General features: G+C 37.5%; 3 pseudogenes; all 3 read left to right on the forward strand.

Annotated features, from left to right (window-relative positions):
* Window positions 1-9,081: 9,081 nt before the first annotated feature.
* On the forward strand, window positions 9,082-22,933 carry LOC105747553 (olfactory receptor 5D13-like; annotated as a pseudogene).
* Window positions 22,934-42,019: 19,086 nt separating this feature from the next.
* Window positions 42,020-42,959, forward strand: LOC101445409 (olfactory receptor 5D13-like; annotated as a pseudogene).
* Window positions 42,960-46,902: 3,943 nt separating this feature from the next.
* Window positions 46,903-47,825, forward strand: LOC101445861 (olfactory receptor 5D14-like; annotated as a pseudogene).
* Window positions 47,826-72,089: the final 24,264 nt, after the last annotated feature.

Below are 72,089 nucleotides of genomic sequence, written 5' to 3' on the forward strand. Positions count from 1 at the left end.
TAGATCACCACCCAAAGACATAATACACTATGACAAGATGAGCACTCACACACTCCCTAGAAGCCTGCCCTCTGTCAGATGCCTCCCTTACGCAGCTTAAACAGGTAATCCTTTCTTATTATATTTTCTAAAGAGTTTTCTCAACATTATAGTTTTAAACACTTACCTGACAATCTCCCCTGTTCAACTACCCCCCCCCCAGCACCCCCTCCCCAATTCCTTTGGCATCTGACCCATCCTCCCAATCTTAGCCCCCTTAAGCCTTCAAAGACTCATCCAAAGGTATCCCTATGCCCCCATCTTATCCTTCCCCTATATAAACACTTACCTCCACTTTATCTTTGATTTCACCCATACAGGTGTCAGCTCACATCCTTCCTCTCCCCCACAATTTCCTGTAAGCCTATCATCCAGTCTCTATCTGTCTGAGAAAGCTTGGTTTGCTTATTTCATATCAAAGAGTTCATGTAGTATTTGTCCTTCAATGCCTGGCTTGCTTCACTCAACATAGGGTCCTCAAGATTCATCCATGTTATTCTATGTGTTTGTACTGTATTCTTTCTTATACCTGAATAGTATTCCATTGTATGTATATGCCACATTTTGTTTATGCATTTATCTGTTGATGGGCTTTTCGGTTGATTCCAACTTTTGGCAATAGTGAATAATGCTGCTGTGGACATTCGTGTATGTATATATGTTTGTGTCCTTGTTTTCAGCTCTTCTAGGTATACACCCAGCAGTGGGTTTGCTGAGTCATACGGCAAATCTACAGCTAATTATTTTAGACACTACCAAACTTTCCTCCAGAATGGGTGGATCTTTCTGCATTCCCACCAGCAATGGATGAGTGTTCCCATTCCTCCACAACCACTTGTAGTCTTCTGTTTTGTTTTGTTTTTCATAGTCACCAGTCTTATGGGAGTAAGATGGTATCTCTTTTTTTTTTTTAAAGATTTATTTTTATTTATTTAATTCTCCTCCCCTCTCCTGGTTGTCTGTTTTCTGTGTCTTTTTGCTGCGTCTTGTCTCTTTGTCCGCTTCTATTGTTGTCAGCGGCACGGGAAGTGTGGGCGGCACCATTCCTGGGCAGGCTGCACTTTCCTTCACACTGGGTGGCTATCCTTACGGGTGCACTCCTTGCGCATGGGGCTCCCCTACGTGGGGGACACCCGTGTGGCAGGGCACTCCTTGCGCGCATCAGCACTGTGCATGGGCCAGCTCCTCACGGGTCAAGGAGGCCCGGGGTTTGAACCGCGGACCTCCCATGTGGTAGACGGACGCCCTAACCACTGGGCCAAAGTCCGTTTCCCAATGGTATCTCATTATAGTTTTGATTTTCATGTCCCCAATAGCTAGTTATTTTGAGCATCTTTTCATGTTCTTTTTTCGCCATTTGCATTTCTTCTTTGGAGAAGAATCTGTTCAAATCTCTTGCTCATTTTTAAAATGGATTTTTGTCTTTTTATTTTCAAGATATAGAGTTCTTTATATATGCAGGATATTAGTCTCCTATCAGATATATGGTCACCAAGTATTTTCTCTCATTAAGTAGGCTATATTTTTACTTTCTTGACAAATGCCTTTTAGGTGCAAAAGGCTTGAAAATTGGGGAGGTGCCATTTATCTATTTGTTCTTTTGCTGCTTGTGCTTTGGGTGTGAAGTTCATGAAGCCATCTCTTATTACAAGGTCTTTAGATGCTTTCCTACATTGTTTTTCAAGGTGTTTATGATCTTGACTCTTATATTTCAGTCTTTGATCCATCTTAAGTTGTTTTTTGTAGAAAGTGTGAGATGGTAATCCTTTTTCATTCTTTTGCATATGGACCTCCAATTCTCCAGGCACCATTTGTTTAAGAGGCCATTCTCTCCCAGCTGAGTGCACTTGGTGGCCTTGTCAAATATCAGATGACTGTATATATGAGGATCTATATCAGAAATCTCAGTTCGGTTCCATTGGTCAGTGTGTCTCTCCTTATGCCAACACCATGCCATTTTCACTACTGTAGCTTTCTAGTATATTTTGAAGTCGGGTAGTGTGATTCCTCCAATTTCTTTTTTTTTTTTTCAATGTCTTTGCCTATTTGGGGTCTCTTTCCTTTCCAAGTAAATTTCATAGTTAGTTTTTCTAGTTCATTAAAAAATGCTGTGTTGACTTTTATTGGGATTACATTGAATCTGTATTTCAGTTTGGGTAGGATAGACATCTTAATGATATTTAATCTTCCTATTCATGAACAGGGAATATTCTTCCATTTATGTAAGTCATCTCTGATTTTCTTGGACAGTGTTGTGTAGTTTTCTGTGTATAAGTCTTTTACATCTATAGCTAAAATTTTCCTAGATATTTGATTTTTAAAAATGTGCTGTTGTAAACTGTGTTTGTTTCTTGATTTCCTCCTCAGGTTGCTCATTATTTGTGTTCAGAAATGTTTTGATTTTTGTGCTTTGTTCTTATAATCTGTGACTTCATTGAACTCATTTATAAGTTCTAGTAGCTTTGTTGTAGACTTCTCAGATCTTTATACATATAGGATCATGTCATCTGCAAAGAGTGAAATTTTTACTTCTTCCTTTCCAATTTGGATGCCTTTTATGTGTTGTTCTTGCCTTTAGTGCTCGGGCAAGTACTTCTAACACAATATCAAATAAAAGGGGAGATAGTGGGCATCCTTGTCTTGTTCCTGATCTGAGAGGGAAAGATTTCAGGTTTCACCATTGTAAATGATGTTAGCTGTGAGTTTTTCATATATACACTTTATTGTGTTCAGAAAGTTTCCTTCTATACCTATCTTTTGCAGTGTTTTTATCAAGAAAGGGTGCTGTATACTGTCAAATGCTTTTTCTGCTTCTGTAAATATGATTGTGTGATTTTTCCTTCAATCTCTTTATGTGGTGTATTACATTAATTGATTTTTTTATGTTGAACCATCCTTGTACACCAGGATTGAAACCCACTTGGTCATGGTGTATAAGTCATTTAATGTGTTGTTGAATACGATTAGTAAGTGTTTTGTTGAGGATTTTCATATCTAGGTCCATTAGATATACTGGTATGTAATTTTCCTTTCTTGTGGTGTTTTTGTTTGGCTTTGGTACTAGGGTAGTGCTGGCATCATAGAATGACTTAGGCAATGTTTCTGCTATTTCAATTTTTTGGAAGAATCTAAGCAAGATTGATGTTAGTTCTTTCCCAAATGTTTGGTAGAATTCACCTGTGAAGCTGTCTGGCCGTGGGCTCTTCTTAGGAGGTTTTTAATGACTGATTCTATCTCTTTACTTGTGATTGGTTTGTTGAGATCATCAAATTCCTTTCATCAGTGTAGACTGCTATGTGTTTCTATGAATTTGTCCATTTCCTCTAAATTGTCCTGCTTGTTGCCATAGTTTTTCAAAGTTCTTTTTTCATCCTCTCTATTTCTGTATGGTAAATGGTGATTCCCCCTTACTCATTTCTTATTTTGTGTATTTGCATCTTCTGTATTTTTTCTTTGTTATTCTAGCTAAGGGTTTGTCAATTTTATGAATCTTCTCATAGAACCAGCTATTTGTTTTGTTTATTTTTCTCTAGAACTTTCTTATTTTCTATTTCATTTAATTCTGCACTTATCTTTGTTATTTCTTTCTTTCTTCTTCCTTTGGTGTTAAGGGTTAGTTTGTTGTGGTTTTTTGTTTGTTTGTTTTTTTTTACTAATTCCTCCAAGTGTGCAGTTAGGTCTTCAATTTTAGCTCTTTCTTCTTTCTTGATTTACAAAGACATGGCTATGAATTTCCCTCTCAGTATAGCTTTTAACTGCATCCCATAAATTTGGATATGTTTTGTTTTCATTTTCATTAGTTTCAAGGTAGTTACTGATTTCTTTTGAGATTTCCTCCTTGACCCACTGTTTGTCTAATAGTGTGTTGTTTAACTTCCATATCGTGTTGCCAAATCTGGGTCTCTGGCCCTTGCAGATTTCCAGTTTCATTCCACTGTGGTCAGAGAAATGATTTTGTATGATTTCAATTTTTCTTAATTCATTGAGACTTTCTCTGTGGCCTAGCATGTGGTCTATCTTGGAGAATGATCCATGTGCATTTGAGAGGAATGTATATCCTTCTGTATTTTGAGGTAATGTTCTGTGCATGTATATATTAGGTCCAGCTATTCTAATGTATTGTTCAAAGTCTTTGTTTGTTTATTAATTTCTCTGCTGAGATGTTTTGTACAATGTTGATAGTGGTGTAATATAGTGTGTTACCCCCACTATAATTTTAAAGGCATCTATTCCTTCACTTAGTTTTTCCAGTTTTTGACTCATGTATTTGGAAGCTCCCTGGTTAGGGGCATAAATGTTTATGATTATTCTTTCATCTTTAAAGATTATCCCTTTCACTAATATGTATTGTCCATCTTTGTCTCTCACAAAAGCTTTGCATTTAAAGTCTATTTTCTCTGATATTAATATAACTGCTCCTGTCCTTTTTTGGTTATTGTTTGCCTGTTAGATTGTTTTCTATCTGCTCACTTTCAACCTCCTTGAATCCCTGTGTCTAAGATATGTTTCTTGTAGACAGTATATAGATGGGTCATGTTTCCCTATCGAGTCTTCCAATCTGTGTCTCTCAACAGGTGAGTTTAATCCATTGACATTCAACGTTAGTACTTCCAAAGAATTATTTATATTAGCCATATTCTCTTTGGATTTGTGATCATCAGATGTTTGTTTGTATTTTTCCTCTTTTTGATGTTTAGTTGTTCTTACACTCTCCTCCAACTCTGTCTCTCCTGTTTTTTTTTTTTTTCCTCCTGCAGAACTCCATTTAATATTTCTTGAAGGGCAGGTTTCTTGTTGACATACTCTGTTAGTTTATGTTTATCTGTGAATATTTTGAACTCTTCATCATTTTTGAATTCTAGCTTTGCTGAATAGAGTATTCTTGGTTGGAAATTTTTTTCTTTAATGCCTTGACTATGTCATACCACTGACTTCTAGCCTCCGTGGTTTCTGATGAGAAATCAGCACTTAATCTTATGGAGCCTCCCTTGTATAAATGTTTCTCTTTTCTCTTGCTGCTTTCAGTATTTTCTCTTTGTCTTGAGCATTGGATAATTTGACAAGTATATATCTTGGGGTAGGCTGGCTGTGATTTATGCTGTTTGGGGTGCACTGTGCTTCCTTGACATGTATGTCCATCTCCCTCAATAGGTTTTGGAAGTTTTCAGTCATTATTTCCTCCAACACCCCTTCTGTCCTCTTTCCCTTCTCTTCTCTTTGTGGGATGCCTACAATGTGTATATTTGTGCATTTTGCATCATTGTTTAGGTCCCTAAGTCCCTGCTGGATTTTTTCTATCCTTTTATAGATTAATTCTACTATCAGTTTAATTTCAGATGTACTGTCTTCCACGTCACTAATTCTTGCCTCTATCCCTTCAAATCTGCTGTTATTTGCTGTGAGTGTATTTTTGATTTCTTGGATTGTGCTGTTCATCACCCTCATATGTTATCTTTTTACATGTTTACAGTTTCTTCTGTGTGCTCTCCAAATGTTTTCATTTTTTCCTATGTTCTCTTTATTCTTAAAAAATGTTACATTCAAAAATTAAGAGGTTGCCTTATCCCACTTTCTTCCCCCTCATGCCTCTCCTCCCACACCAACAACCTCTTTCATCATTGTGGCATATTCATTGCATTTGATGAATACATTTTGGAGTACTGCTGAACCTCATGGATTATAGTTTACATTGTGGTTTACACTCTCTCCCAGTCCATTCAGTGGGTTATGGCAGGATACATAATATCCAGCATCTGTCCCTGCAGTATAATTTAGGACAACTCCGAGTCCCTGAAGTTCCCCCACATCACATCTCTTCTTCCCTCTCCCTGCCCTCAGCAACTACTGTGGCCACTTTCTCCATATCAGTGCTACAGTTTCTTCCATTACAAGTCAAAATAGTTCCATAGTAGAATATCAGTAAGCTCACTCTAATCCATATTTTATTCATCCATCTTGCAGACCCTGGCTTGGTGATGTCCACTCCACCTCTATATTGAGAGGGGGCTTAGATTCCCCATGAATGATAGATACATTTCTCCTGCCTGCAGTTGTAGACACTCTTGGTTCCCTGTTGTGGTTGTTTACCATCCTCAGCTCCCTGTTAGGTAGCCTCAATAAGTCCAATGATCCAGAGGGTAGGAGTTGCAAGTCTTCTGTCACATGGACAGCTGGGCCCTCAGGAGGCTTGAAGTCAAGTGTTTTCTTAATATCCTTAATCTCTTCCTTCACTTCATTAAATTGATCTATGATATTGTCAGAGTCACAGACCCAAAGGGTATTGGGAATGAAAGACAAAGAGAGATTCGGATCAGGGGATCTGAGAGCATTGAAGCCTCAAGCTCATCAGACAAGTTTACTAATCTCAGGGGCTTCTTTATATACCCCAAGCAATTGTGAGAACCAGAAACTATTCTAGCTAACTATTCCCATTACCTCATTCTTAATAACACAGTGGATAAGATAGTAACCAAAGCTCACAATGTTCTACTACATTATTGAAACTAATATACTCATTAATCTTGTTACCTAGGTTGTTCCATTTTATCAAGTCCTGGTTCTGCTGGAATGTTATGTCTGGTTCTACCAGAATGTTACATCTCCCAGAGAGATTAGTGACCTGCACGTATATCTCTAGGGACAGCATGACCCAGTGGTCAGGAAGTAACTTGCTATTATGGAAACAACATGCCTTTGTTTCCCACATTTCCCCCTTTTTGTTTTAGTCAGAGTGGCTGTGCCTGTCTTAGGTTGCCCTCCTCTGAGAGGCTTACCCATCATTGACTACCAGCCAAGCACACTGACCATGGGGAACTCATTGCAAGGTTCTTGCAAGTACCAAATTATTGGCTTGTCCCATAGCATTCACATGGTGCAGTCTTCGGCAAACACCTCGTCCCAGGCAGGCAACAACAATGAGCAACAAGATTAACACACAAAGTCCTATTCCTAATGCTGATAAAAAATGTTGAGACTTCCACCAATTTATTGGATTAAACTTATTGAAATGAGAAATCAAATTATTAAAGATATCCTTACCTTCGGCTACATAAATCTGATTATGAGACATTTCTAATATCTTTTTCTGTAATTCTTCTAATTCTAATGATGTATTACTTTTATGAACTATCAAATGATTTTTAATCTTTTCCCAGTCAAACATAGAATTATTATAAGCAAGTGGAGTAATACAAAAATTACTTTCATTCCAATCAAATTTCAATCCTCTAAGTAGATTTAAATTATATACTTGATCTCTAAGATGTAAAACTGCTGATTCTAAATCATTAACTCTACTGTTTAATTCTTCATCAATATGTTCTTGACTATGCCATAAGTCACTAGCATTCTTATGCCAATCATTTATGTATTGTTGAGTTTGCACAGTCTCATGCAAGGCCACAGTAGCTGTAGCAGCAGTTGCAATGACACCAGTCAGTCCTAATATGCCAGCTATTAACAGTCCCACAAATTGCTTCGAGTGCTTCAGGATTTCTTGAGCCATATGGAACAGCAGTTGACTCTCAGGTGACAATTGCCAAATTCAGTTCAGTTACACTGGGATCCACACTCCCCACCACCTTCGAGCCATTGTAATGAAATCTCCATTCTGTAAAATGTTTTCAGACAAACAGGTATGCAAGGCCCCACTTTTATAAAATAGAGCATTCTTGGTTATAGTTAATTTTCCAATCACAAACACACAAGGATCTCTTACACATGATTGAAAATGATTAATTTGATCTAAATGCAGATATTGACCATTCTTACTATTATTCCCAATCCATTCTATAGGAGGAGCTATTCCTAGAAAAACTTTCCACAAATTCTTCTGTTTATGTATAGATATAATGTTACACCATGGAGAAGGGATCCATTTCCCTTTATATTTTCAAACACTATTATTTTTAGTAAAAATTATTTTTTCATCCAATTCAAGGGGCTCATGAAAGGGATATTGCACAATACTAACTTGCTGTCCTTTACTATTTAACCCATACCAAATAAATCTGCCATTATATTTAGTGGGGCTCCCCATAGGGGCACTTTCCCACACTATTCCATAGGAATCATTAAAAATGACAGCTCCTCTTCCTATATGGCACTCTTGCCATTCTTCTGTATCCCTACTGTCTTTTTGCAGACAATCATAAGTAGGATTTTTGGTCATTATAAAATTGTAAGAGGGAAATAACATCACAATAGACTTAATATTAGTATTTTTGAAGATAATCATGGTCTGATTTTTAACATACATACAGCAAGGATTGTTACCAATGCATAAGGGTCAATAATCAAATGGTAATACAAGATTATAGATTCTTTGTCCTTCCTCATGGGGTTTAATTGGTAACCAATCATCAATTGGTCCAGGGAATATATGGGTCTTATACAGATAAATAGGAAAGAATAGATCTTTCAGGTTAACACTCTAAGTAACACGGGGCTAGGTATATAGGCCCAATAAGTGTAATTACCTGCAGCTTCCTCATTACTTATGATCACCATCATCAGAAGTTGTAGGAGACCCCATCTCTTCATTCTGAGGTTTAATCCTCTTCGCAGGTAACCAAATTTGTTCTCCATTTTCTGAAATGACAAGAGCATAGCCTCACTCCCATACTTTGATCCTGCCTTTTTCCATTCATTGCTTAAAATATCTTTCCAGAATATTGGTTGATCTTCATTTCCTGCATCCACTATAGAGGTTTGACATTTTCCAAAGTGACATTCCACAGGTGTCAATGAATTACAAAACATTAAGAAAATTTAAAGTAAATAAAGCTTTTGCCAATTGATCTTTTGGTGTTATAATACCATCATCTCCCCCTTTTTGTTTTAAAAGCATAGTTTTTAGGGTATGATGGCTGCATTCAACTATAGCTTGACCTGTAGGATTATAAGAAATACCAATAACATGCTCAATAGCATATGTAGAACAAAAAGAAGCAAAAGACTTCTGGTGTAAGAAGGACCATTATCAGTTTTAATATTCAAGGGGCATCCCATCACCACAAAAGCAGACCACAAATGGGAACGAACATGATGAAAACATTCACCACTTTGTGCAGTAGCCCACAAAAAATGAAAGTATCAATACAGACATGGACATATCGTAATTTATTAAATGATGGTATGTGAGTAACATCCATCTGCCACAGTTGATTAGGAGCCAGGCCTCTGGGATTAGTCCCAGTCTGAAAAGGCACTGTAGTTAAGGGTCCACAGGTGGGACAGGTGTGAGTAATTTCTTGAGCTTGATGTTTTGTTAATTGAGGAAATTTATGTCTAAGTTCCTTAGTATTAATATGAGTCAGTGCATGATATTTACTGGCATCTTGCAAACATCCTACTAATAAATCAGCTCTTGCATTTTGGGTAGCTAGAGGACCAGGAAGGGAAGAATGAGACTGGATATGAGTAATATATATGGGCCGGCTTCTTTGCCGAATGAGGGCTTGAAGGTCAGCAAAAAGTTGAGACAATTCATCAGTAATAAAAACATGAACTGTTTCAATATGACCTACAGTTAAACACACATATTTGGAGTCAGAGACAATATTCAAGGGCTCTTGAAACATTTGTAAAACCTTAATGATGGCTGAAAGCTCTGTGCATTGATGGTTGGGCTATGCACATAGCCCTGAAAAGCACTGCAAAAGTCCATTGTTGGGTTTTCCACAGATAGAGGAATGCAGCTGGCTTGACTTGTCTTAGCCATGGAGCTGCCCTGGATGGTGCTTCAGAGGTAATCACCGGACATTGTAAATCCTCACAGGGCCTACATGATGGAATAGAGGAGAGTATGGGCCATGATGTGAACCAATGTATATGAGGTGCAGAGGTGCCCAAAGATGTACTTACCAAATCCAATGGATGTGTCATGATGATGGGAACGAGTGTTGTTGGGGGGGGGAGAGGGGGGTGGGGGGGTGGGGTTGAATGGGACCTCACATATATATTTTTAATGTAATATTATTACAAAGTCAATAAAAAATTAAAAATTAAAAAAAAAAACAAACCAAAAAAAAAAAAAAAGAAAGTCTTAGCAAGTTTTAAAACAAAGTGATAGCAACACAGCTGGACATTAACTTCTTGCAACAAACTAGCAGTGTTTGGGATTGCTGCATACTACAGTGTTGTTATTTTAATCTATGATAAGATGTTGTTTCTATGACACATACTCTTTTATAATAATTAAAACTATAATTAACCACATTGTAATTCTCTAATATTATGCTGAAACATTGGTAACTTTATACACTCTTAAGCATTCATAGAAACCTTTTACTCATACAACTTTAATTAACAGAGAGTTAAAGAAAAAATTCTTGTTAATTTTATAACACTTAAACACCTTCCACTCAACTTAAATGAACTTATTACTTTAATTTTTCTTTCAAGGTAAAAGAACAAATCTCTTGTAATTAGTTTGGAATAAAAGTCTACTTTTCAGGATTTGATTTTGAGAAAACAGGTTTGAACATTATGTTCCTTTAAAAGAGATAAGACCTTTCCTTCTTGGAACTCCGAGGAAATGATGAGGTTAAAGCACAAGCAGCTATTTTGATAAAACAGACCTTTTTTGTTAACTGATTATTAAGGATAAAAACTTTTACTAAAGCAGACTAATGACTTGAGAGACTTTGAGAAGGAACAAAATTTTTACTTTGCATTAGTATACTACTTGATATTAAACCTTTTAAAATTTTATAGACTCATCAAATTTTATTTAACTTTAATCATAAAAATTTCTTTTCCACGAATCTTCTACACTTTCAGTATTCACCTAGGTTTTGTTCCACACTCTACTCTTTCCCAATAATTAATCATTTTATCTTAGGACAAAATCATCTCCTAATTCCTTAATAATAAAAACACATTCCATATAGCCCACATACTAAGTTATCAGGCAAACTTCTTACAACATATAATACCATCAACACTAAACAAGCTTGTTAAAATAATTAACTTTTCTTTACTTCAAATACTTAGTAGCATGCAATATCAGAAACAGTCTCCTGGAAGCAAGTTGTCAGGGGAGGCTTTCTGCTGCCAAGTTTTCCTGTTATAAAATTACCTTTTATTACTATTATTATTATTATAAATTCAGGTTTGTTTAATAATGACTTTTTGGAATTAGCCATTTAAACACTAATTTAAACAATGCTTTGTTAAATTTCTTATAATTATTTATAACCATATAGACTATAATTATATTATTTTAAGACAAATTATACTTTCACAGAACACATTTCCTTACTTAAAGTTACCACAATACTTTCTACAACTTGCTACATGCATTTCAGTTCCAAGAGCTTATGAAAATTAGCCATCTTACTTTAGGACAAAACACACTTTTTAGAAAAAACTCTATTCATTTCAATCTAGGCAAGAACAACTTTTTATAAAAAGACATAGTAATTTTGTTAATCAAGACTTACAATTTTTATCATTGTAGAGATTTTATTAATATTTAAACTTAAGTATTAATATAAGCACTTATTTAATTTTTGGTCATTTGAATAGAGCCTTTTTTAAGATTTTTATTAATTTATATTACCATCCAGAAGTATCAAAATATACACTGACATTGAATGAACAGACAGACACAAAACAATTGCAACACATTAACAGAAACATACAGTTTATAATTAACTCATAATTCTTACTTTCTTGGTATAGCTGTTTTTAAGTCCTCTGTTATATCACATCTTAGATTTCACTTTTTAAGATTTCTTCTGGAATCTGTGTTGCCTGTAACATGCAAGCTTGTACTTGGAAACATTTTTATTAGTTATCAGCAATCAGTTAAAATAACTTGAGCAACAAAAATGTAGTTAAGCTCTTATTTATAAGTTTAGACAGACCATTAACACAATTTTTGCATTATTACGCTGTAAGTCTATACTGAGACTTGAAGTTCAGGAGTAAACTATTGATTTAAAACTGAAAATTCCTTCTTAAACCTTGATAAAAATTTTGTACTAATTTTATTATCTTGATTAAATATCTTGATTAAATCAGAATTAGCATGGAAAGAAAACAGAACACCGATGTTGCCATGTTTTTTCTCTTTTTTCAGTGTCTTAGCTCTATTAAGTCCCACTAGCCCACAGCTACATTGTCATGTAGACAGCAGGGGGTTTGCAGAGTTGCTGCCAGAATAATTTCCTTATCTTAGTTAACACTTTAACAGAGAGTTTTCTTACAAGCCTGATTTCACTAACAAGGACTTTATTTAGTACTTTTACCTGTTTTAAATCTTTCAATAACTTAAAAGGTATTAGTTCAAGATGGAACTCAACATCTCCCTGAGGATTATTAGCATCTGATGGATTTGGTCATAACATAACCAGAAAAGCTGATAATAATTGCATGGCCTCTGGATCCCCTTGTTGAGATCTGTGCAATAAACAGGGCATTAAAGGTGTTTGAGAAATGGAGTTGGGAACAATTATCTTATTAATATAGGGTAAAGCATCTGATTGTAAAGGATCTAAGGTGGCAGCACTTTGCTGGCACAAAACCCACACAGACAATGATATAGTTTCATTATTTGGGGTAGAAGCTTACAGTCACAAGGCCATAAAGCTTAAGTTACTTCCCTCACCAAAGTCTGTTGCCATGTGTTGGAGCAAGATGGCTGCCAGTGTCTGCAAGTGTTCAACCTTCCTCTTCCTCTTAAGGCTCTGTGGTCCCAACTTCTCCAATCTCATCTGTATGCTAGGATAACTCTCATCTCTCTTCTGGGGCTTGTTTCTCTCTGGGCTCAGCTATAGCTTTTGGCTATCAGGTTCTCTCTCTTCCCAGAGCTTCTGCCGTGTCTATGTAGTCTTCTATATTCCTCTGTGCTCTTCTCCTGTGTATTTACTTCCAGGTTTTCTAGCATCCAAGACATTAACTCTCTCTTCTGCCTTCTCATTTCTCTGTAAGTCCCCATCTATCAAGAGGGCAGGTTCTCAACATCCTACTGATGTGGTCAAATCAAAACTCCAATCTTAATTTAATCAAGTACAAGTGAAATCTCTGAATCTAATGCAATCTAATATGCCCAGGGGAACAGAACAGTTTACAAACATAATCCCTATTTTTGGAATTCATAAATAATGCCAAAATGATACAGGTATATTCTTACAACTGAGTACATTCATATGGCAATACTATACTTAGCTTCCTGAGGAACTTTCAAATCACCTTCCAGAGTTGCTGCACAATTCTACCTTCAACTAACAGTGTAGGAGTGTTCCTATTCTTCTACATCATCTCTAGCACTTGTAGTTTTCTATTTTTTAAATAGCAGCTAGTCTAATATGTATACGAGGTTACCTCAGTGTAGTTTTGATTTGCATTTCCTTAATAACTGTAGATATTGCACCTCTTTCCATGTGCTTTTAGCTATTTTTATTTCCTCTTTGGAAAAGTTCTTTTCCATTCTCTTGCCCATTTTTAAAAATATGTTGTTTGTTATTTTATTATTGAGACTTAAGATTTCTTTACATATGCTGGATGTTAGACACTTGTCAAATAAGTGGTTCTCGCACCCTTGTTCCCATTGAGTAGACTGACTTTTTACTTTCTTGATTCCTTTGAAGCACAACAGGTTTTGTTTTTTTTTTAATTTTAAGGATATACAATTTATCTATTTTTCCTTTCATTTCTCATGCTTTGAGTGTAATGGTTATGAAACCGTTTTCTACTATAAGATCTTGTAGATGTTTCCCAACATTATCTTCTGGGAACTTTATGGTTTTGGCTCTTATATTTAGGTCTTTGAGACATGGTTAGTTAATTTTGACATAGGGCATGAGATGGTGATCCTCTCATTCTTTTAGATGTGGATAGCCAGTTCTCCCCACACCATTTGGTGAAGAGACAATTCTCCTAGTTAAGGGGGTTTTGTGACCTTGTCAAATATCAATTGACCACACATGTGAAGATATATATCTGAATTCTTAATTTGGTTTCATTGTTCAGTATGTCTATCCTTGTGCCAAAATCATGCAGTTTTGACCAATGTAGCTTTGTAGGATGCTTTAAAGACAGGCAGAGTAATTCTTCCAATTGTATTTTTCTTTCCCAAGATGTTTTGGGTTATTCAGGGCCCCTTACACTTACAAATAATTTTGATAACTTGCTTTGCTAGTTCTTATTGGATTATAGTGAATATGTAAATTGGTTTGGATAGGATAGACATCTAATTGATATTTAGGCTTCCAATCCACAACATGGAATATTCTTCCATTTATGTAGGTCTTCTTTGATTTCTTTTAGCAATGGTGTTCAGTTTTCTGTGTATAAGGCCTTTACACCCTCAGTTAAATTTATTCCTATTTTATTCTTTTAGTTGTAATTGTAAATGGACTTTTTTTCTCAATTTCCTTCTAAGATTGTTCATTATTGTTCAGAAACACTAATGATTTTTGCATATCCTGCCACTTTACTGAACTTGTTTATCAGCTCTAGAAGCTTTATTGTAAACTTTTTTTTGGAAATTTCTACATATAGGAACTTCTCTTCTGCATATAGTTAAATTTTTACTTGCTCCTTTCCAATTTGGATGCCTTCTATTTCTTTTCTGCCTAAGTGCTTAAGCAAGTATTTCTAATACAATGTTAAGTAAGAGTGGTGACAGTGGGCATCCTTGTCTTCATTCAGATCTTAGAGGGAAAGCCTTTAGCATTTCCCCATGGAGTATGATGTTAGTTGTGAGTTTTTCATACATGCCCTTTATCAAGTTGAGGAAATTTACTTTTGTTCCTATCTTTCAAAATGCTTTTTTCAAGAAAAGATACTCTATTTTGTCAAATAGCTTTTCTTCATTGATAGAGATGATCATGTGATTTTTCCCTTTGATCTGTTAATATGGTGGATTACACAGATTAATTTTCTTATGTTGAATCAACCTTGCATACCTGTGATACAACGCACTTGATCATGGTGTATAATTTGATTTATGTGTTTGATTTGATTAGCAACAATTTGGTTGCAAAGTTTTGTATTTAATTTCATTAGAGTAATTGGTCTGTAGTTTTCTTTTGGCATCTGTATTTGACTTTGATATTATTGCAATATTGGCATCACAGAATGAGTTAGATAATGCGCTCTCCTCTTCATTTTTTTGGAAGATTTTGAGTAGGATTGGTATTAGTTCCTTTTGGAATAATTGGTAGAATTCACCTGTGAAGTCATCGGTCCTGTGCTTTTCTTGGATGGGAGGTTTTTGGTGACTAAAGCAATCCCACTGTTTGTGATTTGTCTGTTGAATTCTTCAATTTCTTCTTCCATCAGTGTAGTTTGCTCTTGTGTTTCTAAGAATTTAAGTTCATCTAAATTGTCCATCTTTTTGGCATACAATTTTTCAAAGTATCCTCTTATGATAGGCTATATTTCTGTGGGATCAGAGGTGATAACACCTCTTTCATTTCTGGTTTTATTTATTTGCATCTTTTTTTCTTTTTTTCTTTGTTAGTCTTGCTAAGGGTTTTGTCAATTTTATCAATCCTCTCAAATAACCAACATTTTGTTTTGATAATTGTATTTTTTTTAAGTTCTCAATTTCATTTAATTCTGTTCTAACTTTGTTATTTTCTTCTTTCTGCTTGCTTTGGGATTAGTTCATTGTTCTTTTTCTAGTTCCTGTTGATAAGCAATTAGGTCTTTGATTTTAGCTCTTTTTTCTTTTATAATGTAGGCATTTATGGCCATAAATTTCCTTCTCAGCTCTGCTTTAGCTGCATTCCATAAATTTTGATATGTTGTGTTCTCATTTCCATTTGATTTCAGGTAGTTACTGATTTCTCTGACAATTTTCTCGTTGAACCACTGATTAAGAAGCTGTTGTTTAACTTCCATGCATTTGTGCCTATTCTCTTTATTTGTCACTTGTTAATTTCCAGAACCATTCCAATGTGATCAGAAAAATGCTTAGTATAATTCCAAACTTTCTAAATTCATTGAGACTTGTTCTATGACCTAGAATGTGATCTATCCTGGAGAATGATCAATGAGCACACAATAAGAATGTATATCCTACTGTATTTTGGTATAACGTTATGAACATATCCATTAGGTCTTGTTCCTATAATATAGTATTTGATATCTCTGTTTCTTTATTGTGCCTCTGTTGAGATGTTCTGTCTAATGTAATAATAGTGTATTAAAGTCCTCCACTATGATTATAGAGGCATCTATTTCTCCCCTTATTTTTGTCAGTATTTCCCTCATGTATTTTGGGGAACCCTGGTTAGGTGCATAAATACTTATGATTATTATTTATTCTTGGCATAGTCCCCCTTTTATTAAAATGTAGTTTCCTTCTTTGTCACTTACCACAGCTTTGCATTTAAACTCTATTTTGTGTGATATTAGTTTAGCTACTCCTGCCCTTTTCAGATTACTCTTTGTGTATAAAATCTTTTTCCAAACTTTCACTTGCAACCTATCTGTGGGTCTAAGGTGTGTTTCTCTTGGACACCATGTAGATGGATCATATTTCCTTATCCATTCTGCCAATCTGTGTCTTGACATTGGAGAATTTAATCCATTAACATTCAATGAAATTACTTTACAGGCAGAACTTATCATAGCCATTTTTTCTTTAGGCTTATAAAAGTCAAATTTTATTTTTATTTCTCTTTTTATCCTTTTAGTTATTCTTACTAACAATCTTCCTTTCTAAATTCTCCTCCAATTCTCTCTCCTATTTTGTCCTTTAACCTATGAAACGCCTTTTAGTATTTCTTGAAGGGTACCTCTCTTGCTGACAAATACCTTCAATATCTGTTTATTTGTAAATAGTTTGAACTCTACTTGATTTTGAAAGATAAATTTACTGCATACAGAATTCTTGGGTGGCATTTTTGTTTGTTTGTTTCTTTCTTTCTTTCTGCACCTTAACTATGACACATCAAGACCTTCTCACCTCCATTGTTTCAGATGGGAAGTCAACATTAATTTTATAGAGCTTTCCTTATATGTGATTGGTCTCTGTTCTCTTGCTGCTTTGGGGATTCTGTCTTTGTCTTTAGTGTTTGACAATTTGGTAACTATGTGTCTTGGAGTAATTCTGCTAGGATTTATTGTGCTTAAAGTATGCTGCTGTTTCTGGATTTGACAACCATTTCCCTCATAAGAGATGGGAAATTTTCAGCCATTATTTCTCAAACAGTCCCTCTGCCCCCTTTTCCTTCTTTTCTCCTCCTGGATGCCCATAATGTATATGTTTGTGTGTTCTATGTTGTTATTCAATTCCCTAAGTTCCTGTTGGATATCTTCCTTTTTTTGTCTATCTGTTCTATTATCTGTGTAATTTCAGATGTCTTATCTTTGACATTGCTAATTCTTTCCTCTGCCTGTTCAAATATGCTATTATGTGTTTCTAGGGTACTTCTAATTTCTTGCATTATACCTTAATCAATATAAGATCTGTCATCTTTCTATACTTGTTTCTCCAGTAGCTTCTTGATATTCTTTATCTCTTCCTTCAATTTATTTCGTTGATTAAGGATATTTGTTTGGACATCTTTGATTAGTTGTTACACATTGTGCATTTCCTCTTGCTTTTTAGTTTATTCATTAGACTGGGCCATGACTTCCTGTTTTTCAGTATGGCTTGTAATTTTTTACTGATATCTGGGCATCTTTTTATTTTGATGTTGTTTCTCTGTTGGTTTGTTTCTCTTTCTAATTTATGGTTTTGTGTTAAAGAAAGATTTTCTTAATACTTGGTTCCACTTATTCTATATCTTTTTAGTTGCATGTATTCAACTGAAAAATTATCAGATACACAAAAAAAGGAAAAAGAAAGAGTAAGAGGAAAAGAAAAAGAAGAATGGAGAAAGAACAAAAAAGAGACAGAAATATAATAATGAAAGGGGAAAGTAGTTAAAAAGAATAAAAATGGCAAAGGTAAACAAAGAAAAAGAAAAAATAAGATAAAATAGAATAAAACATCAAACAAGAAGAGAAGGAAAAATGAAGACAAAGTAAGAGAAGGCAGAAAGGAAGAAGGAAAAAAAGAAGAGGAAACGTTGGAAGAAAGAAAGCAAAGACAAGAGGAAAGAGCAAGAAAAATAAATAGATAAACATGCCTCCAGCAACAGTCTCAAGCTGCAGTGTCAGCCAGTCAGTCACCCCTATGGCCAGCCTCTACTTAGGCACCTGAAAGGAGAGAGAGGGGCAAAAACAAACAAAAATCCTCTCTATGCTACCCTTCCTAAACCTGCTTGCCCCAAGGCTCCCCTTCTCCCCAGGAGTCAGCTGGGTATGTGACAGTCCCCCTGATCTCCTCCCCCCTTCCCTCTCTCCCGGGGTGGCTGACTAGGTGCTTCTCGCCTCTCAACCAAGAGAGGCTGACTCCCTTAACTCCTCTCGCCTCAGGGACTGCCTGGGTGCCTGTCAACCCGCCTGGTCTCTTCCTCCACTCTCCTAGGAAGTGCTTAGGTGCAGGACCAAGGTTTTCCTTTTCCCTGAAGCTTGCTGGGAGCTGGTTCAACTGCCCAGTCATTTCCCCTCTGCTCCAGTTACCCACTGAGCCAACTGGGTGCCAGCCAGCACTCCCAGTTACCCATAGCTTCCCTCTCCTCGAAAGCCGACTGGCCACCGGCATGATATCCAACTGACTGGGGACTCTTCTTTTCCCCAGGCCGACTAGGAGCCTATCTGTTCACTGATTGCCCCCTCCCTGCTCCACTCTCCCCCTGAGGCGGCTGAGTCCCAGCCCTCACAACTGATTTCCCTGTAATTTTCTTTCCCTCATGAGCCTGCTGGACACCTCCTTGTCAGGGAGGGCTCTCCTCACTCTCGGAGCCAGCTAGGCACTAGTCTGCCAGGAAGATCAGCTCTCTGGCTTCCCTCTACCCTGAGCCATCTGCCCCACCCCCTCCAGCCACCCTCTCCTTTAGCCCCCATGGTCCAGGCACTTCCCTTATGCCAGGAAAGCCTGCCTACATTTCTGAAGTTTCTGGAGGAGGAGCACAGCCTGTCATTCCGTTTTACCATCATGTATCCTCTTATTGATTTTTCATGATGCTATCATTCATTTACAGGACTTGCATTTATATCTTTTCCAAATAATGAAGGGCTTTGTTCATACTGTCTTGTTTCATGAAATCAGCATCTACATATACCTATTTAAAGTCCTCATTTTAATTAATTTGCATATTTCTTTTTCTCTTTAGTTCCTCAGGTGCAATATTCTTGAATCTAATGACTGTTTCTCGTGGCTGCGTTTTCACTTATATGCCATGTGAGGTCCTACTCAGTGGGGTTTACCTTCACCGAATACATATTTATGTGATTGTTCTTAAATTGTATTTTCTCTTGCAGAAGAGAAACTCAACACCAGAAGCCTGTGATGATGGTGCAACAAATTGGAAGGAGACTCAGTCCCCATATCACTGCATGGGGAAGAGCTGTTCAGTGATCTGAAATGCCTTTTGGACATTGTACCAGTTAGGAATAAACTTGTATGTAGCCACAAGTATTTTTTACGTTAATCTGTTAAATCATGATGACTAGAGTTACCAGAATTCATAAACTTATTATATGTTCAATAAACCTTTATTTCTTTAGGACACATATAGACAATTTCTTTTTCAGATTTAATAATAAGTATACACATCTGAAAGCACAGTGCTCATATTTAGAATTTAAATGCAATTTTTTTCTGTTAAGGAAACCAAGTATATGAATGGGAAATGAAGTTTACTATATATTGTTAATTAAGAAAGATAAATATACAAAATAACTTAAATGATACCTAGAACATAGCTATACTTTTATGAGAAAAAATATAAACAATAAGGAATGATAATACTATCTCTGGTTGTTGATTTATGATTAAATTTCCCTTTCACATTTCTTTATTCAGTGTGGCTTTGTTTTTTTTTCAAAAGAGAAATGATGGTTTTTAATTTTGCGGGGCTTTAGAAAAAATAATATACAGTCAACATATTTCATGAGACATCATTTTATTTAATTGCTTAAATTGCGGCCTCAAAGGGAATATTTTGATTAATTTCTCTAGGGTATGCATGCCCAAAGCTTTAACAGTATATTTTGTAACGGTTTGGTGCCAGGATTCAACTCTGAGGTCTGCATTTCTCAGTTATTCCTAGACTTTTAAAATAAGTTGTTTAAAGAAAGTCATTTATTTGAAACAAGCAATGAAATACCCAGCACACTTCTGCTATTATATTCAGTTCTATTTATATTAATTGACTATTAAGCAGGACATTTCTGGAGTTCATTAATCTTAGTCAAGAAATCTTCAGTAAATGAGTCACTCAAGTACTTCTCTTACTAGTTGAGTTGATATATGTATCATTTTATTTTCACTTTAGAATGAAAATATTGAGTGCCAGTCGTCTTTCAAGGAAACAACTCCATGTTTTGGCCAAACTGCCAAATATCCATTTCATTTGTTGAAGATAGGAATGAAGATGTGCGGCTGGGGCGGCTTGCACCCCGATGCTGACGGGGGGGTTTGGAGGGGTCAGACTAGACCGCAGTGGCGTCTGATGCTACGGCAGACAGCATCAGAGGGGCTCTCAGGCGTGGAGGACGCACGGCGAGGGGAGGAAGAATGCCGCGGAGACCAGGTCTGTACGCAAGTCCGGTTTATTGCGGAAGGGGACACAGCTTTATAGGGTTAGGGACTGCGTGGAGGGATTTGATAGGTGCGGGCGGGTACTGCTTCCTGATAGGTGATTGTAAGCGGTTGCTAGGCAGAGGGCTGGCTGAGAGGTTTGGAATAGGGGAGGGGAAAGGGGGAGTGAGAGCTGGCTGGATGTTGGGCTAGGCGGGAGATAAAAAGGGGGAGGGCAGCGTCGGCCAGCCGTTAGCAGCAAAGGCCTAGTCAGGCATGGTCACCTTATCTAGGCCCAGTGGGCAGAGGCAGTATCACTTCTTGCCACACCGTTTGCTACTGTGGCAAGCCGGGCGCCCTTCCTCCCACATTTCCCCCTTTGTTTTTATTAAGCTCCTCCGAAAAGCTTGATTTGAGGAAGGAGGGGGACTGTGCCTGTCTTAGGTCGGGATTGCGCCCAGCCGGGCAATGCCCATGCCACACAGGTGGCCAGTCTTACCCATCATGGGGAAGCGCGGCAGCAAAAGGCCGTGTCCCTGCCTTAGGTTGACTGGCGGGCCGATCCCGTTGCCCGTCGTTGGCTAACCAGTCCAGCGCCTCGATGGAATGTTGGCGGCCTTAGATAAACAGGGCGGGGGAGGGGAAAGGGTAAGGGTAAGGGGTTAGGATGGGCGGTGAGAAGGGGTAGGGGCAGGGGAGCTGGGGCTTGGGTGCGTTGAGAGGCGGCTGGCCACTTGGGGAGGACGGCAAAGATGTTCTGTATTAATGTATTAATTCTTCCCTTTTTTCAAATGGCATCCATCCTGGTGGAATAGTACCAGTGGATGAGAAGAGGTAGAGGATGTGTCAGGAAGAGTGAGATACAGATTCATATTAAGATAATCAAATGGATGATGAAGGATATCCAAGTTTCTCTGGGCTTCAGTGAATGACTAATGTGACAGATAGAAAGAATATGATGAGATTAATTTTTGTGATCCTAAAGTTACAGGGACAAGGCTGTGAGCATAGAAAAAAGAATGTGCTTGATGGGTGACCAGGTTTAGAAATTATCTGGGGATTCCCATTTCTACTTTTTTTCTGAAATCTAGAGGGGGATCTTCTCTGAGAATTCAGGCATTCATTTGACCTCTACTCCTTGGAGCTTCCAGGATTTCCACATACTTCTGGTATGGATCAACTCCACATGTGTACAGATTTGACCCCCATTAAAGAGAAAGATTGTGGACCATATCAGATGCACACAATGGTACCATTCAACTGCACATGTTAGTGGGAACACAGTGCTCATACCTGAGGCTCTTGTCCTAGTGGCACCAGGAATGTTACGGTCCTGTTAGTGATGGATCTTTAGCCTGACAAAGCTTGGAAAAGCTTAAAACTTGATTCAGAATGGCAGAATGTATTTTTGCTGCAGCCTGAAATTTATACATCATGTCCAGTACTCCTATAGATCTTATTGTTTGTCACTTACCCATCTTAATTTGCCACTTTAGGAAAAAAGAAGAAGTTTTGCTTCAATTATGGCTTCAACTATTTTTATCACTTCCATCATAATCATATTTTGGAGTACCCCTCTTCCTGATTTTCCTGACCATCTACACAGTGTCCATTATGGGGAACCTTGGCATGATTGTTGTCATCAGGATCAACCCTAAACTCCACACCCCCATGTACTTTTTCCTCAGCCACTTTTCCTTTCTAGATTTTTATTACCCCACGGTAGTTACACCCAAGCTCTAAGAAAACTTGGGTGTGGAAGATGGAAACATCTCTTTCACAGCGTGCATCATGCAGTTCTTCTTTGCATGCCTATGTGCAGTGACGGAAACATTCATGTTGGCAGTGATGGTGTATGACTGGTTTGTGGCGGTTTATAACCCTCTGCTCTGCACGGTTGTAATGTCCCGGAAGTTATGTTGCTTGTTGGTCATGTTCTCGTATTCTTGGGGTATAATGTGTTCCCTAATACTTACCTATTTTCTTTTGGAATTATCTTTCAGAAGAAATAACATCATAAATAATGTCATCTGTGAGCATGCGGCAATTGTTGCTGTGTCCTGCTCTGACCCTTATATTAGCCAGATGATCATTTTAGTGTTAGCCATATTCAATGAAATAAGCAGCCTGATGATCATTTTTACTTCCTATGTTTTCATTTTTATCACTATCATGTAGATGACCTCATCTAAGGGACACTACAAAGCCTTTTCCACATGTGCTTCACACCTAACTGCCATTACTATCTTCCATGGAACCATCGTTTTTCTCTCCTGTGTTCCTAACTCCAAAAGCTCACAGTGATCATCCCCATGTTGAACCTCTGATCTACAGTCTCAAGAACAAAGATGCAAAGGAGACCACCCAGAAATGAATCAATAAAAATTATGCTCTCACAAAATGTAAAGTTTGTAAAATTTACTTATTCATTTTCAAGAGAAATGTGGAGAAATATCCAAGTCTTCTAGTAGTTTTAATTATTCAAATTCCAATGTTAAATAGCAAAACAATACATTTGTCTAATAAACGTCCAGTTGATTGATCTACTCAATATCTGTTTAAAGCTTTGTAAATTATCTATAAAATCATAAGCAACAATTAAGTCTCAGGGCATTTAAATTGCCTCTAGACTTAGGCTTTTGCACGAACAGATGGAAGATTTAAGTCTCTCAGACATATTTTAATGGGTATAGTGCTAATTGTAGGTTTAAAGAAAAAAGGGACAGAAGAATCATGTGTAAGGAAATTATAAAAGAGTCTGACTCTGTTACATTGGGGAGATAGGTTAAGATATATTTCTGGGTAAGGCCCATTGACAGGGACCCAATTCCTGGGAATGTGTGCCGTGCCTAGAGTGTCCAGATGTCTCTAGCACCCTCAGGAGCACCCCCTTCTTGAGGCATTTGTTTACTGTGGAAGTCAGGATGATCCTCCTGAGACATGCATAAGTGTATCCTCTGGAATGAGCTCCCGACTCACTTTGAAATCTCTTAGCCTTAAAAACTCATTTGTGTTTAATGTATCCCTCTGCTGTACAAGGCTTTCTTCTAAATGTATCACTAGTAAGCACTTGGTAATAAACCTTTTGTGTCAGAGGGGCCCAGCCCCATGCTGTGGGAAGGTAGTGAGTTTATTTGATGAGTTTGGCTTACAGAGAAGCGACATTTGAGTAAAAAGGAGGATTTCAGGAGGTAACTCTTAGGCATTGTATATTACTAGGCTAAGATTTAATTTTGCAAGAATAATCATAAGTACAAGCATTAATATCTACTATGGTCATTTGTCATTTGGATTTGTTTTTCTCTTTAAACTGCTTATTCAGTTTTTTTAACCCATTTTACTATTGAATTGTTAGTCTTTTTTAATACTGATTTGTAGGATTTCTTTATACATCCTGAATTTAAGTCCTTTGTTGAATACATGTACTATGAGTATTTCCTCCTAGATTGCAGCTTGCTGAGGTATTTATGACCTAATTTTTAATGCAGTACAATTAAGCAATTTGTTACTTTATATAGCAAGGCACTTTTAGTTTTCTCTTAAATAAATATTTCTCAGCAACATCCTGATATTCATGTATTTTACATGCTAAATTTTCTCAAATTCCATATCATATTCTGTATTTTATATAAATATTTTCTGTTTTGTTTTCTAGATCTTATATGTTTCTCAATTTTGCTTTTTAAATGGATTTTTATGGAAATTGGACCATGTGACAATGTATGAATGGATGTATAGTATCATGAATCCCATATTTACCCTAGCAATATTTATTTAAAATACAATCATTTATACTCTGCTCTACAGTGCCACATTTTTCATGAAGTAATTGCCCCTAATGGATGGGTCTATTTCTTGACCCTCTGTATGTTTCCAACATCCTTTTTGCCTATAATTAGAACCTCCCATGATTAATAAGCTTTGCTTTCTAATAGAACAATCCTACAATCTTGTTCTTTTCCTTGCAGGATTATTGAGATATTCTCGGGCCTTACCTTTCCAAACAAATTTTAAAATCATTTTTGTTTGGACTTAGGGTAGAATAACAGTAGAACTATAGAATCATTAGGGAATAAATGGCAAGTTTTCATCACCTAGGCTTCAAATTGTGTGTTTTGCATTTTTGCTGATATGGATTTAGTTTAATTTCTGTAATAAAAGTTTTATCCTGGTTATTTTCTAAAACTTTTCCAAGGTATTCTGGTACATCACTTGTTAAAGTAATCCCCAGGCATTTGATATTTTTCATGTTATTTTTTCATGGCATTTAAAAAATGTGGATTGTTTTTAGGTCAGAATACAATTTATTTTATATTGACTTTCCTTCTGCCCACTCATAATAATTTCATAATTTATTTATAGATTATTTTGGATTTTCAACATGTTTATCATATTATATGTCTCTATATTTTTATTTTGTTGTTTCCTATTTTAAACCTTATCATTGTTTTGCTTGCCTGTAGAGACCCCAGTATTATTTTAAATAAAAATATTAAAATGGGGCTTGTCTTCCTGATTTTATATGGCAAGCATTTCTATTTCATAATATAAAATGTTTTTTGCATATTTATTTTTTTTAATTTTTAAATTTTTATTTGTCCATTTTCGTAAAGCTACATAGATCACAAAAAATGTTACATTAAAAAATATAAGAGGTCCCCACATACCACACACCCCACCCCACCCCACTACTCCCACATCAATAACCTCTTTCATCATTGTGGCACATTCATTGCATTTGGTGAATACATTTTGCAGCACGGCTACACCACATGGATTATAGTTTACACTCTCCCCCAGTTCATTCAGTGGTTTATGGCAGGATATATAATACTCTGCATCTGTCCCTGCAATATCATTCAGGACAACTCTAAGTCCTGAAAATGCCCCCACATCACACCTCTTCTTCCCTCTCCCTGCCCTCAGCAACTCCTGTTGCCACTGTCTCCACATCAATGATACAATTACTTCCATTGCTTGAGACACAACATTTCTATAGCGGAATACCAGTAAGTCCCCTCTAATCCACATTTTATTCCTCCATCCTGTGGACCCTGGATGGTGATGTCCACTCAACCTCTAATTTGGGAGGGAGCATAGATCCCACATGGCTGATGGATGCAAGTCTCCTGCTTGGAGTTGTAGGCACTCTTGGTTCCATGATGTGGTGGTTGACCATCTTCACCTCCCTGTTAGCTGACCTGGGTAAATATAATGAACCAGAGAGTAGGTGTTGCAACTCTGCTGAGGCCCAGGGCCCAGCTGCTACATGGCCAGTCTTTATTGTAGATGTCTTATAGATTCTTTGTTTTCCAGATTAGTAAAGTTCTCTCCTGTTGTTTTGGTTTTGCTTTTTGGTGAATTGAGATGAATTTATTCAAGTTACTTTTTTCTTTATTTTTAAGATGAAAATGTGATATAGCTCCTTCAATATTTTAATTTGGCAACTTGAATTTTTTAAATTTTCTAGTATTGAACCAAAGATGTTTTCTGAGAAAACTAATTTGGATGTGATATAATATACTGTCTTTTTAATTTCTTGATTAGTTCAATGTGTCAATATTTTATTTGGGATTTTAAAATCTATGCTTAGGCATGAAAATGTTTTTTAATTTTATCTCTTTTCACCTCCTTGTTAGTTTTGAGTACCAAAATTGTGCTGGTCCCTTAAAATGTTTTAGGAAGTCTATCTTATTTAATTCCACAAAAAAGTCTACTGAAAATTAGAGTTCACTGGTCAATAGGAAAATTTTGAATTGCATAGAAAAGTTTTCACTTATGGATTCACTTTCTTTAATGGTGGTAGGAAAATTATGATCTTAATTTCTTCTTCAGTCAGTATTATTAAGTTTTATATTATCATTGGAATTTATCCATTATAGTTACATTTTCAGTTATATTTTCAAAATTCATGGTACAACATTGTTTGTTATACTCTCTAAAGTTGGCATAATATCTACAGTGATGATATTGTTCATGGGCAAAATATTAGTTATTTTTGCTTTCTCTCTCTTTTTTCCTTGATTAGACTGATGATATTTTCCAAAAGAATTTGGGAAAAAATCTAGATTTGGCCAGTGTTGCAGCGATGTTTTCTGGGTATAGAATGCTGAGACAGAGTGTGATGAAGAATAAATTTTAGGGATATATAGCTGTGGGAAAAAAGAGAAGGATACAGTTTGGGACAGAGGGAAAATTCAAACTGTGTTATACCCACCAATCCTGGCCTACTCCATGGAAAGCTTTCCCAGTATATGATCCTTCAGAGTTGTGCCCCTGGGGCCAGGTATTTATACTTTTACCTTAATTAGTCATTTGGGCATGGTGGCTCTCCAACGCTGAGGTCAAATGTAAAGGCATTAACAATTGTGAGAACATATCCTTCCTTGAAGTAGAATTTGTATAGAGAAACCTTACCCACCACAGCTAGGTGCAGAAAATCAATGAATCTCATAAATGCTAGTGAGACTGAATACTGGTAGAATTACCATATACAGTTATTTGGTAGTACACATCTAAATAAAAATATACCTTATGTCCCAGTAATTCTGCTTCTGAGAATTAACTTTACAGACATTTTGACAGTTATAAAGGAATGGGCATTTGGATATTTTGAAGTGTTATTTTGTAATAACAAAAGACTAGAGCTTTCTAAATGGCCCTTAATATATGTTTGGCTAATAAACTATAGCATGTTGAAACAATCATACCATACAACCATTAAAAATATTTGGTCATTTTTATATATACTTAAATAGAAGAGTCTGCAAATATAGTGCTTCAGAAAATTTAAGTAAGAATAACATAGTAGTAATAATTGACAAGTGGATATCTTAATACACAAAATGTGAATATAATATTATATACATATGTCTGCATATTTGTATGTATGAGTATCTAACAGTCCACGTACAAAGAGAGAAAGAGAGAGACTGATAAATTGGTGACCATAAAATTTGGAGGCCATGCCAACCTTTCTGTGTTTTTTATTTCAGCATTAAAGCTATTTATGGAATGGGTAGGAGGAGGAGACAAGATGGTCGCTGAGTGAACTTGCCTTTGTGGTCTGTCCCGGGAAGAGACGGCTGGGCGCGGCGGCGGGTTCTCCAAGGCGAGGCTTTTTCAGGATTTTTGCAGGGCAGAAGTGTCGGGACATCGATTGGGTGGAAAGATAACGGAGAGGATTGGTCTAGTAGATATAATTTGGGTTCTATTGCCCGCAGGTGAGACCCACGCACGGGCTCCTCCCTGTTGGGGGTGGGGGGAACCGCGGTCCTGTCCTGGGGTTCCGCTTTTGGATGGCTCTGAAGGGCTAAGGAGTTCGGGAGCTCTGGGTGAGCTGTTGACAGGTTGATGTGACAGATCACCTTTGTGGATCGATTTCGAAAGATAGACGGTGTTTTGTTGTGAAGCGGAGGAAACTTGAGTGCGAATATAAACAATAGCGCTTCCGCCTAAAGCCCCGCCCCCAAAAGCCCGGCAACTGTTCTCCAACCCAAATAGGCTGTAGGCAATAAAGAGAAGTAATTGGAAAATTGTTCTAGGCTGCGGCAAGGGGGGGGGGGGGGACACGTCTGGAAGCCGATTAGGGAATATTCTGCGAAGCTTGAGAATTCTGGTATTGGAATCTGTTTTCCGCGTCACTGGCCGGGCTTCCGATCTGTACTAGTAAAGTGGCTGCAGTGTAGAGGCGCCCTCTAGTGGCAGTGGTTTGGAATCACAGGACGGGAGCTGTCCAAAAGCTGAAGTGAAGGATAACCTACTAATGAGCCCAGCAAAGTGAACTGCAGGGTTCAGTCACAATATAGAGTTTGTGGATCTGACTTCCCCCATAGGGTTGGCACCCAGCTGTGGGGATCCCTGAGGGCTGTGTTACACTGCGGGGCTCCCAGGCTTCCTGTTGACCAGATTGGAGGCTGCCAGGTCTGAATTCCCTAAATTCTGGTGGCCCACACTACAGAGACTCACACCTCTTGAGTCCTCAATATCTCAGACTTTCCATCCCTGAATCCATCACGCGCTGAGGTCCATCTGAGGTCCTTAAATGCCCTAGCCTTCAACGTTGGCGTTTTTTCTTTATCGTTTCATTTTGTTTTGTTTTTATTTTCATTGTAACTTATTCTTTACTTTTTTCAATTTCCTGATTGCTAACACCGCATTATCCCCTAGTCTTCTCTCACAGTGTATCCCCCAAAGTCTTTTTTTACTTAGTTATTTAAGGGTTTTTTTTTGGTAGTAGGTGCTGTGTAGTGGGTGTTTTAATTCTGGTTCGTGTATATCTGTTTTTTTTTTTCTTTCCCCTACCTGTTCCCCACCCCTTGCCCAAAATCTTTTCCTTTCTTCCTCTCGTCCCTTCCTCCCCCCATTTTTTCTCCCCTTTTTTTCTGTTGTCTCTCTCCCTCTTGTCCCCCATATTCTACTTAGTTTATTTTAACTCAATTATACAATAGGTGCGGCAGGAAACACCTCACATTCGCTGGGTTTTCTCATCCTTCACTGCCTCATTTCTGTGTGAACTGATTTAGGCTACCTACACTATCCTCTTTCCCCTACATCTTGATATCCGCCACCATCTACTGGCTCTCCTATATTCCACCTCCCACCTCCCTTTCATCGATCCACGAAGGGTCTAAGTCTTAATTTCTAATACCTATGTTTTGTTTTCTGTCTGTTATCCACTCTTGACACTATTACCTTTCTTTTCTCTTTCCCTCTCTCATGAAATCAATAGCTTTTTAGCTCACACCATATTCCTCCCATATTCAATCATCTACCTCATAATAGGTACTCTACCTACTGCTATAACTCTACACAATTTACATGAATCTAACCTCCATCCTCCCAGATCTCATATTCTTGCTTTGTTAACATACATCACCAATACTACTTTACACTTTTCCCTTGCTTACACAATTTCCTTTCCCCAACACTAATACTTTCCTTTAAAGTGAACTTAACCAACAACAAGTAACTAGAATAAGAAGAAAAAAGTGACAAAGAGAAGATATAACACCTATGCAAAAATAACAGCTAATTAACCTCCAAGAGCAGACAAAGAAGCTAAGGAACTGATTAAATCCGTCAAGATAAAGAGATGACCAGAAAGCAACAAAAATCTACAAACCAAACCAGTAATCAGGAAAACATGGCTGAATCCAATCAACAAACCAATAATCACGAAGGGGAGCAAAACTTGGCACAAGCAATGAAAGATCTCAGAACATTTATCACCGACAAATTTGACGAAGTAATGAAAGAGGTTAACAACATGAAGACATCACTTGGAGGGGAAATTGCAGACATACGCAAAAACATAACAGATATGATGGGAATGAACACCACAGTTCAAGAAATCAAAAATACACTTGCAGCAAATATCAGCAGACTAGAAGAGACAGAGCAGAGAATTAGTGATGTGGAAGACAGTACTTCAGAAATCAAACAGATAGTAGAAGGGGTCAATAAGAAGATAGAAAAAATCCAATTAGGATTTAGGGACCTGAATGACAATGCAAAACGCTCAAACATACGTATTATAGGCATTCCAGAAGGTGAAGAGAAGGGAAAGGGGTCAGAAGGAGTGTTGCAGGAAATAATGGCTGAAAACTTCCCAAATCTACTGAAAGAGACAGATGTACATATCCAAGAAGCACAGTGCACTCCACAAATCATAAACCCCAACAGGCCCACCGCAAGACATATACTTGTCAAATTATCCAATGCTCAAGACAAAGAGAAAATCCTAAAAGCAGCAAGAGAAAAGAAAACCATCACATACAAGGGAAGCTCAATTAGATTAAGTGCTGATTTCTCTTCTGAAACCATGGAGGCAAGAAGACAGTGGTATGATATAGTCAAGGTACTAAAGGAAAAAAATTTCCAACCAAGAATACTCTATCCAGCTAAACTAGCATTCAAACATGATGGAGCGTTCAAAATATTCGCAGACAAACAGAAACTGAAAGAGTATACCAACAAGAAACCTCCCCTTCAAGAAATGCTAAAGGGAGTTCTGCAGGAAGAAAGGAAAAAACAGGAAAGGCAAAGTTGGAGGAGAGTATAAGACCAACAACAACAAAAAAAAAGACAAAAAAAAATACAAACAAAATATGACAAACACAAATCCAATCAAAATATGGCTAACACAAATAATTCCTTGATAGTAATAACACTGAATGTCAACAGATTAAACTCACCTATCAAAAGATTCAGACTGGGACATTGGATAAGGAAATATGACCCATCCATATGCTGTCTACAAGAGAAACATCTTAGACCCAGAGACGCATGGAGATTGAAAGTGAATGGCTGGAAAACAATCATACAAGATAAAAATAACCAAAAAAAGGCAGGAGTAGCTATATTGATATCAGACAAAATAGACTTTAAATGTGAAACAATTGTGAGAGACAAAGAAGGATACTACATTTTAGTGAAAGGGAAAATCTGTCAAGAAGATCGAACAATCATAAATATCTATTCCCCTAACAAGGGTGCCTCTAAATACGTCAGGCAAACGCTGGAAAAACTAAGTGAAAGAATAGATACATCTACAATTATAGTGGGGGATTTTAATACACCACTATCAACTCTGGACAGAACATCTCAAAAGAGAATCACCAAAGAAACAAAACATCTGAATAGTAAATTAGAGGAGCTCGATCTAATAGACATATATAGATCGCTACACCCAAACACAGCAGGATATACATTTTTCTCAAGTGCACATGGATCATTCTCCAAGATATATCATATGCTAGGCCACAAAGAAAGGCTGAACAAATTCAGAAAGATTGAAATCATACAAAACATTATCTCTGACCACAGTGGAGTCAAGCTGGAGATTTGCAAGGGACAGAAGCCCAGATTTCACACCACGATTTGGAAATGAAACAGCACACTCTTAGAAAAACAGTGGGTCAAAGAGGAAATCTCAAAAGAAATCAATGACTACCTTGAAACAAATGATAATGATAACACAACATACCAAAATTTATGGGATGCAGCAAAAGCAGTACTGAGAGGGAAGTTTATAGCCATAAATTCATATATCAAAAAAGAAGAAAGAGCAAAAAGTGAAGAACTAACTGCACATTTGAAGGAATTAGAAAAACAACAACAAAGTAACCCAACAGGAAGAAGAAGGAAGGAAATAACAAAGATAAGAGCAGAACTAAATGAAATAGAAAATAAGAAAGCATTTGAACAGATAAACAAGACCAAGAGCTGGTTTTTTGAGAAGATTAACAAAATTGACAAACCTTTAGCAACACTAACAAAGAAAAAAAGAGAGAAGATGCAAATACACAAAATAAGAAATGAGAAAGGCGATATCACCACTGACCCCACAGAAATAAAGACTATCATAAGAGGATATTTTGAAAAACTATATTCCAACAAAAATGACAATCTAGAGGAAATGGACAAATTCCTAGAAACACATAAGCAGCCCATATTGACGAAAGAAGAAATTGATGATCTTAACAAACCAATCACAAGCAGAGAGATAGAATCAGTTATTAAAAATCTCCCAACTAAGAAGAGCCCAGGGCCAGATGGCTTCACAGGTGAATTCTACAAAACATTCCGGAAAGAACTGACACCAATCCTGCTGAAACTATCCCAAAAAATTGAAACAGAAAGAACATTACCCAACTCCTTCTATGATGCCAACATTACCCTAGTACCAAAGCCAAACAAAGACATCACAAGAAAGGAAAATTACAGACCAATTTCTCTAATGAACCTAGACGCAAAAATACTTAACAAAATACTTGCTAATCGTATTCAACAACACATTAAACATATTATACACCACGACCAAGTGGGATTCATCCCAGGTATGCAAGGATGGTTCAACATAAGAAAATCAATCAACGTAATACACCATATAAACAGATTGAAGGAAAAAAATCACATGATTATATCTATTGATGCAGAAAAAGCATTTGACAAAATACAGCACCCTTTCTTGATAAAAACACTCCAAAAGATTGGAATACAAGGAAATTTTTTGAACATGATAAAGAGTATATATGAAAAACCTAAAGCTAATATTGTTTACAATGGAGAAATCCTAGACTCCTTCCCTCTAAACTCAGGAACAAGACAAGGATGCCCACTGTCTCCGTTCCTATTTCACATTGTCTTAGAAGTACTTGCTCGAGCACTGAGGCAAGAACCAGAAATAAAAGGCATTCAAATTGGAAAGGAAGAAGTCAAAATTTCATTATTTGCAGATGACATGATCCTATACATAGAAAACCCTGAGAGATCTACAACGAAGATTCTAGAACTCATAAATGAGTTTAGTAAAGTCGCAGGTTATAAGATCAATGCGCAAAAATCAGTAGCATTTCTGTACACCAATAATGAGCAAGATCAGGAGGAAATCAAAATCAAATACCATTCACAATAGTAAATAAAAAAATCAAATACTTAGGAATAAATTTAACTAAAGAGGTAAAGAACTTATACACCGAGAACTATACAAGATTGTTCAAGGAAATCAAAGAAGACCTAAATAAATGGAAGACTATTCCTTGTTCATGGATAGGAAGACTGAACATTATTAAGATGTCTATCCTACCAAAACTGATCTACACATTCAATGCAATCCCAATAAAAATCAACGCAGCCTTCTTTAAGGAACTAGAAAAACTAACTATGAAATTTATTTGGAAAGGAAAGAGACCCCGAATAGCCAAAGACATACTGAAAAAGAAAAACGAAATTGGAGGAATCACACTACCTGACTTCAAAACATACTATAAAGCTACGGTGGTGAAAACAGCATGGTATTGGCATAAGGAGAGACACATAGACCAATGGAATCGAATTGAAAGCTCTGATATAGAACCTCACATATACAGCCACATAATATTTGATAAAGCCACCAAACCCTCTCAACTGGGAGAGAGTGGCCTATTCAACAAATGGTGTCTGGAGAACTGGATAGCCATATGCAGAAGAATGAAAGAGGATTACCATCTCACACCTTATACAAAGATCAACTCAAGATGGATCAAAGACCTAAATATAAGAGCCAAGACCATAAAAACCTTAGAAAGCCGTGTAGGGAAACATCGACAGGACCTTGTAATAGGAAATGGTTTTATGAATATCTCACCAAAAGCACGAGCAGCAAAAGAACTAATAGATAAATGGGACTTCCTCAAAATTAAAGCCTTCTGCACCTCAAAGGAGTTTGTCAAGAAAGTAAAAAGGGAGCCCACACAGTGGGAGAAAATATTTGGCAATCATATATCTGATAAGAAACTTATAACTTGCATATATAAAGAACTCCTATATCTTGAAAATAAAAAGATAAACAACCCATTTAAAAAATGGGAAAAAGACTTAAACAGACACTTCTCTGAAGAAGAAATACAAATGGCAAAAAAGCACATGAAAAAATGTTCCAAATCTCTAGCTATCAGGGAAATGCAAATCAAAACTACAATGAGATACCATCTTACACCCATAAGATTGGCAGCTATGAAAAAAACAGAAGAATACAAGTGCTGGAGAGGATGTGAAGGAAGGGGAACACTCATCCACTGCTGGTGGGAATGCAGAAGGATCCAACCATTCTGGAGGACAGTATGGCGGTTTCTCAAAAAACTAGCCATAGATTTGCCATATGACCCAGCAATACCACTGCTGGGTATATACCCAGCAGAACTGAAAACAAGGACACAAACAGATATATGTACACCAATGTTCATAGCAGCATTGTTCACTATTGCCAAAAGTTGGAATCAACCCAAATGCCCATCAACAGATGAGTGGATCAATAAAATGTGGTATATACACACAATGGAATACTACTCGGCTGTAAGAACAAATACACTACAAACACATGTGATAACATGGATGAATCTTGAGAACCTTATGTTGAGTGAGGCAACCCAGACATTGAAGGACAAATACTACATGACCTCAATGATATGAAATAAACAAGCTGCCCTAGATAGCAAGAGACTGAACGATAGGCTTACAGGAAATCGGAGGGTGGAGGAAGGATATGAGCCGATGTCTGCAGGGGTGGAATTTAAGACGAGATGGTGGTAAGTATGAACACAAAGAAGAGATAAAAGGGGGGCAAGGGGTTGCCTTTGGTTGGGGCTTTGCGGGTTTGAGGGTGGCTGGGGAGGGACGGATGGGTAACATTGCCCAAAAGTGGGGGGAGGGAGGGGTAGCATACGAACACAGGAGAGGGTCAGGTGTTGGTGGAGAGTAAAATGCCGAGAAAATCATATCGAAATATAATAAAGTGGGTTACCTGTTTAGAATGCTCGGAGGGGAGGGTCTGATGCAGGACGAGCTCCTGGGGAATGTCTAAATGCTCATTCTGCCAGAGTGGGTGACACCATGGGGTAGAAACCCAAGTAGTGAGAGTGGGGGTGGACCCACATCCTGGGGAGGACTAATGCCATCAAATAGAGGGAACTGTATCCCTCGGGAGAAAGGGTGGCTCCCAGGGCATTGGGGCAGTTGAGCAAGTTAGGCCGTGAACACTATTCCATCTATCTCTGGAAGTGGCTCCTCAGGAAACGGAGGTTGGCTGTCACTGTGGGCACCAAGGTGGAAGGGAAAATGGACGTTAAATGTGTGGAACCAAGGTAAATGGGGGGTAAGAGAGGAATTTCTTGAGAGTACACAAGGATGGATATAAAACATGTAATATTACAACTTAACATATAGGAGATGACAGACTGATAATGTAAACCATAATGTAAAACATAGGATAACTAAGAATGTAAAGAACTGTCTATCCTAAAGTATGCACCATAATGTAAGAACAGATGTCACCTTGTTAGAAAGCTAATGTCTCAGACTCTGTACATCACTTTAAGTAAATATGATATGAATAGGTTGTAAGAGTATCACTGTGGAAGGGAAAAGGTTTTCTGGTGGATGTGTGGGAGTGCTGTATATTATATATATGCATTGCTGTGGTCTAGGACTCCTGTGAAGAAAAGCTGAATAATTAGGGGAAAAAAAAAAGAAAAAGATAGGATGTAGAAGTTTTTCAAGTCAACATTCTTTATCTAAGTTCTTTATCTAACTTTATCCAAGTTCTTTATCTAACCTTTAAACCCATCACTATATGCCATTCCCTAGTAAAGGACCATGACATTATATTGGGCTTCAAATTTCGGGGAGTCCTGGATCACAGAGTGTTTCAACAATGGCAATGGAGGGATACTGGTATGGGATACCAATGACAGGTGATATATGGCTGACAGGGAGCTGTACAGAACATATGTCCAGGGTGCATCATAATGTTTGAATATACTCATAGTGGCAACAATTAAAAACCACAGCAGGGGGGGTACTGGGCTCCTGGCCAGTGGTGCTCTGTCGTGGACCCTAGGGGAGCAGTGACAGTCTCCCAGGTACAGCGGCGGGGACCGGGAGGGAGTGAGGGTTCAACAGTGAGCCCCTGATGCTAATGACTATGCTTGTGAGCTAATAAGCCTAAAATAAGAACAAGGCCTAGAGCAACATTGTGCCTGGGAATTTCCTCCAGTCAGCCTTCATGTTACTGAAATGTGGCCAGTCTCGAAGCCAAACTCAGCTTGTAAATGCAATGCCTTCCCCCCAGCGTGGGACATGACACCCAGGGATGTGCCTCCCTGGCACCGAGGGACCACTATCAACTACCAACTGATGATGCAACTGGAAAATGACCTTATACGGAAGGTTCAATGCGGATCAGCAGAATATCCCTGTCTACATAAAATAACATGACTTTAAAATGCTGTTTGACCTAAAGTAAGGGGGAAATGGAAAGGAGAAATGAGTTTATATGGCTACGAGTTTCTAAAAAAGAGTCTGGAGGCTGGCAGAAGGATTGCCCTCATGCACAACTGAGCAGAGTCAGAGAGACAGATAAAGCAGATACAACCCCCAGATATTGGGTCCTTTGAGGGCTAAAGAGACCCATGGGAGTTATGGTCATGGCCGATGGGGTTAACTACCAGGGCAGATGGCCCCTCTTTGGAAATGGTGTTTATGTGTGATGAATCTGGACTCAGATGGGATCTCCCTTCACAAGACTTTCATGCTAATGTGCTGGAGGCGCAGTTAATGTTGGGGTTTAAGATATATTTAGGGGATTTGAATCTCTGGACTGACAATGTGATAGCCAGGTCCTGAGCCTCAACAGACTCCAGCACCTACAATCTGATTTATTGGACTTACCACACTCAGCTAAGATGGAGTTGAAGAAGGATAACCACCACACCATGGAGCCTAGAGTGATTACAACTGAAAGTGGGAGGATTGCATCCAGCATCCATGTGGAATCTGAGCCTCCTCTTGACATAGAGGTGCAATGGACACAACCAATCCAATGTCCACATAGAAGAGGTGGCATTGGATTGGGAAAAGTGGACATGGTGGCTGATGGGTATGGGGAAAGGCAGGAAGAGATGAGAGGTGGAGGCATCTTTGGGACACGGAGCTGCCCTGGATGGTGCTTCAGAGGCAATCACCGGACATTGTAAATCCTCACAGGGCCCACTGGATGGAATGGAGGAGAGTATGGGCCATGATGTGGACCATTGACTATGAGGTGCAGAGGTGCCCAAAGATGTACTTACCAAATCCAATGGATGTGTCATGATGATGGGAATGAGTGTTGCTGGGGGGAGGAGAGGGGGGATGGGGGGGTGGGGTTGAATGGAACCTCACATATATATTTTTAATGTAATATTATTAGAAAGTCAATTAAAAAAAATTAAAAAAATAAAAAAAAAGATATTTATGATTGGGAGCAGATATAACTCAAATGGTTGAGCACCTGCTTCCCACATACAAGGTTCTGGTTTGATTCCCAGTACCTCCTAAAAACAAAAGACAACAAACGGAAAAAAAAACAAAAAAAACTTGGGGTAGCTGATGTAGCTCAGTGGTTGAGCACTGATTTCCCACATGACAAGGTCCTGGGTTCAATTCCCAGCCTCAGTACTGGGGCAAAAAAGAAAAGAAAAGGAAAAAGGAAAACTTTTATGAGTAATCAAATATAAAAGTCTTTGATTAGATAATACGTTTTCCTAATTTTATCAAAAGATAAGGAAAAAAAATCCTACTAAGCAATTTTTCTACCTGAAAAACCTATTCCCACTTGTTTTTTTGTGTTCAGAAATTAATAAAGCATGTACATGTTCATAAACAAAGACACACATATATGCTTTTTTTACCTAAATGGTACCCAATTACCAATTATTCATGCTATGAGGCTCTTTCCCCATTTGAGAACTGCATTCCTGGCCAACACCTGGATTGCAGACTGGTGAGACCCTGGAAAACCCTGAGGGTACTTCTAAGCTGTGCCCAGACTTCTGTCCTACAGAAACTGAAATAATGTGTTTCTTTAAATTGCTATTTTTTGTGGCAATTTTTTTATGTGATATAAAAACTAATATACCAGGTGACCCCGAAGTCTGATGGCTTGGAGTAGGGCCCAGTATAGAAAAGTGATCTGGGGCCAGCCAAAGTTTCAGATATTTTAGTGGTGGGGGAAAATGCAGTGTGTAGCTCATGGCAATCTCTGTGGGAGCATAATAATGAAGGTCCCTGGGATCCTGCAGCAAGATGCAGCAAGGTCACACTGTCCGCAATACAGAGTCACATGCCCTTTGATAGACTTGTCATGTTGTGGTATAGGTAGAAAGTCTGGCAAGGCATAGTCAGATTTTCAGGGGTCCAGGGAAAGCATAAGTGGATCTAACTGGGTAATGTTTGGATGCAGTGGAACAAATGGAGTGGTCAACACTCAATAGATTTACAGATTAATCATGCTTCGAATATTCATTTGTTATCTTCAAGAAGATATGGATGACAAGATTTTATTTAATTATTTGATATAAACCTGGATCATTGATGTGTCCATATATGAAAGAAAACACAAATTAATTTCGATTAACGAAATCAATGTTTTCCGTGGACAATGATTATTTTATCTTAAGTGAAAAAAAAACAAGAATCTGCATTCTACATATATATAGTCTGTATAACTAAACACTCTCATACACACACACATACATAGAAAAGAAAAAAATATATAGTGAATGTTAACCTCAGTTATTCCTAAATAATGGTATTTTAGCTAATTTTGTTTTCACTTGTATTTTTCTGTACTTCCCTTTTGTAAGTCAATTTATGTATTTTCTACTGTTACAGATTTAAAGAAATAAAGTAGACTTGATGAGGCATTGTCACCAATGATTTAGAAAAAAATAATGTTTTTCCAAAATGACACATAGGAGAACATTTCATCGTATTTCTAGGTTTGTAATCTAAAAAGAAACTGTTCAGTAAAGGGTCTCTAGGGTCTAAATCCCTGAAGTCATGGGGGCAGCCAGCTTCTCTCTCTCTCCCCCGAACTTCCCCTCCCCCCTTCCCATTTTCTGAGTTTTTCTTGTTACTAGGAAATAAAACTGGTATTTGTGGAGCATTAATTTAATGCAATGCATATTCCTTGTATATGTACAAGCTTTTTGATGTTATAAAAAGTGCTTGAATATTTTAAGATTTATTTTTTAATTTATTTCCCCCCCATTCCCCCTCATTCCCCCCATTGCCTGCTCTCTGTGTCCATTTGATATGTGTTCTTCTGTGTTTGCTTGTATTCTCATTAGACAACTCCATTAATCAATCCTGGGACCTTCTGGAGTGGGAGAGAAGTGATTACTCTCTTGCGCCACCTCAACTTCCTGTTCTGATATGTCTTCTTATTTTCTCTCTTCTATGTTTCTTGTGTCATCTTGCTGTGCCAGCTCAAGCGTTGACCAGCACTCCTGCATGGATGGCTTTCCCATGCTGAGCATTATTCCCATGCAAGGAAGCACTCCTGCAAGGGCGGCACTCCAGAGTGGGCGGGCACTCTGCATGAGCCAACTTGCTGCGTGGGCCAGCTTTCCCTCACCAGTAGGCCTGGTCATTGAAACCTGGACCTTTTATATGGTAGATGGGAGTCCAAATGGTTGGGTCACATCTATTTCTTGAGTGCTTGAATCTTGAGTGGGAATTTTCCTGGAGATTTTTATAATAGTAGTAGGATCCTCAAGTGAATTGGCTTCAGGGGCCTTGTGTTCTCTCTCAGTTGTGTGGGAGAAATTGAGTTTCTGCAATACCTGACCAAGGGGAACTCACTGGGTAGTCCAAATACCATAATATCTATTATGTCCATACATCCATTGACAAATGTTTTGGGTTGTTAAGCTCTACTCCCTCCCTCCTTCTCTGATCCTGATTTCTGCTATGAGAATATCAACCACTACCTAGCACTGTACAAGCATTCTTAAAATTTTAAAAATGAAGTAATAAAGTCTGAGCATGTCCTCAATATCTCAGTATCTTGTTGAGAGAATATGAAAATAATATGCATAAAGTAATAGTGACCACAACATACCATGAAATTTTGCTTTCCTGAAAATAATATCTGCATGCATACCAAGAATGTTTGATAATATCACTTGAAAGAAATGGGAAAGCTTTTTGTAATTTTGGTTTTGATTTAATATAAGACTATGAAAATGGTATATTACAAGTAAGCAAAATGAAAAATCAAATAAACCAAATAATAAATTAGCATCTGTCATTCATGATTTTTTCATTATGTTGTTCTTTCGTGAGCTATTTGTTACTTTCCTGACCATTCTCTTTACCTGTGCAGGAAATACACTTTTAAGAAAGTCAAAAATGGCATTTAACTTTGAAAAAAGGTAATACTTCCTTTCTACCTTGAGCTGGTCAGAAAACCAAGATGGTATCTTTGTCTATGGGATCTGCACTAAGAGTTTTTTATTAGCTTGAAATTTTCAGCAACATACTCTCTAATGGTAATTTTTTAATACTAATAATTTTCTAAATGGAGACTATTTTTTTTTTTAAGATTTATTTATTTAATTTCCCCCCCTCCCCTGGTTGTCTGTTCTTGGTGTCTATTTGCTGCGTCTTATTTCTTTATCCACTTCTGTTGTCGTCAGCGGCATGGGAAGTGTGGGCAGCACCATTCCTGGGCAGGCTGCTCTTTCTTTTCACGCTGGGCGGCTTTCCTCACGGGTGCACTCCTTGCACGTGGGGCTCCCCCACGCGGGGGACACCCTTGCGTGGCAAGGCACTCCTTGCGCGCATCAGCGCTGCACATGGCCAGCTCCACGGGTCAAGGAGGCCCGGGGTTTGAACCGCTGACCTCCCATATGGTAGACGGACGCCCTAACCACTGGGCCAAAGTCCGTTTCCCTAAATTGAGACTATTATGGCTATAAACTGCTTATAAATATATGATCTTTTTGCTTTCTCAAATAGCATATACAAATATAACAAAGATTGAATGACTCATAACAAGGTAATCACGTAAGTACCTTTAATCAATACCCCTCTACAAAGGAGTTGCATGCACGAACCATTCTATAACCATTGGTTAGCTTGCTCTGGATTGCTTGGACAAAAAGCATTTTCAGTTACCCTCCAGTTCAGAGATTGTAGTCATATAATAGGATTGTGGTTTAATGCTATAATATGGCTAGTAAAGTTGCCAAATTAAAAGATAACAGTAGACATTAAAAATATAATAGTCAAGGGTTCTTGGTGAGTCGAGAACATTGGGTCACTCTAAGGATGCACTGAAGTGGGAATGAAAACATATTAGTGAAAATAAGCCACATGCCATAAAATGCAAGTTCATTGCATTACCATGATGCTGCCTTATTTTTGAACACTAAAGCAATTGTTGAAGCATCAGGAATACAGAATCAAAGAAAAACTTGAAGGCATATAAGGCCTTATTTCCTTCAACATCCTACATATTTTTCAAAACTCATAATTTCCTGTGAGGTCTCTAAAAACCTGACTTCCCAGGGAAAGTGTACCTCCATTGACTCTTCCTCTGGATGTCATAACTTTATTAGTTTTATTTCCTTTAAAGTTTTACCACCTTTCCATAATGCTTTTTCACACTCAATTGGTGAATTGACATTCTTCATTATATTAAGTCTTAAAGAACATCAACCTTCAGAATGATGCAACTGTGAAAATCACATTTTTTACAATACTGTAGAAAACTACTTCCCTTAAGGAAACTCCTTAATTCAAGTTCTGCTTCTTAGGATAACCTTCCTGGCTTAAAAATCCAGCTCACCGCTTACTAGCTACGTAACATCAAACAAGTTCTGTAACCTACAGGTATCTCAGTTCCCTTAGGTGAAACATGGGATACTTGTGCTATAGTTCATGATGTGTTACCAGGACCTAAATTAAGTAATATATTTTACTGTTTCAGCACAATTTCTAACACATGGTAAATATTTTATTTCAGTATTTAAGCAACATTAATATTTTTATTGTTATTATAACAGATTATCTTCAAGAACGATCATGATGTTATCTGAATGAAATCAGAGTGCTGGAGCCACATTCATCCTTTTGGGTTTCTCAGAGAACACCGATCTCCAAGTGGCCCTCTTCCTGGCATTCCTGACCATATATACAGTCCCTGTGGTGGGAAACTTGGGTATGATTATGATTATCAAGACCAATCCAAAATTCCACAACCCCATGTACTTTTTCTCAGCCAGTTGTCCTTTGTGAGTGTCTGTTATTCCACTATAACTACACCCAAACTCTTGGAGAGTTTGGTTGTGGAAGACAGAACCATCTCCTTCACTGGGTGCACCATGCAGTTCTTCTTGGCTTGTATATTTGCAGTGACAGAAACACTCATGTTGGCACTGATGGCACATGACCAATTTGTGGCAGTCCTCTGCTCTACACAGTCATCATGTCCCAAAAGCATCTTTAGTAGCTGGACTGTATACATGGGGCATAGTCTCTTCCCTGATACTGACCTCTTTTCTCCTAGAATTATCTTTCTGTGGGTCTAACATCATAAACAAATTTGTCTGTGAGCATTCAGTTATTGTCTCTGTCTCTGAATCCTACATCAGTCAATTGTTTTGTCATTGCCATATTTGATGAAGTTAGTAGTCTTGTAATGATCCTCAACTTCTTACATTTTCATTTTCATTACTGTCCTAAGAGTGCTTTCCTCTGGTGGAAGCTGAAAAGCTTTCTCCTCCTCTGCCTCCCACCTGATAGCCATCTTACCATGGGACTGTCCTGCTCCTGTATTTACCATGGGACTGTCCTGTTCCTGTATTGTGTACCCAATTCCAAAAACTCAGGGCTCATTGTCAAATTAGTTTCTGTATTTTATACAGTGGTGACCCCCATGCTGAAACCTTTGATCTACAACTTCAGGAACAAAGATGTAAAGGAGACTATCAGAAAGTTGGTAAATCACTCAATAATAACTTGATGATTTATTTATTTCCAAAGGAATCTGATTTTTTATGTCTAGGATTATTCAATGTTACCAAGAGAGATGAAGATTCAAATTATTTTATTCAATTCATCTGGCAAGATTTTTAAATCTATTGTAATATATCAGTTACCTGATCATTTAATTTATATTCAGTTCAATATTTAATAAAATGGCTTTGAACCATATGTGAAATAAAACAAGTGTAGTGGAATGGAGTACCCCCCAAAATATCATCTCTACCAGAACATCAGAATGGTGACCTTTTTATAAAAGAGGGTCTTGGCAGATGTATTTAAGGTAAGGATCTAGAGGAAATCACAGTGGAACATTATGACAGACAGAAAAGGACCCACAGAGACGTATAGGGAGGATAGCCATGAGGAGGTGGAGGCAATGACTGGATTTATACTGCCACAAACCAAGAAATATCAGAAGCAAGAAGAAGGAAGAAGAGGCAAAAAGAGATTTACCCCTAGAGCCCTTGGAGACAGTGCAGCCCTGCTGGCACCATTTTTCAGACTTTGGCCTCCAGAACTGTGAAAGAATAAATTTCTGTTGTTTTAAGTAAACAATTGTGTGATGATTTCTTTTGGCTGCCCTAGAAAACTATTAAAAATATAGCATGTAAATAAAGCAAAACCCAATTTTTTTAGCTCATATAATATTGACATGGTAAATGATGCTTTTAAACATTTGTCAAACCCATTTAAGCAATGAATGAGAATGTCTGGGCTATTTCTGGACTTCCAGATATATTTCTTTTATCTATATGTCTATCCATTTGCCAGGGCCACATGGTTTTGAACACTGATAACTGATTTCAGAAGTCACTGTTCCATTACTTTAGTAGTCAGCTGGGTAGATATTTCCTCAAATGCCTGGAACCAGAAAAAGAAAAATGTCCCAATCTTGGCACATGAGTTTTGATTACATGCCTTCAACCCTTTTAATGCATGCTTTCAACACTCAGATAGGTTCTTGCTGAGCCTGATGTTCAGCCAGAGATGAGCAATCAGGGCCCTCTCAAGTGTTTCCTGAATACGCACCCAGCGTTGGGCATGTGTATGGACTCCTATATTCCTAGAAACATACCCAAGCTTCTCAAAGCATCTCATTCTCTTCAACTAGTCTCCCAGATTTTTTGTTATTCTACTGTTTCTCCATACCAGAACATGGGTTATTATCTTGTAAGGCATCACTAAGTTACAGACTTTCAAAGTCAAGCTAAAATGGCACAAAGCACTCTATTCTTTCTGAGATTCAGCAGCTTTTGCTTAACAAAGCATTCCTCTTCTTGCTACAAGTTTTTGGTTAGCTTTCAGAGTTTCAAATACAGTTGATTTTAACAGTTTTTGTCTTAGTTCTTGCTTTGGAATTTCTTTACTTTGCCATTTTTGTTGGCATCACACTTTGAGAAGGAACAAAGCAAAAATAAAAAAATTTTAAAATCAAGAAAAAGTGACAAATATTTTAGGCAGGCAAAAGATATACAAAAGATAGACTACAGTAGTCTCTGAGGAAGAAAACTAAAGTAACACATTAAGAAAATGATTCAAGGACTGTAGTGACCAGGGAATACTCTTGGCTTTAGGTTTCCTGACGGTCCTATCAATTGAGAGAACCCTATCTGAAACTCAAGGACCAGGGAATTTGGGTGACGGAGCCCATTGCCCTTCTAGAGCACATAATGAGAGTGACAAGAGCAGAAAGTGGACATGGAGAGGCAAATGTAAAGTAATATGCATAATATGTATTCAATAATGTGTTGAATTTATATTTATGGAAGAATTAGCAAAAAGTGTTGCTTTGTTCTTCTCATTGTTTAGTACCCTGCTAAATATACAACACCTAAGTTCTTAAACAAATACTGCTTCTATCCATCTAGGGAAATCATGATTATCCTGAACTTTCCTTTTTTCAAAAAAAATCAATTAGCAGTGCTTCTTACAGTTTAATAATCATAAGTATCACCCAAATCCATTTTAATGTAGATATTATAGGGTCCCATTGCTAGATATTCTGATCTAGGAAATCTTATTTGGACCTGGGAATTGTCATAACCCAAAATTCCAGTCAGTTCTGGTATAGGTGATGCAGAGACTAACCATTGAGAAATCTGCTTTAGCTTAGTTTTATTAATTCCAGAGGACATTTTAGTAATAAACATACAAGGTAGTCAATTTCAAGTTTCAAATTTTCTGTGTAATTTCAACAATCTCCTATTCATTAAAGTATAAGATAACTGGCATTTGACTTAATTACTTGTTTTGAGGCTTGTGAGTAATAAGTTGCTAGTGATTCTCCTGAGTTCAAGCCCCAAAGGCTATAGAGTTAGGTATAAGATCCATGAAGTCCCAGTTGTACCCAGCTTACAGAGAATCAGGGGGTGGTAGCCTGTTTCTCTCTAGCAGGTGAGTTGTTTCAGATTTTCTCAGAAACAGTAAAAATATTTTCCTAGTACAGGAACTTGGGTCTTTAATTTTTCTTTTTATGTTAAGTCAATGTAACTGCTCCCCAATTCTGGACTCAATCATATTAAATAAGAAGTTGATACTTTGGAAATAATTGAGTTTATTATCCATTAACAACTATTTCATAAATAATCGAATAAACTTGCCAAATGGAAATGTATATTTATCCATAACCTCTTTATATAAATCTTAAATGGGTATGTATATACTTTTATAAGAATTGGTATGGTATGCTATTTTACTTATACAAAGATAACTTTCTGGTTAATATTGCTAGAATTCCTATCTGATAACTCTTGCTATTCCTAAGATATATATTTATATATAAGATGCTTGGGCTATAATAGAATCTAAGCTTTAGGCTATAAACTGCAATAAAGTAGATCTCTCCACTGAGTGATCAAAAGGGTCCATTGCCTTCCTTAGTTAGCAACAGCACCACAGCAACTGAGCTATTCAATGAGGGAAGTAGCTTTTATGTAATAAAATGTGCTAATGGGATTACTATGCTTTCTTCATATACTCTAGCATCTTACTTTATTCTTAGAATAAAAACCATATTCTATTAAATATTTTAATAGGTTCAGGTATATGTTAGGAGCTTACAGATACCAGACCATAAAGAATAAGTTACTTCCCTCACAAAAGTCTGTTCGGAGCAAGAAGGCTGCTGACATCCGCATGAGTTCAGGCTTCCTGGGTTCCTATGTTCCTGGGGCTTGCTTTTCTCTGGGTTCTAGTTTCCTTCCTTCCTGGAGCTGACTTCTCTTTCCTCTGCATGCTGACTTCCAGGGGCTCCAGCTTAAGTCTTCTGCATCAAACTCCAACATCAAAACTTCAACATCAGAAAACTCTCAACTCTGTTCTTTGCCATACCTTTTATCTGTGTGTTCCCACCCACCATGGAGTGGGGATTCAATACCCTAATCATAACTCAGTCATGCCCAGGTTCAGATGAGATTACAAGCATAATCCAATATTTCTTTTTGAAGTTCATCAGTTATATCAAACTGCTACAATAGGCAAACACAAGAGCAGTATTTTTTGCTTTTTGAATAAATGATCCCCATTTTTTATAGAGTCCTTCACAAGTTTATGGATTTCCATACAAATATTTGCTCAGTATAATTTACGAACTTATGCCAATGAAACATGGAAACAAAGGAAAGATAACATGTGGACAAATATTACTCTTATACATTACAATGAAGCATTTTTTAAGTGAAAACAAAGTGCAATAGAAATTCAAAGATGTTTTAAAGAATCAGCTTTGTTTGATATATACATAGAAGGTGTTTGAATGAGGTATGAGATTCAGAAGGAAAATGAGCTCCAATATCTTTTTCTTCTCTTTTTTCTCCCCCTCTGTAGACAGTCCATAACCTATTTACCACTCACTCCCATAAATCTTCTCTTTGGCAAGAACAACACTATCCTATTAAAGCACCTGTAGTAATGGCTAAAAAAATCTGAGCGTGGAAAGCACCTTTGCCCCCTTAGGTTTCACAGATTGCCCAGAGCTTCAGATTCCTCTTTTTCTGGTGTTTTTGTCCATGTATATTATCACTGTGGTAGGAAATCTTGGAATGATAGTAATTATCAAGATTAACCCTAAACTTCACACCCCCATGTACTTTTTCCTTAGTCATCTTTCTTTTGTTGATTTTTGTTACTCTTCCATTGTCATTACCAAGCTGCTTGAGAACTTGGTTATGGCAGATAAACACGTCTTCTATTTTAGCTGCATACTACAGTACTTCCTGTCCTGCACTGCTATGGTTACTGAGTCCTTTCTGCTGACTGTGATGACCTATGACTGTTTTGTGGCCATTTGTAACCTTCTGCTTTATATGATGGCCATGTCACAGAGACTGTGCCCTGCTGGTGGCTGGGTCATATCCTTGGAGTATGTTGGCACCTTGGTGCGCTTTTGCTATGCTCTCCTTCTAAACTACTATGGACATGATGTATTCAACCCCTTTTTTTGTGAGTATACTGCTCGTATTGCTGTCTTGAGCTCTGATATAGATATTTCCCACCTGCTGCTTTTTGGCTTTGCCACCTTTGATGAGGTGAGTTCTCTGCTGGTCATCCTCACTTCATATGTTTTTATTTTTGTGACTGTACTGAAAATCAGTTCTGCCAGCTGACTTCCCAAAGCCTTCTTCCCCTTTGCCTCCCACTTGACTGTCATCAACATCTTTCATGGGACCATACTTCCTCTCTACTGTGTGCCCAACTCCAAAAACTCTCAGCAAACAATCAAAGTTGCCTCTGTATTTTACACAGTGGTCAATCCCATGCTAAATCCCTGATCTACAGCTTGAGGAACTAAGATGTGAAGGGGACCTCCTGAAAATGAATAGATATGAAAGTCCTATTTCACTGAACCAATCTCAGAAGTTGTTTTCCATCCCAGTGAGCAACTGGGCCAGGGCCTAACCCACTTCTAAAACATATAACATGATATTTTTACGGATAATTGTGATTTTAATAGATTGTGAACTAATAAGTTCAAATCCTTTGACAATGCTAAAGAAGTTTAATTCTGGGATACATTTCACAGGATTTTGATCCATAAAACATCTATTTCTTCAAATGTTGTAAAAACAAACAAAAATACTACAAATAGCAGCTGGTAAAGGTAAATATTATTATAAATAATAACTTACTTTTCTTCACTTTTTTCTGCATGACAGGTGTTGAGGTAAATTTTGACAAACTATCACATTTAAGATCCAAAGTGATACATGAGGTCAGGTAATATTAATATTCTATTTTACATAGGAGGAAACAAAACCTCAAAGATGTTAAGTGCATTACACAATGTTTTACATCTAGTGTGTTACAAAACAAAGTCTTAGAGAAGGATTTATTCTAAAAACCCATTTATTAATGCAATTTAACCTCAAGTCTGATATATAAACATGTACTCTGACTGCATAAATATGAAGAGTGTTTAAAAGAACAAGGATGTCTTCTAACGTAGACAGAAAACTGAGGTCCACTTTCCAGAATGAGGAGTGCTTTCCCCAAGACTAGAAGGTAGAAGAAAATTTAGTTCACTTGATTGGGGAACTGTGAAGGCAGGGACAACAGCAAATGCAAATTACCACACATTGAAATATCACCGTGATTTCATGAACTTCTGTGCGGGTAATGTTGGTGGAAATAGTGAAGTACAGTTCGGGTGGTAGAAAAAAATAATATGGACTGCAGTAATAGGTAGGGCTCTTTTCTCTGCCCATTGCTCATGAAGCTTTGGTGTACACCTTTAATATTCACTGATATGAATATTATTATTTTCATGAATTTTTTTTTTTAATTTTTTAATTTTTTATTGACTTTGTAATAATATTACATTAAAAATATATATGTGAGGTCCCATTCAACCCCACCCCCCCACCCCCCCTCTCCGCCCCCCCAACAACACTCGTTCCCATCATCATGACACATCCATTGGATTTGGTAAGTACATCTTTGGGCACCTCTGCACCTCATATACATTGGTTCACATCATGGCCCATACTCTCCTCTATTCCATCATGTAGGCCCTGTGAGGATTTACAATGTCATGAATTTTTATGTCAGTCACTACACTAAATGGTTTATAAGCATTTTCCCATTACTTAATCTTCATAATGTCTGTATTTGTATTTACAAATAAGAATCCTGAAGTTTAAAAAATTGCCCCAGGTTTCATAGCTCGACCAACTGAATTTAAATTTAAACTCAGATCCATCTGACACCAATGTCTGCATTCCCAATAGCAATGCTCTGTGGACTTTGCTGAGTCAAGGAACTTAGATTTCCTTAACTCTGCATGGGGATAGTAATGATTCATGGGTTTTTTGTGAATATGGAATGAGGTAATCTATATAAAAATTCCCATGATAACACCTAACATGTATAGTTTACTTTCTGAGGTAAGGTAACAATTTGCCAAAACATAATAGGTTCCTAGTGAATATTTGTAATATTAAATCGATGTCAATGTCTCCCTGAAAAGCCTCCTTCAACAATGTTTGGAGAAGTATATGCATTAATTAATATCCATTCAATTTCAGCAGAAGGGAATTTTGTTTACTTCTGCGTGCGAATGTGTTTAATTAATTTATTTTAATTCTATTTTTCATCCTTATTTGGATAAACAATGAGTGTCAGCACATTGTTATCTAAAATTATTTTGAAAGTGAATGCATGAAATCCCAAAAGCTGGACATGAGCTTCTAATAGTCCTGTATCACAAAGTCCAGAATATTCTATTTAACTCAACATCTTTTCTTCTTGTTCTCAGTGTCTTACCAAATACACTTAATTCTGTTTCTGAGGACTCTTTAAAATGGACACATTAAACTGTCACCCACAGAATCAGTAAATTCTATGACTGCATGTGCTGTTTCCTCTCTTAATTGAATGCATGGAAAAAGGTTACTTAGAGGAAGATTTTGATTCATCATAGGAAAGGGCTTTCTAATTTGTTAATGCATATGATAATGGATGATTTGCCTTTAAATTAAAACTCATTTTCCATTGTAAGATTCAAATATGAGTTTTCACTTTTTCATATAAACAGTAATGAGAATATTAGGAGAGTTAATTTTGACAAGATTTAGGACATTGATTTTGTGAAAATTAGGAGTTTTCAAATAGTAAAATGCAGATACACAAGGCTCACAGTTTAGTTCACAGGTCACACAGAAACATTAAAATTATCAACATCTACAGAATCCTATAAGATTCTTTAAAATCATCTTCCAAACTATAGGGACTTTCAATCATTAGGAAGAAGGTAAAATATTATTTTATTTGCCTTATTTCTCCATGGCTTCAAACCCATTTGAAATCCACTAACACTGGAAATGACCAGATACACCAAGATATATCAAAAAAGAGAGCAACCTACACTTCTGGGCAATCTGAGATGCCCAAGAGGGTAAATGTGACCCCTGCAGTGATATTTCTCTCTGACAAAAGCATATTTCCTGTTCATGGAATCTGAGAATCAATCTTGAAAACAAAATATTAAGAAGCATGATGAATATGTGAAGCATGGGTAATTATCCCATGTGTAGAGTATAAAGTGAGACAAAATTAACTGTTGAAATAATCCTGGTAGGTATATCCAAGACAGGACTATCTGAAATATCAGAAATAGAGTACTAGTTAATATTACTTTCTCAAGAATTATAAAACTTAATTCTTTTCATGTTCTCAAATATAATTTTTAAGACTTGAAAGTGCACTAATTATTAAATCAAATCGAATTTTGATGTAAGACATTTCACTCTCACTGGTTTCATGAGTTTTGGAAAGAAAATGAAAGAACTATCATGTCTTTCCTACAAAAACTAATTGAAAGTGTAAATCTCTAAAATAACTTCTGTAACTGACACTCATTTCTACATAGTGAAGATATGCATATATATTTTGATAAAAGAAATAATAGCCCATTTTCACATGATTAAATGCATACTTTAAACAACAGTTTAGCACTTTCTTATCATTTCTCTTCTAGATCAAGTGAATCAAGCATCAAGTCAATATTGATTTACATTTTTCAAAAAAGAATATCTATCAAATGCCTTTCTCAACAAATGGGCAAATGGAAACCCAAGGAAGCCATGACTTTTTCAATGACATAAAGACATTAGATAATCAACCTACAGCTGAAACTCAAATCCTCCTACTCGCAGACATGTGCCCATCTCTCTGTGCCAGGCTGATTAGAGTAAGATATTAATATTTTCATTTTGTAAAGATCACATCTTCAAAGATTCCATTTTACTAATTCTTTTGACCACTTTTAAAGCAAACTTCAGAATATGAAAGAATCATAAAATGAATATTTCTTACTATACTTTCATTTATTGTAGGTCAAATCTCTGATTCTGCAACCCAACTGACAGGTTCTGGATGTTCCAACACTGAAGGCCTGAGGTTGCATGCAAAGATAGGGCCCTCAATTGTCCTGTCTGTCCCATACCTAAGGATTTAAGGACAAATCAGAAGACTGTCTTTACTAGACAATAGACTCCAGTATAAAATTCCTTTTTGGTGCAATTTTTTCTGGATTTCTCAACCTCAGTGCTATTGATATTTTGGACTAGAAAACTCTTTTTTGTGACATGTTTAACAATGCCATTGGCCTGCACCCACTAGATGTCAGTAGTAGCACCCCACTACATCATTACAATTAAAAATTCCTTCAAGGTGATGGAAGAATAGATGGAACACAGGGTATCTGTAAGGCATTGGAATTGTTCTGAATGATATTGCAATGACAGATACAGACCATTACATATTTTGCCAAAACCTATAAAAGCATATTGTGCAAAATGTAAATGATAATGTAAACCACTGACCATGGTTAGTAGTAATACTTCAGTATTTGTTCATCAATCATAACAATTGTACCATACTCATGTAAAATGTTATTAATAGGGGAACATGTACAGGGGTAGGGGATGGGGTATATGAGAATCCCCTATATTTGTTACGTGAATTTTCTGTAATCTAAATCTTTTTTGAAAATAAAGTGAAAAAAAAAAGGCACTTGGGGAACATACAGAAGAAATTGTCATGGTACATAAAAGATAAGAGATCTTACACTGATAAAAGGCAAAATACAAATTTTTTTAAAATTTATGTTTTTTATTATTTTTAAAATGTTTAATTATTTTTTAATTTAAATTTGGGGGGGCTTTGTTTTTGTAGAGGGTTTGGATTGCAGAAGGGTAGTAGCTGTGTCAGGATCACTGGTGGTGGAGGGATATGTGGAGAAGAGGGCACTTGGGGCATTCCTCTATGGAATATGTATGTGTTCAAGTGGTCATGGACTATTGTCTCAGTAGGTGAAGACCTACACAATAACCAAAAGGATATTGAATTCCCATCTGGGGAGTCTACTACATTCTCTAATATAGTGGCAAGAAGGGAGATATTAAATACAAATGAGTTTGTATGGCTAAGAGATTTCAAAGTGAGCCGGGAGGTTATTTCAGGGGTTATGCTAATGCATATCTCAGGATGATCTCACTGATTGCTACAGTAAACAGAGCCTTAAGAGGGGGCCTCCTGAGGATTCTAGAGACATCTAGACACTATAGGCAGGGCAGACAATTCCAGGAATTCAGCTTGCTCTCAGTGAGACTTATCTTGGAATATATGTTAACCTATGTCCCCAATACAATAGAGTTAGACTCATTTATAATTTCCCTACACATGCACTTTTGCCACTTTTATTTGAACCTACAATTAGCATTATGCCAATTAAATATATGTCCCAGAGACTTACATCTTCAAACTGTTCATTTGTTGGTTGAACCCTGAATCTCAGCAGAGTTGCAGTCAACACCTACTTTCCAGTTCATCAGGCTACCCAGGAAAATTAATAAAATGATGATGATGAACAACATCCATTACAAAAATCGAGAGTACCTACATCTGCAAGTAAGACAGTTTCATCAATCTGCCCCATGGGATCTAAGCCCCCTCTCAGTCAGAAGCACAGTGGACATCATCATCCCCAAATCCTCAAGATTGAGGAATGAACAGACATGGGAAAGGAATGCAACTATGGACTAAAGTAGACAATAGTAAACAAACTATGGTTCTGTTTATGTTCTTTCACCAGAAGCCTGGTTTTATTCATTTAATGTGAATTTCTCCCTTGTAAAATGCTTCAAAATACTCACAGAAGGAGGGAGGCATATAATGCTGACTTTCAGATCAGGACCTTTCTATTTCTCCCTCTTCCTGGAAACAGTTTTTCAGGACCACGCATTTGAGAAGGTAAGCTAAGTCAGGTCCTCTATACAAAGTTCAGCAGAAAGACTCCATTTGCTTCCTTTCCTGAATCACCCAGATATGTAATGCCTGCAGTGGCTGTAAATTTCCCCGAAATGATTTTCCCAAGAGAACTGCTTTAACCAAAGACATCTAGGTGCCTTGTATGTAAAATATCCAAATTCTCTCAGAATCTGAAAAATAATGCAGCTATCCTCCTGGCTTTGGAAAGTTTGTTTTGGGGAGATGCTAATATTCCTATGTTTACTTCTACAGCAGGTCCAAAGAGAATATCTGTTGCTTTAACTCCAGAGACTTCGAAACAAACAATTAATATTAAGTACTGTTTCCTGCTGTAATTCAGGTTTCTTTGGAAACATGAAGGAAAACCACTGTGGTTTAAGAAATATTTTAGATAAAACTTACATAGAGGTTTAGAAGTCTTCTCCCTGTGCTCCATGTCTTCCCATAGTTTCTGTAAATTGTTATTTAATAATCATAGCAGAAGTCATATTTTTAATTTACTCAAAAATATTTCTTAAGTATCTTCCATGTTCCTGGCCTCTGCAAGGCGTAATCACACCCTTGGTACACTAAGCTAACGGGGACATTGAAAAGTCTGCCTTCAGGTCCCTCTGCTACTTAATTATCTTCTGCTAAGGGTTCCAGACACAAAGTATCTCTTCATGTACATCGAGGATAGGATGATAGATGTTGGAAATTTGATTTCTCAGTGTCCCCAGAAGAAGCTATATCTGGGGCTATAACAAGTATCCCTAGGTTTTCTTAATGTTATTGCCAACTTCCTAGATCCCTGATTAACATTCATATTTTCTACGACTCATAGCATTATCTCATCTTTTCTTTTGATTATCACATAGTTAACAATCTATATTTCAACCAAGTTCTTGATTCTGTTTTCTCTCTTACCTTGATATTTCCTTACCTCATGTTTTAATTATTTCACATTCAGGTTGTTCACTAGCCTTCAATTTGTTCTTCCTGCCTATAGACTGGTCCTCATATCTGTCCATCATACTGCCACTGAAATAACTGTTTACAAAAGAAATCAACTTACTTTTATATATTGGCTTGATTATATGTAAATACTTCTGGAAGGATATATTGGGAGATTTGCATATGACTGAGAGAAAGGGAGAGAAAGTCATTGCATTACTTACTCTAAAAATTAATTAAATAAGTGTAAACTCAATTCAAATTAATAAGTGAAAGCTATCATAAACAAATCATTCCCTGGTATGTAAATGTGAATGAATCCAAGTTAAAAAAATGGACGTTTCAGTTCCTAAAAATGGTATCAAATACTTCCCTACCATCCTCACTCATCTCCTCTTTTCTGTAAAATATTAGGTTCAAAATATCAAGAAAAATTCTATATAATTATATAATATAACATGACAAGTACTAAACCACACTGGTTAGCCTAAACAACAAGCATCCATTGTCTTATAATGTAATGGATTGAATTCTGTGCGTTTGGTCTGTGTCCACATTCTAATGGATGTGGATTCATTGTAAAGAAAATCTCTTCAAGATGAACTTCAGTAAAGTTGTGGCTCAACTGAACCAGGTTGGACTTTAACCAAAATTACTGTAGTCCTTTATAAGCATAAATGAAATTCAAACAAAACTTGATAAAGCCAGAGGAAACAGTCAGAAGCTGGATGTCAACAGAACATGGAAGGGAAAGAAAACACTGCCATGAGCATTGTCATGTGACAGAAAAGCTAAGAACCCACATTCCCTGGCAGTCAGTCACAGAAGACCACAGTCTTTTTAGAGAAAGGATCTCCTAGCTGATGCCTCAGTTTTGGTCTTTGTCTAGCCTCAAAACTGTGAGCCAATAAGTTTCCTTTGTTTAAGCAAACCCCTTGTGTGGTATTTGTTTTAGCAACTAGGAAATTAAAACATGTTTTTTTGTAGACTGTAAATTCAACATCAAGGCATCAACAGGCCATACTTTTTCCCTGGAGTTTTTGGGCTCATCCTCCATCAATTGATGATCTCTCTCTCTGGCTTCTCCTAGTTTCTTCCGATTTCTCTTATCTGAATTTATTCCACTTATAAGACTTCCACTCATAAGGAATTATGAGTGGATTAAGGCCCATCCTTATAAAGTTTGGCCATGCTTAAAGAGGATCATTGAAAATACTATAAATAAATGAGTCCACACCCTGACATACCTGAAAATATTCAAAGATACTATTTATAAAACCTCAGGAATGCATAATATGACTTGAATATGCCTTAAGTGGGGTACATAATTCAATTCTCAAGTCTATGTATCAGTCCATTTGTGCAATGTCTCATCAGCTTTGGTGACTTGATCCATCAAAACCTGCTGTGATGTGTACCATTGCAGGAAACCTTTTGTAATTCCTCTGGAACAAGTTCAAATTTTTGATAGCCATGATTTCTGTTCATCATCCATTCTTTAATTATTTATCAAACCACAGTGTTGTACTTATCTGTTTATATTATTTTCTGTTCAAGCATTTTGTCATGTTTCAATATGATACTAATACTTTCCTAGCAGTTTGCAAGATACATTTAAAAACATTAATTCCTAAGGAATATATTTGAAAAATATCACAGTTTGGTATATGTTATTTCATGTTTTCTATTAGGCATCCTTCTTTATGTGCAGTTTACTTTTTTTGTATTCATATTCAATTTTTTAAAGAAATTATACAATAATAGCTGTGAACATAAAAATCTTGCTCTATTTTTCATTTTATTTTGAAAATATTTCCTTAAAAATATAAAGCTTAATATAGTAATTGTATTGAATTTAATGTGATTTTATGTTTGCTGAAAGAATGATTGTTACAAAATAATTGTCTAACTCTTTTTCCCAAATTGTACAATGATTTCCACAACACTATTTATTGAGAATTCTTTCTTAATCTATTATTTTATGACATATCTGCTGATATATATAAATTCCTTAAATAAACTATGTTCTTAGCATTTCTCTCTCCTCCAGGTCCTTGATTATATCATACAGCACCCACTTCATTTCCTTTAATAAATATAAAAGATAAATATTTTCTAATGATATTTAGCAATTAATATACAAAATATACTACAGCAAAACCATGACCTATAGTGGTATTATGAACAATAAAATATATTTTCTTTCTTCCATTAGTCATTGACCTAATGTTAAATGAACAGAACTATCCTGTGCCTCTAGATGGGTGCAATAGTTGTCGGTGTGAGGAGGGTATTTATGAACTAGAAATGCATTTACCATCACCTTGAATGGGCAAATTTGATTGACTAGTTACTTGTAAATTTTTTTCCATAAGAGTTCATCCTATTTAACATTCACATTCCAAGGAATCAATTAATTCATCCATATCAGCATTTGTTCACCTTAGACTAAAAATTTGCTTTTGAAAAAAAAATCAGCAAACTGATGTTCAGAATTCCAAAATTAACTTAAATCTTCAATACAAAATTTGTTTAAGAACTGAGTAAACAGTATTCAGGGTTAAAATATTTCATATTCTGAAGTTTGAATCAAGTTTGAAATCTGACCTCTACCAATTGTTTACTTCTTTTGGAATCACTTTAATGCTATTAGTATTATAATTGGAATCATGTTTACAAATGTAGTGATTAGAGGTAGTTCATGATATTACAGGCCTGGAGCAAACGACACTTTATACTCCTAAAGTACAGGCATACCTCACTTCATTGCACTCTGCTTTATTGTGCTTTGCAAATATTGTTTGTTTTTATAAGTTGAAGGTTTGTGACAACCTCACCTTGAGCAAGTCTATATGAGCCATTTTGCCCACAGCATGTTCTCACTTCATGTCTTTCTATCATATTTTAATTAAGATATGTACATAGCATTTTAGATATAATGCTATTGCACACTTAATAGACAATAGTGTAAACATAGTTTTATATGCACAAGGAAATAAAATTTCACATAACTTGCTTTATTGCAAATGCTTCATGATAACAGTCTGAAACCAAATCTTCAATATCTCGATGGTATGCTTGCAACATCATTATCATATTTTAAGGGTTTTTCCTATTTGTTTACTTTTGTTCAATAATGAATAATATTTAGATGAGAAATATACAAAACAAAGAAGAACAACAACAAAACAACAAAACTATAGGTTCTACTACAAGTTGTTTCTGTATCACTACCTACAATTTTGGACAAATCCATAAAACCCTAGTGGTCACAATTTCATCAATGACACTTATTTTGAAAGACACAACACTGGAAAGAATAAATCTCAATTAGTCCTTAAAATACCCATAAGTATTATAATTAGACTGATGGAGACACTGTGTCTCGGTCCCAGTGTCATCACATTAGCATTCAATGTTCACCCTTATTTAGGTCTTTTACTATTTCATAGTTAAACTCTTATAAAAGTCAACATTGTTTAACATACCCAAAATAATTAAACTTTTATAATTAAACTATAATAAAATAATACTTTTATTCTCAATTTTAAAATAGATCCAATGCAGAGATTTTATTATAGATGAAAATATACCTTGAAGTCAATGAAAAGGTGAAAGATTTATGTGATCTGAAGAGAAACCAGTTGACTCTGAAGTTCAATGCCTTGTCAGTGGGCCCAAATTTGGAATTTGTCTTCCTGAGTGAGTTGGAGTGGAACTCAGATGTGACCTTTCTATACATAACTCTTCTGTCACCTTTACTGAACCTGTGGTTGGCGCTATGGTTGATGTATACCCAGGAGACTTGAATCTCTGGATTGGCCATGTGCCAGCTGGGCCCTGAGCCTGAGCAGAGTTACAATTCCTACTCTCCAGTTCGTTGGACTTGTCCAGGTCAGCTAACAAGGTGAAGATGGTCAACCCCACACCATGGAAGCGAGAGTGCCTACAACTCCAAGCAAGAGAATCATATCCATCAACTATGTGGGTCTAAGGCACATCTCCATATAGTGGTGAAATGGACATCACCATCCCAGGGTCCACAGGATGGAGCAATAAAATATGGATTAGAGTGGACTTACTGGTATTCTACTATAGAACTATTGTGACTAGCAATGGAAGAAATTGTAACATTGGTATGGAGATAGTGGGCATGGTAGTTGCTGAGGGCAGGGAGACTGAAGAAGAGATGTGATGTGGGGGCATTTTGGGAACTTGGAGTTGTCCTAAATGATATTGCAGGGACAGATGCTGAACATTATATATCCTGCCATAACCCTCTGAATGTACTGGGGGAGAGTGAAAACTACAATGTAAACTATAATCTATGCAGTGCAGCAGTGCTCCAAAATGTATTTACCAAATGCAATAAATGTCCCACAATGATGAAAGAAGTTGTTGATGTGGGAGGAGTGGGTGTGGGGTGGGGTGTGGGGTATGTGGGAATCTTTCATAATTTTAATATAACTTTTTTGTGATCTATGTATCTTCAAAAATAAAATAAAAACTAAAAAAATAACAAAATGAAAATAAATGAAAAATGGGATGTGAAAATGCTGTGAATAGTAAACAATCTATATGTTTATCAGGGATCTAGATTCTTTGCAATAACATTAGAAACCCTTATAATACTGACTCTAGTCCAAGATGTAGCTTCTTCTCTGAGCTAAATTATTCTCTGAGAAAAATTCTTAATGTGGGCTGTCAGATTCTGAACTTACAAGAAGAGATACTTTGTGCCTAACACCCTTGGCAGAAGATAACAAAGTAGCAGAGGGACCTGAAGGCTGGCTCTTCCCACTTCCCCATTTTGGTTAGTGTCACCAAGGACTGGTTATGACTTTTAGAGGCAATGAGCAAGAATAATCGAGAAATGTTTTTGAGTAAATTAAAATACGACTTCTGCTATGATTCATTATTATACAATAAATATTTGAGTTAATAGGAAGATCACAGAGCATGAGGAAAGGCCTTTAAAACTTTATCTAAGTGTCATATAAAATGTATCTAAAACATTCATCTTCCTTCAGGGTTTCAAAAAACTCTAATCATAGTAGAAAACAGTAGTTAATATTAATTGCTTACTTTGAGAGGTTGACATAAAGGCAACAGATTTTCTCTAAGGTCCTGGTGCCATAGGTTGTGGAAGTTAATCTAAGAGTCTTAGAATATCCCCCAAATAAGCTTTCCAGCACCTGGAGACAGATTGCCTTACATTTGCAGATTCTGAAATAATATGGATAGTCTTTTTACATGTAGTTATCTAGAACATGTCTGTGGTTCAAGCAATTCTTCAAGAAAAATCAATTTGGGAAAATTTCCAACCTCTGCAGGCATTATAAACCAGGGTATTTAGGGAAAGAGAAGTAGATGCTTTCCATGGAAATGTCTATAGAAGACTGTGTAACTTGGCTGCTCAAATATATGTTCTAAAACACTGTTTCCTGGGGAGTGAGCAATATAGAAAACCCCTAACATGAACATTTTCAGTAATCTATGTTGACGGGCTTCTTGCGCCCAAAGGGGTCGGGCGCCAGCGGGGGTTAACGGAGGGGCTGGCACGGCCGACGATGGTGCTCTAAGACCCAGGCGAGGAGGGGGCCAGAGCGGGGCTTCTAAGGCGTGGAAGGACGCGCGGTAAGGAGAGACCACGGAGACAGTCTGGAGTGCAGAGCAAGTCTAATTTATTAAGGAAGTGCAGGGGTTTATATAGAGAATGAGGAGGGCGGGGTAGAGCAGGAAGAGTGAGGACTACAGGACGGCTGGGGATTGGCAGAAGCTTGTGGGCGGACTTGTGGTCTTGTGCCGTTAGCTGTTACTAGGGAAGTGGGCAGATTTTAGGTTAGGATACAACAATATGTCTCCCTAATTCTGTGAAGTTTTGAACAAATTTATAAGGGAAAACTGTCAGGTATTAAATTAAATGCACATGAAATGAATTCATGAGACTTCTGGAGAAAACAAACAAACCAAAAACTAAATTTTAGAGCATGCAAAAAATATTAAGAAAAAAAGAAAAAAATAACTGAGAAAAAATTTTAAGGAAGAGGATGTTAGACATCACATATCCTGGATTAAAGATGTTTTTTTTTAAAAAAATTCACACACTTGACATAATTTGGGAAAAAAGAAACCATGATATTAAATCTGCCCATAGCTGTAAATTGAAATTAGAGTGCAGAAATGTTAAAATCTACCAGAACCAAGGAAATATGGGAGTCTTTCTTACCAAAGGGTGAATATAAACCCTCCCAATTCAAGAGGTTATTTGGCCATATCTGGAGGCATTTTTGATTGTCAGGGCTGGGCAGGGTGCTGCTACTGGAATCTAGTGGGTACAGGACAGGGACATTGTACATGATATAATACAAAGATGGCTCCCCGCAAAAATATCAATAAAACAAAAATCAATTGTGCTGAGTTTGAGAAATCCAGAAATAAGATACTAAAAATGACTTTATAATAGTGATATTTGCCTATAAAAGACTGTCTTCTGATTTGTTCTCTTTTTTAAAGATTTGTTTATTTATTTATTTATTTTATTTCTCTCCCCTTTTTCCCCCCCAGTTGTCTGCTCTCTGTGTCCATTCACTGTGTGTTCTTTTGTGATTGCTTCTATCCTTGTCAGTGGCACCAGTAATCTGTGTTTCTTTTTGTTGCATGATCTTGTTGTGTCAGCTCTCTGCGTGTGCAGTGCCATTCTTGGGCAGGCTGCACTTTCTTTCACACTGGGCTGCTCTCCTTACAGGGCACACTCCTTGTGCGTGGTGATAACCTATGTGGGGGACACCCCTGAACAGAACTCCTTGTGTGCATCAGCACTGTGCATGTGCCAGCTCCACATGAGTCAAGGAGGCCTGGGGATTGAGCTGTGGACCTCCCATGTGGTAGGTGGATGCCCCATCCATTTGGCCAAGTCTGCTTCCCCTGATTTGTTCTTAAATCCTTGGATACCTTAAGAGCAGGAGCATTGAGAGTCCTCATCTTTGCATGTGACCTCAGGTCTTCCAAGTTGGAACATCTAGAACCTATCTCTTTGGTTTCAGAACTAGAGATGACCTTACCAGAAGGGATAGTCTAGTGGGAGATCTTCATTCTAGGGAATCTGACTAAGGGGATTCATGGCATGTGGAATTTATAGCATTAACATGAGGAAATTCCCCATCTTTAGAGAGGGTGATGCTGAGATTCCCGGTTGTGCTGGTTTGCCAGATTTAGCAAATAAAAATATAAGATTCCCAATTTAATTTGAAATTCATGTAAATAATGAAAACAATTTTAAATATGAATGTATTACAGATAGTAGTTTTGACATACTTACACACAAAAAAATTTATTATCCATCTGAAAATCAAATTTAATTGGTTGTCCAATATTTTACTTGACTAATTTAAGCTGGGCAGTGATACGCAAAGTCACATCATACTTTCTGTATTAAAAACTCCTTTATCACAAATGTGTGTAAAGTGTGGTAACACACCATAAGATTATTTTATTATTTTAAACAAATAATAAAGGTACACAATGCATATTCTAGATTCCTTGAAGGGAGAGAAGATTGTGGAGCCTGGGAATGTTATATAGCTCTGTCAAATTTTAATACTTTTCTGCATACTTAATTCTGAATGGGGATATTTCTCTAAATTCCATTCCCCTATGATTCATCTTTACACAGCTCTTTATATCCTCTCTGTGACTCTAAACAATTTCACTGAACTAATTTCCAAGTTTTTATACTCTAATGTTTACCATATATTTGATTACAATAATTAGCACAATGAAGCATTTTCCAATGGGATCTCTAAAAATGAAGATTTTAGTATTTTTTTATAGCTCTGACATTCATATAATTTAATGCAAAAATCTCATCTGACTGCACTTACAGATTACAGCTTTTTTTTATTATTTTTTTTATTGATTTTGTAATAATATTACATTAAAAATATATATGTGAGGTCCCATTCAACCCCACACCCCCACCCCACCTCTCCCCCCCCCCAGCAACACTCGTTCCCATCATCATGACACATCCATTGGATTTGGTAAGTACATCTTTGGTCACCTCTGCACCTCATAGTCAATGGTCCACATCATGGCCCATACTCTCCTCCATTCCATCCAGTGGGCCCTGTGAGGATTTACAATGTCCGGTGATTGCCTCTGAAGCACCATCCAGGGCAGCTCCATGTCCCAAAGACGCCTCCACCTCTCATCTCTTCCTGCCTTTCCCCATACCCATCATCCACCATGTCCACTTTTCCCAATCCAATGCCACCTCTTCTATGTGGACATTGGATTGGTTGTGTCCATTGCACCTCTATGACAAGAGGAGGCTCAGATTCCACATGGATGTTGGATGAAATCCTCCCACTTTCAGTTGTAATCACTCTAGGCTCCATGGTGTGGTGGTTGTCCTTCTTCAACTCCATCTTAGCTGAGGGTGATAAGTCCAATAAATCATATTGTAGGTGCTGGAGTCTGTTGAGGCTCAGGACCTGGCTATCACATTGTCAGTCCAGAGATTCAAATCCCCTAAATATATCTTAAACCCCAACATTAACTGCACCTCCATCACCTTAGCATGAAAGTCCTATGAAGGAAGAACCCATCTGAGTCCAGATTCATCACACATAAACACCAGTTCCAAAAAGGGGCCATCTGACCTGGTAGTTAACCCCATCGGCCATGACCATAACTCCCATGGGTCTCTTTAGCCCTCGAAGGAACCGATATTTGGGGGTTGTATCTGCTTTATCTGTCTCTCTGACTCTGCTCAGTTGTGCATGAGGGCAATCCTTCTGCCAGCCTCCAGACTCTTTTTTAGAAACTCGTAGCCATATAAACTCATTTCTCTTTTCCATTTCCCCCTTACTTTAGGTCAAACAGCATTTTAAAGTCATGTTATTTTATGTAGACAGGGATATTCTGCTGATCCGCATTGAACCTTCCGTATAAGGTCATTTTCCAGTTGCATCATCAGTTGGTAGTTGATAGTGGTCCCTCGGTGCCAGGGAGGCTCATCCCCGGGTGTCATGTCCCACGCTGGGAGGAAGTCATTGCATTTACATGCTGAGTTTGGCTTCGAGACTGGCCACATTTGAGTAACATGAAGGCTGACAGGAGGAAATTCCCAGGCACAATGATGCTCTAGGCCTTGTTCTTATTTTAGGCTTATCAGCTCACAAGCATAGTCATTAGCATCAGGGGCTCACTGTTGAACCCTCACTCCCTCCCAGGCCCCGCCGCTGTACCTGGGAGACTATCACTGCTTCCCTAGGGACCACGACAGAACACCATTGGCCAGGAACCCAGTACCCCCTCTGCTGTGGTTTTTAATTGTTGCCACTATGAGTATATCCAAACATTACCATGCACCCTGGACATACGTTCTGTACAGCTCCCTGTCAGCCATATATTACCTGTCATTGGTATCCCATACCAGTATCCCTCCATTGCCATTGTTGAAACACTCTGTGATCCAGAACTCCTCGAAATTTGAAGCCCAATATAATGTCATGGTCCCTTACTAGGAAATGGCATATAGCGATGGATTTAAAGGTTAGATAAAGAACTTGGATAAAGTTAGATAAAGAACTTAGATAAAGAATGTTGACTTGAAAAAATTCTACATCCTATATTTCCCCCCCCCCCCCTAATTATTCAGCTTCTCTTCACAGGAGTCCTAGACCACAGCAATGCATATATATAATATACAGCACTCCCATACATCCACCACAAAACCTTTTTCCTTCGACAGCGATACTCTTACACCCTATTCATATCATATTTACTTAATGTGATGTACAGAGTCTGAGACATTAGCTTTCTAACAAGGTGACATCTGTGCTTACATTATGGTGCATACTTTAGGATATACAGTTCTTTACATTCTTAGTTATCCTATGTTTTACATTATGGTTTACATTATCAGTCTGTCATCTCCTATATGTTATGGTGTAATATTACATGTTTTATATCCATCCTTGTGTACTCTCAAGAAACTCCTCTCTTACCCCCCATTTACCTTGGTTCCACACATTTAACGTCCATTTTCCCTTCCACCTTGGTGCCCACAGTGACAGCCAACCTCCGTTTCCTGAGGAGCCACTTCCAGAGATAGATGGAATAGTGTTCAGGGCCTAACTTGCTCAACTGCCCCAATGCCCTGGGAGCCACCCTTTCTCTCGAGGGATACAGTTCCCTCTATTTGGTGGCATTAGTCCTCCCCAGGATGTGGGTCCACCCCCACTCTCACTACTTGGGTTTCTACCCCATGGTGACACCCACTCTGGCAGAATGAGCATTTAGACATTCCCCAGGAGCCCGTCCTGCATCAGACCCTCCCCTCCGAGCATTCTAAACAGGTAACCCTCTTTATTATATTTTGATATGATTTTCTTGGCATTTTACTCTCCACCAACACCTGACCCTCTCCTGTGTTCGTATGCTACCCCTCCCTCCCTCCCCCCACTTTTCGGCAATGTTACCCATCCGTCCCTCCCCAGCCACCCTCAAACCCGCAAAGCCCCAACCAAAGGCAACCCCTTGCCCCCCTTTTATCTCTTCTTTGTGTTCATACTTACCACCATCTCGTCTTAAATTCCACCCCTGCAGACATCAGCTCATATCCTTCCTCCACCCTCCGATTTCCTGTAAGCCTATCGTTCAGTCTCTTGCTATCTAAGGCAGCTTGTTTATTTCATATCATTGAGGTCATGTAGTATTTGTCCTTCAATGTCTGGGTTGCTTCACTCAACATAAGGTTCTCAAGATTCATCCATGTTATCACATGTGTTTGTAGTGTGTTTGTTCTTACAGCCGAGTAGTATTCCATTGTGTGTATATACCACATTTTATTGATCCACTCATCTGTTGATGGGCATTTGGGTTGATTCCAACTTTTGGCAATAGTGAACAATACTGCTATGAACATTGGTGTACATATATCTGTTTGTGTCCTTTTTTTCAGTTCTGCTGGGTATATACCCAGCAGTGGTATTGCTGGGTCATATGGCAAATCTATGGCTAGTTTTTTGAGAAACCGCCATACTGTCCTCCAGAACGGTTGGATGCTTCTGCATTCCCACCAGCAGTGGATGAGTGTTCCCCTTCCTTCACATCCTCTCCAGCACTTGTATTCTTCTGTTTTTTTCATAGCTGCCAATCTTATGGGTGTAAGATGGTATCTCATTGTAGTTTTGATTTGCATTTCCCTGATAGCTAGAGATTTGGAACATTTTTTCATGTGCTTTTTTGCCATTTGTATTTCTTCTTCGGAGAAGTGTCTGTTTAAGTCTTTTTCCCATTTTTTTAAATGGGTTGTTTATCTTTTTTATTTTCAAGATATAGAAGTTCTTTATATATGCACGTTATAAGTTTCTTATCAGATATATGATTGCCAAATATTTTCTCCCACTGTGTGGGCTCCCTTTATACTTTCTTTACAAACTCCTTTGAGGTGCAGAAGGCTTTAATTTTGAGGTAGTCCCATTTATCTATTAGTTCTTTTGCTACTCGTGCTTTTGGTGAGATATTCTTAAATCCATTTCCTATTACAAGGTCCTATAGATGTTTCCCTACACTGCTTTCTAAGGTTTTTATGGTCTTGGCTCTTATATTTAGGTCTTTGATCCATCTTGAGTTGATCTTTGTATAAGGTGTGAGATGGTAATCCTCTTTCATTCTTCTACATATGGCTATCCAGTTCTCCAGACACCATTTGTTGAATAGGCCACTCTCTCCCAGTTGAGAGGGTTTGGTGGCTTTATCGAATATTATGTGGCTGTATATGTGAGGTTCTATATCAGAGCTTTCAATTCGATTCCATTGGTCTATGTGTCTCTCCTTATGCCAATACCATGCTGTTTTCACCACCGTAGCTTTATAGTATGTTTTGAAGTCAGGTAGTGTGATTCCTCCAATTTCGTTTTTCATTTTCAGTATGTCTTTGGCTATTCGGGGTCTCTTTCCTTTCCAAATAAATTTCATAGTTAGTTTTTCTAGTTCCTTAAAGAAGGCTGTGTTGATTTTTATTGGGATTGCATTGAATGTGTAGATCAGTTTTGGTAGGATAGACATCTTAATAATGTTCAGTCTTCCTATCCATGAACAAGGAATAGTCTTCCATTTATTTAGGTCTTCTTTGATTTCCTTGAACAATCTTGTATAGTTCTCGGTGTATAAGTTCTTTACCTCTTTAGTTAAATTTATTCCTAAGTATTTGATTTTTTTATTTACTATTGTGAATGGTATTTGTTTCTTGATTTCCTCCTGATCTTGCTCATTATTAGTGTACAGAAATGCTACTGATTTTTGTGCATTGATCTTATAACCTGCGACTTTACTAAACTCATTTATGAGTTCTAGAATCTTCGTTGTAGATCTCTCAGGGTTTTCTATGTATAGGATCATGTCATCTGCAAATAATGAAATTTTGACTTCTTCCTTTCCAGTTTGAATGCCTTTTATTTCTGGTTCTTGCCTCAGTGCTCGAGCAAGTACTTCTAAGACAATGTTAAATAGGAGCGGAGACAGTGGGCATCCTTGTCTTGTTCCTGAGTTTAGAGGGAAGGAGTCTAGGATTTCTCCATTGTAAACAATATTGGCTTTAGGTTTTTCATATATACACTTTATCATGTTCAAAAAATTTCCTTGTATTCCAATCTTTTGGAGTGTTTTTATCAAGAAAGGGTGCTGTATTTTGTCAAATGCTTTTTCTGCATCAATAGATATAATCATGTGATTTTTTTCCTTCAATCTGTTTATATGGTGTATTACGTTGATTGATTTTCTTATGTTAAACCATCCTTGCATACCTGGGATGAATCCCACTTGGTCGTGGTGTATAATATGTTTAATGTGTTGTTGAATACGATTAGCAAGTATTTTGTTAAGTATTTTTGCGTCTAGGTTCATTAGAGAAATTGGTCTGTAATTTTCCTTTCTTGTGATGTCTTTGTTTGGCTTTGGTACTAGGGTAATGTTGGCATCATAGAAGGAGTTGGGTAATGTTCTTTCTGTTTCAATTTTTTGGGATAGTTTCAGCAGGATTGGTGTCAGTTCTTTCCGGAATGTTTTGTAGAATTCACCTGTGAAGCCATCTGGCCCTGGGCTCTTCTTAGTTGGGAGACTTTTAATAACTGATTCTATCTCTCTGCTTGTGATTGGTTTGTTAAGATCATCAATTTCTTCTTTTGTCAATATGTTCTGCTTATGTGTTTCTAGGAATTTGTCCATTTCCTCTAGATTGTCATTTTTGTTGGAATATAGTTTTTCAAAGTATCCTCTTATGATAGTCTTTATTTCTGTGGGGTCAGTGGTGATATCGCCTTTCTCATTTCTTATTTTGTGTATTTGCATCTTCTCTCTTTTTTTCTTTGTTAGTGTTGCTAAAGGTTTGTCAATTTTGTTAATCTTCTCAAAAAACCAGCTCTTGGTCTTGTTTATCTGTTCAAGTGCTTTCTTATTTTCTATTTCATTTAGTTCTGCTCTTATCTTTGTTATTTCCTTCCTTCTTCTTCCTGTTGGGTTACTTTGTTGTTGTTTTTCTAATTCCTTCAAATGTGCTGTTAGTTCTTCACTTTTTGCTCTTTCTTCTTTTTTGATATATGAATTTATGGCTATAAACTTCCCTCTCAGTACTCCTTTTGCTGCATCCCATAAATTTTGGTATGTTGTGTTATCATTATCATTAGTTTCAAGGTAGTCATTGATTTCTTTTGAGATTTCCTCTTTGACCCACTGTTTTTCTAAGAGTGTGCTGTTTCATTTCCAAATCGTGGTGTGAAATCTGGGCTTCTGTCCCTTGCAAATCTCCAGCTTGACTCCACTGTGGTCAGATATAATGTTTTGTATGATTTCAATCTTTCTGAATTCGTTCAGCCTTTCTTTGTGGCCTAATATATGATCTATCTTGGAGAATGATCCATGTGCGCTTGAGAAAAATGTATATCCTGCTGTGTTTGGGTGTAGCGATCTATATATATCTATTAGATCCAGCTCCTCTAATATACTATTCAGATGTTTTGTTTCTTTGGTGATTCTCTTTTGAGATGTTCTGTCCAGAGTTGATAGTGGTGTATTAAAATCTCCCACTATAATTGTAGATGTATCTATTCTTTCACTTAGTTTTTCCAGCGTTTGCCTGATGTATTTAGAGGCGCCCTTGTTAGGGGCATAGATATTTATGATTGTTCGATCTTCTTGACAGATTTTTCCTTTCACTAAAATGTAGTATCCTTCTTTGTCTCTCACAATTGTTTCACATTTAAAGTCTATTTTGTCTGATATTAATATAGCTACTCCTGCCTTTTTTTGGTTATTGTTAGCTTGTATGATTGTTTTCCAGCCATTCACTTTCAATCTCCATGCGTCTCTGGGTCTAAGATGTGTCTCTTGTAGACAGCATATGGATGGGTCATATTTCCTTATCCAATGTCCCAGTCTGAATCTTTTGATAGGTGAGTTTAATCCATTGACATTCAGTGTTATTACTGTCAAGGAATTATTTGTGCCAGCCATATTTTGATTGGATTTGTGTTTCTCATATTTTGTTTGTATATTTTTTTTGTCTTTTTTGTTGTTGTTGTTGGTCTTATACTCTCCTCCAACTCTGCCTTTCCTGTTTTTTCCTTTCTTCCTGTAGAACTCCCTTTAGAATTTCTTGAAGGGGAGGTTTCTTGTTGGTATACTCTTTCAGTTTCTGTTTGTCTGCAAATATTTTGAAGTCTCCATCATGTTTGAATGCTAATTTAGCTGGATAGAGTATTCTTGGTTGGAAATTTCTTTCCTTTAGTACCTTGACTATATCATACCACTGCCTTCTTGCCTCCATGGATTCAGAAGAGAAATCAGCACTTAATCTAATTGAGCTTCTCTTGTATGTGATGGTTTTCTTTACTCTTGCTGCTTTTAGGATTTTCTCTTTGTCTTGAGCATTGGATAATTTGACAAGTATATGTCTTGGGGTGGGCCTGTTGGGGTTTATGACTTGTGGAGTGCACTGTGCTTCTTGTATATGTACTTCTGTCTCTTTCAGTAGATTTGGGAAGTTTTCAGCCATTATTTCCTGCAACACTCCTTCTGACCCCTTTCCCTTCTCTTCACCTTCTGGAATGCCTATAATACGTATGTTTGAGCGTTTTGCATTGTCATTCAGGTCCCTAAATCCTAATTGGATTTTTTCTATCTTCTTATTGACCCCTTCTACTATGTGTTTGATTTCTGAAGTACTGTCTTCCACATCACTAATTCTCTGCTCTGTCTCTTCTAGTCTGCTGATATTTGCTGCAAGTGTATTTTTGATTTCTTGAACTGTGGTGTTCATTCCCATCATATCTGTTATGTTTTTTCGTATGTCTGCAATTTCCCCTCCAAGTGATGTCTTCATGTTGTTAACCTCTTTCATTACTTCGTCAAATTTGTCGGTGATAAATGTTCTGAGATCTTTCATTGCTTGTGCCAAGTTTTGCTCCCCTTCGTGATTATTGGTTTGTTGATTGGATTCAGCCATGTTTTCCTGATTACTGGTTTGGTTTGTAGATTTTTGTTGCTTTCTGGTCATCTCTTTATCTTGACGGATTTAATCAGTTCCTTAGCTTCTTTGTCTGCTCTTGGAGGTTAATTAGCTGTTATTTTTGCATAGGTGTTATATCTTCTCTTTGTCACTTTTTTCTTCTTATTCTAGTTTCTTGTTGTTGGTTAAGTTCACTTTAAAGGAAAGTATTAGTGTTGGGGGAAGGCAATTGTGTAAGCAAGGGAAAAGTGTAAAGTAATATTGGTGATATATGTTAGCAAAGCAAGAATATGAGATCTGGGAGGATGGAGGTTAGATTTATGTAAATTGTGTAGAGTTATAGCAGTAGGTAGAGTACCTATTATGAGGTAGGTGATTGAATATGGGAGGATTATGGTATGAGCTAAAAAGCTATTGATTTCGTGAGAGAGGGAAAGAGAAAAAAAATGGTAATAGTTTCAAGAGTGGATAACAGACTGAAAACAAAACATAGGTATTAGAAGTTAAGACTTAGACCCTTCGTGGATCGAAGAAAGGGAGGTGGGAGGTGGAATATGGGAGAGCCAGTAGATGGTGGCGGGTATCAAGATGTAGGGGGAAGAGTATAGTGCAGGTAGGCTAAATCAGTTCACACAGAAATGAGACAGTGGAGGATGAGAAAACCCCAGCGAATGTGAGGTGTTTCCTGCCGCACCTATTTTATAATTGAGTTAAAATAAACTAAGTAGAATATGAGGGACAAGAGGGAGAGAGACAACAGAAAAAAAGAAAGAAAGAAAAAAAAGAAAGTGGGGGGGAAGGGACGAGAGGAAGAAAGTAGAAGGGGATGGGCAAGGGGTGGGGAACAGATAGGGGAAAGAAAAAAAAAACAGATATGCACAACCCAGAATTAAAACACCCACTTCACAGCACCTACCATGAAAAATAGCCTTAAATAACCAAGTAAAAGAAAGACTTTGGGGGATACGCTGTGAGAGAAGACTAGGGGATAATGCGGTGTTAGCAATCAGGAAATTGAAAAAAGTAAAGAATAAGTCAAAATGAAAATAAAAACAAAACAAAATGAAACGATAAGGAAAGAACGCCAACGTTGAAGGCTAGGGCATTTAAGGACCTCAGATGGACCTCAGGGCGTGATGGATTCAGGGATGGAAAGTCTGAGATATTGAGGTCTCAAGAGATGTGAGTCTCTGTGGTGTGGGCCACCAGATTTTAGGGAATTCAGACTTGGCACCCTCCAATCTGGTCTACAGGAAGCCTGGGAGCCCCACAGTGTAATACAGCCCTCAGGGATCCCCTCAGCTGGGTGCCAGCCTTAAGGGGGAAGTCAGATCCGCAAACTTTATATTATGACTGAACCCTGCAATTCATTTACTTAGCTGGGCTCATTAGTATATTTCACTTCAGCTTTTAGACAGCTCCCGTCCTGTGATTCCAAACTTCTGCCACTAGAGGGCACCTCTACACCGCAGCCACTTTGCTAGTATAGATCTGAAGCCCGGCCTGTGACGCCGAAAACAGATTCGAAAATCGGATTTCCCAAGCTTCGCAAAATATTCCCTAATCTGCTTCCAGACGTATCCCCCTCCCTTGCCGCAGCCTAATACAACTTTCCGATTACGTCTCTTTATTGCCTACAGCCTATTTGGGTCGGAGACCGGCTGCCGGGCTTTTGGGGGCGGGGCTTCAGGCAGAAGCACTATTGTTTATTTTCGCAATCACAAGTTTCTCCCGCTTCACAACAAAGCACCGTCTATCTTCCCAAATCCCACTGCAAAGGCGACCTGTCGCATCAACCCATGCACAGCTCGCCCAGAGCTTGTGAACTCCTCGACAGCTCAGAGCCGTGTAAAAGCGGTGCCGCTGGGCTGAACCGCGACTCTCCCCACCCCCAGCAGGGAGGAGCCCCGCGCGGGTCTCACCCACAGGCAATAGAACCCAAACTATATCTACTAGACCAATCCTCTCCGTTACCTTTCCACCCAATCGATGTCCAGGCACTTCTGCCCTGCAAAAATCCCGAAAAAGCCCGACCTTGGAGAGCCTGCAGCTGCGCCCAACTGTCTCCTCCCGGGACCTACCGCAAAGGCAAGTTCACTCAGCGACCATCTTGCCTCCCATCCAGATTACAGCTTAAATTGTCTTCTCTTTCTTCCCTCCTCCAATAATTTATGATTGATATTTCTGAGGCAACAGTAGAGTTCTCATAATTGGGGCTAAATCAGACTTCTTTACAGATACCAGTGGATTCAGTTTTCTCACCTGGAATTCCCTTCCAGCTAACTTTAATGACGCACCGTGCAGGAAAGGTGGGTGTACACGCACGGTGGGAAATGAAAGCCCCCATCATCTGTAACTCACCACCCCAGGCAGCCTCGTCATCCTGCGGGAGTC

Source organism: Dasypus novemcinctus, chromosome 24, assembly GCF_030445035.2.
Source record: "Dasypus novemcinctus isolate mDasNov1 chromosome 24, mDasNov1.1.hap2, whole genome shotgun sequence".
In the NCBI taxonomy this organism is placed as follows: domain Eukaryota; kingdom Metazoa; phylum Chordata; class Mammalia; order Cingulata; family Dasypodidae; genus Dasypus; species Dasypus novemcinctus.